Source organism: Bidens hawaiensis, unplaced genomic scaffold (genome assembly GCF_021521415.1).
Source record: "Bidens hawaiensis isolate Kalapana, Puna unplaced genomic scaffold, B.hawaiensis_p1.1 tig00044173_1, whole genome shotgun sequence".
Lineage (NCBI taxonomy): Eukaryota > Viridiplantae > Streptophyta > Magnoliopsida > Asterales > Asteraceae > Bidens > Bidens hawaiensis.
This window is the reverse complement of record NW_027497842.1, coordinates 22,706-94,794: the sequence shown is the minus strand read 5'-3', so window position 1 is coordinate 94,794 and position 72,089 is coordinate 22,706. Positions and strand designations below refer to the sequence as shown.

General features: G+C 36.1%; 2 pseudogenes; both read left to right on the top strand.

Moving 5' to 3' along the window:
- The first annotated feature begins 44,226 nt into the window (after positions 1 to 44,226).
- LOC143594764 (uncharacterized) lies at positions 44,227 to 45,712 on the top strand (annotated as a pseudogene).
- Positions 45,713 to 59,179: 13,467 nt separating this feature from the next.
- LOC143594763 (14 kDa proline-rich protein DC2.15 pseudogene) lies at positions 59,180 to 59,563 on the top strand (annotated as a pseudogene).
- The last annotated feature ends 12,526 nt before the right edge of the window (positions 59,564 to 72,089 follow it).

The following is a 72,089-nucleotide window of genomic DNA, read 5'->3' as shown; positions in this document are numbered from 1 at the left end:
GCCTCGAGTTTTGAGGGGTTGCGTAGGGTGAACCAGAGTGCAGGGTTCTTGGAAATTAATAATAATCAAATGGGTCTAATAATGGGTATACAAGACTCTAAGAGAAAGGAAAACAGCTTTATTAATCAAATGAAATAAGAAATAAAAATTGAAAACATTAATTAATACCTTTTTAAGGGAGGGTGTGCTTTTTATATAATTAAGGAAAATTGCTATTCGAACCACCCCACTAAACTTCAAGCAAGTTAATAATAGTGTTAGTCAAGTTTTATTTTTATTAGACCTAACATAAAATGTAAATGATTTAAATACATATGTAGTATAAAAAAATTAAAATAATGTATATTCATTCTATGGCCCGGTGTGGCTTTTATTATATTAAAATTGTAAACCAAACCGTTTGTTACGGTTCAAACATTTTGAAACCGACTGATCGAAAGTTAATATTAAAAACCGATCTTGAAACCAAACCAATAATCGATTTAGATGGTTTCGTGGTTTTAAACCGACCATAAAAACCCCTAGTTGCTGTAAATTTCTCAAAAAATTAGGGTGTTTTTGTGAAAAAGTTGTTGGAAATCTATCAAAAGTTTTGTACTTTTGTTCATAGAAAATCTTTCGGAATTTTTGGTAAAAAATGGCTTTAAGTTTTGTTTGGTACCAAATTCATGAAATTTGGTGCCATGGCAAGTCAAGAAACATCGGCTAAGGTGACAAATTGATCAAGATTCTATAGGGTTGTTACTGTTTATAATTTAATAATGCTTAATCATGATATAATATTCGATTCAAGCACGCTAGATTTTAACAGCCCAAAGTGTAAAAAGAATGGTGCTACATTAAATTTGCCAAAGTACGATATTATATATGTTGAAACCCTAAATTCAATTAATTGAATGCATGTCGATCATAGAGACACGATATATATGTGTATATATATATAGATATATATAGGGAATGTTAACGTACAAATGAAATTAACGTGCTAAACATAATTACTCTATGATGTAATTACATAAAAACTCTACTTGATTCTCACGTTTAGCACGTTAATTTTATTTGTATTTGATCCAACCCCTATATATATAGGCACGTTATCCTAAAGTTTGCTAAACCTTAAAGCCTACAAAGCTATAGTTGGTATAAAATTATAAAGTGTCCGTTTTATTAGCATAGTATTAAAGAGATCTCGCGTAAGCTTTCACATAAAATGTTCACATACTTCAAAAAAACAAACTCTTAGTGAACAATTTATCTTTATTCATAATTCAAATAAAATACAAATGCTCCTAATCACATCATGTAACTGTGATTGCAGGATCAAACATTACAATGGTAATATCATAACAAAACATTTAACTCAAAATCAAACAAAAACACACCAAAACAAGACAAATTGAGGCATTGAACGAAGAACAACAAACACACTCACAAAAAAACTTAAAAAGAGTTCCATTAACACTGGTCCCACTTGAAACCCGTAGGGACTGGCTTTCCACAATCGTTAAGAAACACGCTCAACGAGGGCGCTACCTCCAAAGAAAAACCCAAGAACTCGGTTTTAATAGCAGTGCAAAGGCATGCTGCTGCCTCGAGGTTAACAAGTCCAAAGAAGATGCTGCAACAAGGTGGGGTTGGTACGTCTCCTACATATATGCCATTAAAACCGAAGAAGCCGACACATTCACCGAGCTTGAATCCGTTTCTAGGGCAAGTACTGGCTGCTGGTGCTGCTGGTGCTAGTGGCAGTGAACTTACCAAAGAGAAGAAAAGAGTATTGAGTGTGAGGAGAAAGAAAGTTATTTTCAAAGCCATTAATGTGAAGTAAAAACTAGCTAGCTTTTAGCTTATAATTAGTGTTACAAGTACTAGCTAGTTTTGTGATGCGAAACTAATTAAGTGCTTAATGGTATTTATAGATATAAATGATGTCCTTGTGAGTAGATTTTTGGTTATTAATTAATTTCTACATGATCCATGTGGACTTCTTTAAGTTAATATAGTGCAATAACTTTAATGTTATCTTGAGTCACTTTTGATGAGCAAGGAGACTGACAGAGATATGCAATCCCATTGATTGCTCAATCAGTTATTTTTTATTTAATATATTGATGTGTAATTATTGTATTTCCTTTTGTTATTGATAAAGCGTAGATTAATCAAGTACACACACGAACAATACGAAACCCTAACTCAGGTCTTATTGAATATGTAAACAAACAGTACATTTGATCTAGGTTTATTAGTCTCGATACAAAAGTGAAACGAAATACAAAAGCAGTTACAGATCGAAATCAAAATGAGAGTGAATGATCATCGGCGTTTTAGATGAACCACGTCTACTTATAACCACCATTTGAAGCACTGACAACCTAACTTATGAAGTTAACACTTTGCCCCATACATCTTTGTAATTAAGTTCTTGAGATCACAATATAACTTGGTTACACTCAGAAGCTAAGTATCATTTCTTTTCCATCCTGATTTTTTCCAATCGCGCTTCACAAAATATCATCACGATGGGAATACATTTCTTTTCCATCCTGATATCTCTGCTTGCATTTGCCTCTTGGCCCTGTTCTCCTCATCTTGATGCCACTCCAAGCGCCCTAAAACAAGAGCTAGGATTAAAACAAGAGCTAGGACATGAGTCATGTTGGATTAAATTTGAATTTTAAGACATCCATTAATCGATTGTCTCTGTTTGTGATTTTCTAGCATATTTTATTATTTGTGTTAAATCAAATGTTGTGAATAAGGGGGTTTCTTTCGTTATACATGTTATTTTAGGTTGAGAAATTAAAACAGAGTTGTATAAATGGAAAAATGAAAATAAATAACATGTGGAAACTTAAGTAGTTAATTTGTCTGACCTTATAAAACTTAATTACTTTATTTGAACCTGATTTTAACTTTTACAGTTGTTAACAAAATTTTGTGTATGATTTATTCGATCCGTTCAAGCTGAAAAACTAATAAAGCCTGAACTTCATTAACTTACACGCTTATTTGTTCAATAATATAATTCAAGTGTGTATTTTGTTTTCTCAGAATTTGACAATAACCGTGAATTATGGATTTGGGTTTGATAGATTACTTTGGTGGATCTATAAGAAAATTTCATAGGTATCCCAAAAAAGTTTTTGGACATAAGGGTATCCTAATATTTGGTCTGTGGTATCCGAATACATAAAACGGGGATGAAATTATTTTTTGTTGCCTACTTTTGAACTTCGCTATGAAAGTTGAGAGGTATCCCGGGCACCCACTCAAACACCCTAGGTCCGTCCCATAAAAAATAGTTTTTCTTGTCCTTAAGTATTTCCAGTTTTCTATGAAACATTGTAGTCTTTCTGTTATGTTTCAACTCCAAATCACAAAGACACAAGGATTCAGATTTTTTTGAACCATATGTATGTGCTTCATGTTATTGAATATGCTTCAATGCAATGTTTTTAATTACAAGAAGTAGATAATATAACTGAGTTAGCAATGGTGAAAGATATACAACTTGAAGATTGCAAATGCATTAATCACTATGATCAAAGAAAGATTATATATACATCATATATGTTGCATAATCAATATATAACTGATCGAAAGTAACGTAGTATGACACCAAATGAAACTTAATATTAATATGCCACAGGGGTCGTATGTCAAATATGAAATATGTAACTAAATTAAGCATGTTGTGTTGAAGGTCACTGGACCGGGATATTGGCAAGGAGGTGCACCCAAAAGAGTGAGGTGGAAATCTGATAACTTTCGGTTAAACTGTAGTGTAAAGCGACTGGTTTGTGTTAGGTAGAACCGAATAAAGAGAAAAAGAGGAAGGAATTAAGTCTCCATGTGTGCTACTTTTGTTAAGCCCACACCAGGTGAAAGTGTGGTTAACTTTTAAAACCTATAATTAAGATTTATACCTTTCTGTGTGGAAATATGCATTGAACCTTATGCCATTTGGATCAATATGCAAGTTTTATAAAGGTAGAGAGTTTTGCATACTAATAAGTATTAATACTAATACTAATACTTTTTTTAATAACAAAAGATAAAATTAAAAGATGATGATTAGAAAAAGTTAACCAAATATCATGGAGATAGAGTTACATAAATAAGTGAGTTTTGAATCCACTCGGTCAAAGAGAGTTTAAATTTTCTATTTCTAGTGACAATCCATAAAAACGAAAAGTGTGGGATAGAATCACAAATTAGCTCCGACTTCAAATCGTTGCCTTTAAATATGACTTCATTCCAAGTCTTCATACATCCACCAAGAAGAAAATATAATTACGTACTAGTTTCTTCTTCTTAATTTGTTAAGTGAAATTGATCTAGCCAAGCGTGGAATTCATTCGGGTTCAGTGAGCTTGGACAGGCTAATTGTAACCATGCATGAACCGACTTCCAAGTTGTATATGCAACTGCACGATGGTTAAATATTTATTTAACAGTTTCTGAATGTCTTGATCAAGTTTCCAGTTGTCTTGGGTAGAATAGGCACATTATGAACGTAACGTCCAACCCTTGATTAGAGCTGATGCTACTGCTACTTCTACCGCCAACTGCTAATGCTACTGCGCTACCACCACCACCTCTTCTAGTGGTAAAGTTGGATTGTTTCAGTTGTTTGAATATTTATTTGTTAAATTGCGTAGATTTAATATGATAATAATGATTAGGTTAAAATCCAGATGTAGTAGAAGCTTACAAAAACCGAAGGGTCGTTCAAAATAACCTCGTAAATTTTGGATCATAGAAATACATGTGTTTTGTATTTATACGACTCGATAAGATACACAAATTATCATTAATGTCTAACAATATATATTTTTTGAAAGAAATGCGAGGAATCTTATTCAATAAACCAACCCAACACTTAGCAAGGAGCTAAGAGAGGCAACAAACAGACAAAGAAACTAGGTCGAAAAAGTATAAGCATCACTAAATGTTAATTTATACGCTAAACCACGATGTTACTGTCATTTTCCTTTGAAACAATTTGTGAAATTACTGAGTCGACACGCGTCAGGTGTGATTTATTCTACCTGGTAAATTTTAAAATAATGTAAAGAAAAAAAATTGAGGCCATTTTCAACATTAATAAGATGCAGAGACTTGACGTTTCATGTGACTTAAGTTAGATTTATACCCAAATATTTTGTTTTAGAGACATTGAGACTAGGCAAGTAGGTGACTTTTACTAGTTGGATCCTTGAACTGAATGAGTTTTATCTCACCGCACTGTCGTGCATTCAGGCGAGTGTCCATGGCTTTTCCCGGATCGAAAGATGAGTGTATCCCGATATAGTGAATTAAGCCAGTAGTCCATTTGGAGGATTAGTTTACCATATATATATATATATATATATATATATATATATATATATATATATATATATAGTTTTGTTAGAAGAATAAGAATAAATCAAGGTCCTTAGATCTAGGATCTATTGGTTGAGACTAGTAGCTTCTAAAAAACCATATAGTTTCCTATTTACATGGTATAGTGTCCTATTTAGGTGGTGTAGTTATTTTAAAGCATTTTCACACTTCTCACAAAACAATTGTTTTTTATTTGAACATTTTTCTATATATATATAGATAAAGGATAGAATACGAACATTGATTATCGTACATTACGTACGCGACACCACAGCCCTAGATTTCAAAAAACACGCGGTGAAAAATTTGTAAATTATTTCAAAATCGTTTCCATCCTAATTAATCGTTGCATATATTCAACCATCGTCACCGGCGTCATTTGCAGACACACACTTCAATTGAATTTGAATTGAAATACGCCATTTGCAGAAACCCAGTTGCAGACATTCCATATTTTTGTTCATATGATTGAATCGATGATCAAATTGAAGGTCGATTGATAATTATTTGATGATTACGAGATTATATGAAGTGATTTCGGTGTTCAATTTCATGTAACAGGTGTTAAATTTTTTTTTGTTAGTTTTAGAATTTCTGAACACCCAGAACTTCTAAACTTTATCAGAACTTATAAACTTTTTTTTAACACCCAGAACTTCTTAAAACTTCTAAAGTTTTATCAGAACTTCTAAACCTTTTTGAACACCCAGGACTTCTAAACTTTATCAGAACTTCTAAACCCTTTTGAACACCCAGAATTTCTTAGAACTTTTAAACTTTTTTAAACACCCTGAACTTCTTAGAACGTATTAGAATGTTTAAATATGTTCATTTTTTAACACTCAGAATTTCTTTGAATGTATTAGAACGTTTAAAGATGTTCTTTTTTGGTCAGAATGTTTAAAGGTCTTCAGTTTTGTTTCAGAACGTTTAAACATAATATTTTGAGCCCTAATCAGAGCTCGATTGAGTGCGTTATTTCTGCAATTCCATAATCGATTAATGATTCTAAAACCTCTTACTCATCAATTCGATTGATTAAATCATCAATTTTTGATCAATTTGAAGATTTTTAATGTTCAGTGACGTTCTATTTCCATTTTGGCTTTTGACTTTTGAGATTTCATACTGTAAGTTGTGATTAGTGTTTAGAAATTGGATGAGAAAGATTAAGGAGTTCTGAATTTGGATCGGAATCGATTTTAAATCGATGAATTTGATCGCGAACTACTGTTTGAGTTATTTACGAAACCGCCACCGCGTGAAATTAACATCGACGTTCAAAGAGCTCGCGTATATAATGTAAGAAAACTGATTATTGTATGTTAACCACCCCATATATATATATATATATATATATATATATATATATATATATATATATATATATATATATATATATATATATATATATATAAGGGTTTAAATAAAAATAATTAGTTTCATTAGAATGGTAAGAACCAACATATTATGAGATTTGGCATTATAAACTATGGTGAAAGAACAATTTAGGAAACTATGTCTGCTATTGGTAATTTTAAATCTTAACCAATGATTAACATGATCCAATGACTATGATTTATTCTTAGTCTTTTTAAGAAACTATTTATTTTTAGGATTACCCTCCACTATATATATATTGAGAACTTGATGAGTTGTAAGAAATTTAAAAACTTAATATGAACTACACATTTAATTAAATGAGTATAGAATATATGACTGAGATTAAATTTGATAAAAAAATAAATCAAGAGAGAGAATAAATATTTTTTATGATTACACAAGTTTAAATGTAAGTTGCATATGTGTAAAATGTCGATTAGATGTGTAAAAAAATATTGTAATTATTTTTGCGTTAATTACATTTTCATAATACATATGTGTAAAAACAAATAAAAAAAATTGTTAAGTTGAGTTCTTTCGAGTTCTTAAAACTCAAAGTGGTTCTCAAAAGAAATCAATTATATGTATATATATATATATATAGAAAAGGGTTAAATAAAAAGAAAAAGTTTCCTAAGAATGGTAAGAATGACATAAAATTGGAAGTTAAAAAACTATGTAGCATAAATCCTATATCCTAGGAAACTATTTGATATTTTGGAAAATAACAATCTCAACCACTATATCTTAAATCTAATGGTCTAGATCTATTCTTACTCTTCCTATAAAACTACCTTTTTTTATTTTAACCTACCCCTACATATATATATATATACATATATATATATATATACATATATATATATATACATATATATATATATATATATATATATATATATAGAAACATGATCAAATACATTTTATTCTTAACATGAAAACGGTGAGAACCAATTTGTTGTTATGATTATGTTTATTTTTATAGGTGTTTGTTGCTATTTTTTGTTCGTATTTGCTAATTTTCGATTATGAGACGTTATAAGTATTTGCTTATTTATATTTTGTTGTTATTATTAGATGTTTTCTTTTGCTGTTATAAGTATTTGCTGGTATATGCTGTTATTATTTTGTTCTTGATTTTGATTCTTTTGTTGTAGTTTTTAGGTTCTTTTCTTTGTTATTATAAGTCATTGTTTATGTAGATTGGTATTGTAGTTGGTATTGTTTCTTACGTTCGCATTTTTAAATAAATTGCCATTATTTTCTACGTACTCATGTTAAGATCAAAATGTACATGAGCCATCCCCTATATATATATATATATATAGGGGAGGGTTATTTTGAAAACCATGGTGAGCTTTAAGAACTTTAAGAACTCAATTTTGAACCACACATTTAATAAAATGATATGAAATATGTGGCTGATATTAAATATAATTAAAAAATGAAGCAGAAGAGAGAATGAGTATTTTTTATAATTACACAGGTTTAAACGTTATTTACACATGTGCAAAAAGTCGATTCGGTGTGTAAAAAAATACCGTAATTTTTTGTACATCACTTACACTTACGTATTACACATGTGTAAAAAAAATTCGAAAAAAAAAATTGTTACGTTGAGTTCTTTCGAGTTCTTAAAACTCAAAGTGGTTCTCAAAAGAAATCAATCTTATATATATATATATATATATATAGAAAAGAGTTCAAATAAAAAGAAAGAGTTTCATAAGAATGGTAAGAACCAATAGATTTTTGACAAGTGGCATTACAATATATGGTGAAAGAACAATTGTAAGAAACTATGTCGGTTATAGTGGTGAAAGAGTAATTATAGGAAACTATGTCGGTTTTTGTTAATTTTAAATCTCAACCATTGATTAACATAATCTAATGGCTATGATTTATTCTTAGTCTTCCTACAAAACTACTTCTTTTTAGTATAACCATCCCCTATATATATATATATATACTATATATAATACACCAAACAAGGGCAAATTAAGACACCCATTTTTAAATAATTTACAACACTTAAAGCATGAGGTACATGTGTTAGTAAGGGTAAACTTGTCTTTTAAACACAATCCATTCAACTTACAAGTTTAGTCCATCATCTTTAACCATATTATGTTTTTAATTTAACTTGTAAACTAACTTCCCACCCATGATTTTTAAACGACTATAGCCTTTTCATACGTTAATATTTTTATAAACAAATTGCACCATAAAAACGAGCATTTTATTCTCTTTAATTTGGATATGATATCGTTGAAATTTTTTTTCATTTTAAATAAATTAATATGTTACGTAGAGGTATTCGGTGTCGGTTTTGATGGTTTTTAAGTTAAACTTGTGAGTCCAACCGTTAATACTGATTTTTTGTCGTCCAAAACAAAACTCAACCATTGAAAGTTGAAACCGAATCACTAACGGCTTGGTTCCAGTTTGGTTTCACAGTTTAAATTTTAATAATAAATTTAGTTTAAAATAATTAATAATTTAAATGTACTAACAATTTTAACTAAAAACCAACATAATATGATATTTGAGATGATCATAAATAAAAAATGATAATTTAAGCCACATAAATGGTAAATATTAATGGAAGATCTAGGACGTGAAATAATAACAACAAAGATTACAAAAGGAATCATATTGCAATTAGGTTAATTTACAGTCTTTTCTGGTTTCATATGGCCGCTTTCCGATACCGCGAACCAACCGTTCACTACGTTTTGAAAATTTTGAAACCGACCAACAAATCGAAAGTAAAAAAGAAAAAGAAAAAAGAAGTCAAACCAATGACCGGTTTAAACGATTTCAAGGTTTTAACCGAACCATAAACACTTATATTTGTACGTGATTAACATGTTCAAACACCCGCTGCATCGTGCGGGCACCGGTCTAGTATATATATATATATATATGGGGAAACGATCAAGAGAAAACTACTCCATAAAGACAAAACTAGATAACTAATAAAGTATTTTTAATTCAATTAAAAAAAAATATTTTTAATTTTTTTTTTCTTTCATTATTCTTATATGTTGTTATTCTTCACCACAAAAAATTGTAAAAAAATAAAAAAATTAAAAAAAAACTCGTTGTAATTCATATACGCAATACATCGATTTATATATAATGCAGATGTGCAATAGTGTGCATTTTGATATTTGAAATATTATTGGATAACATATATACAGTTGTTTGTATTGTGTATTTGCAATTGTGTTATATTATTTACAAAAAAAAATCGATATAGTACATATGTCCATTAGTTTTATATTACATATATGCGATAGTGTTTTGCGTACAATTATTAGTGTTGTATTTGCATATATTCAATAGTGTGTATTAGATAATGCATTTGTATTGTATTATATGCAATAAAATACTATTTTATATATGCAATACACATTAATGCACATATGCATTACATTCATGGTTTTTTTAGGAACAATATTATCTTATTAGGAGGAAAAAAATATTGCAAAATTATTTTTTTTTTTAAAGTTGAAAATAATTTTTAGTAGTTCTCTAGTTCTCATTTTAAAAAGAGTTCTCTATAGATTCCACCTATATATATATATATATATGTAAACACCTCCATTGATAATGTCAAAATTTCATTTACGTTAAACTTGTCGACACACTCGGTTTAATTTTCTCCAAATCGATTCACTTTACTCGCTAGAAATTGAACCCCCTCTAGAACCCACCACTACACCGCACCATTGTCTTTCTCTATCAAAAGCGCTAGTCGCCCAACCACCTCACAACCACCGCCATTGTCTTTCTCAATTACCAACCCACTTTGCTTGACCACTAAGTATCTATCGCCACACATCTATCACTACCGTATCTCTCGATTTCCAACCCATGTCATGTTGGACTTCTACATAATTATGTGTAGGTCCCAACATCGGATCCGACAACGAACGCATTTTGTTCTTGATAAACGATCGAGACGGGTGCGGTAAATCAATTGATCGAACAAAAACAAATAAAGATAAGATAAATGAATGATCTCGTTATTGGTTGCAAAAGGTTAAATATATGATAAACGAACTGACCCCACCCAAGGTGAGCTCTCCTTGGGTTGGTGATTTATACCAAAAAAAAAACACACGAACAAATTAAACAACAAGGTACTATTTATAGCAAAAGAAAAATATTCTAGAAGACCTCCTCGTTGAAGCTAAACTTGTGCACCAAAGCTCTCGTCTCGTATCCAGATTTCTCGCCCACTTTAATTATTTGTTTGACCATAATATATTTATCAGGACTCGTTTTTTTGATATCATATGCCACAATTTTTGGCCTTACAATCACCCCTTGACTTGTAATATCATATTTTTTTCGACGAAAAACCTGATCAATATTGACTTTCTTTGATCAGCTAGCTTGAAGAATAAATGACTTACTCGATCATAAATAGTTCCCCATAATCCGTCCAAATATGTGATCAATCAGGCCCAAATAATCATGCAAGGTCCACATTATAGCCCCAACAAAATTACAAGCCTAAAAGCATGACTAGCTTAACATACACTTAGTCCATCCTTTTTAAATCAGAACCCACAAAAGAACCAGACCCAGCATGAGAGTTCTACTTCATCCAACAAACCGTAACCATAGTAGCATCTCATTCAATCATCAGCTGTCATCCATTTGTGATCCTCGCCGGAAAACTCGTTGGAGTTCACCGGAAAACAGATAAGGTCACCGGAACATCCACTCAACAGTGCTGCCATCTGCTAACTCCAACCACACCCCGTTCACAACTACCACAGCCGCCACCATCCGTTAGTCCGCCGCCGGAAAATCGTTAATCTGGTCACCATCACCAGATGTACAGTATCATAGGTCACCACCAACCACCATTTCACCGAGCTCCAACCGGTCACCAAGTGTCGGAAACCATCCTCCGACCAGCCACCCTCAAAACGTGGCCAAGAACCAACATCACCGACTCCACCTTAAACCATCGTCTCTCATCAACCTTAGAATCACCAGCCCCCGCACCTAACTCCACAACCATCGAAATCAACCACCAAGTGATATCTGCCTATCTCACATTGAACCTCGAGATTGGAAACCGACAACCGTCTTTCGAAAAACTATAATCCGGTACCACAACCGATTTCTTCATCCTTCCACCTGAATACCGACATCCCACAACAATCAGAGATAATCAACACTCATTGGATACAAACTTAACATCATTTGGAAACTTATAATTTTTTTGTCATTTTGCTGTCTTTTTTTGTTATTTTTATTATGTTTTTGTCTTTTTGTTATCTTTTGTTTTATTTGTTTTCTTTTGTTTGTTTTGTTTTTTTGTGGCTCGGGTGTAAACGTTTTTTGATTGGTTTTGGAAAGTGACAACGAAACAACAATTTTAAAATTAAAAACGTACAAAATAAAAGGAACGAGATTTATATAATAATAATTTATACATAACGACTTATGTTTGTTTTCTTTTTTTGTATGTTTGTTTTCTTTTTTTGTATGTCGGGAGTCAGTGGCCGGATCCAAACGCATGGCGCGATGTGTACGCGGAACGTGCTGCGGGTGCTGATGCGGTGGCTGTTATGAACACGATAAGTTAACGTTAATAAGACGAAGATACAAAAAATATTAAACGATAAAATATAACGTACCTGATCACCGTCCTCATCACCGTCAACCTCGGCGCCCTGAATATCCACCTCCGACTCCTCGATTGGGGGAGGCTCAACAAGTGGGACCTCTACGTATAGGCCAGTAAATGGCGAAGTAGTTGCCGAAACCGCGAGCCAGGTTGCAGTGTCTCCCCGTAAGCAGGCATCGCAAAAAAAAACAGGTCACAGAGGTTGCAAGAGGAAAGAAAAAAATTGCAAAATTGTTTTTTTTTTTAAGTTGAAAATAATTTTTAGTAGTTCTCTGGTTCTCTTTTTAAAAAGAGTTCTCTATAGATTCCACCTATATAATATATATATATATATATATATATATATATATATATATGTAAAAACCACCATTGATAATGTCAAAATTTCATTTACGTTAAACTTGTCGACACACTCGGTTTAATTTTCTCCAAATCGATTCACTTTACTCGCTGGAAATTGAACCCCCTCTAGAACCCACCATTACACCGCACCATTGTATTTCTCTATCGAAAGCGCTAGTCGCCCAACCACCTCACAACCACCGCCATTGTCTTTCTCAATTACCAACCCACTTTGCTTGACCACTAAGTATCTATCGCCACACATCTATCACTACCGTATCTCGCGATTTCCAACCCATGTCATGTTGGACTTCTACATAATTATGTGTAGGTCCCGACATCGGATCCGACAACGAACGCATTTTGTTCTTGATAAACGATCGAGACGGGTGCGGTAAATCAATTGATCGAACAAAAACAAATAAAGATAAGTGTTTTGGACAAAAATCTGCTAAGGATAATGTATCCAAATCTGTTATGTGATGTTTAGTGCTAAAATGATAACAGCGATTATATGAACGAAATAGAGATGAACACCGTGATTTGATCACGAGGGAAAAAACCCTTAATTACGATAATCTTACTTCGATCAAAACTTAACAAGGCAATCTTTGATAAAATGACTTCGGTCAATGATTAACAAGATAATCTTTGATCGAATCACTATGGTCAAGGATCAACGAGATAACCTTTGGTCGGATAGTACGTGATTATAGTAATCTCCGGCACAAAAAATGTAACATCCCGAAATTTCCAAAATAATATTGTATTACTTAATAATAGAGGGAAAGTTTACCCTGGTTATCGGGAAATAAATAAATAGAGTAGGAGTTGGTATGGGTCGGGCTAGTGTTGGGTAATGGATATGGGTTATGGACTTGGGTTATGAAAGAAGGAAGGAGAGTCCATGGGCTTAAGCCCATGATCCCTAAATATAAATACCATTAATCACCATTTAATCCTCATTCTCACATATTCCATACACCACCAAAACACACACAACACCATCTTATAACCCGAACCAAGATCCGAAGGCGAAAACCCGAGCTTGTTAGTGCTGGAACGTCGTGACGGACCAAAACAACATCAAGGCTTAACCGGGTTCGTAGTTCGACTCGTTCAAGGTACGTTTATAGTTAGAAATCGTTCGTATAGGTTCGGTTTGATTTGGGAAATCATAGATCTGTGTTAGTTTGTTATAAACGAACCTAAAACAACAAATATTACTGGAATTGATTAGCATTTGATAGGTTAATTGTTAACCTAAAAGAACCCGTAACCTATATGCCTAAATCGCACCCCTTAAACATCGATGTTAGGCCGATTTGATAGTTGGGGTTTGTAGGCGCTGGTCAGACGATTCCGTGGATACCTAAATCGAGTTATTTGGTTAAGAAACGAAGATGATTAAGGACGAACAGTAGCTGCAGCCGACAACTTCGCCTGCAAGCTAAGTTCGCCTGATGAACTTCGCCTGCAAGCTAAGTTCGCCTGATGACAACTTCGCCTAAAAGCTAAGTTCGCCTGATGACAACTTCGCCTAAAAGCTAAGTTCGTCTGATGAAAACTTCGCCTAAAAGCTAAGTTCGCCTGATGACAACTTCGCTTAAAAGCTAAGTTCGCCTGATGACAACTTCGCCTAAAAGCTAAGTTCGCCTAAGGGTTAACTTCGCCTAAAGCTAAGTTCGCTTAAGGGTTAACTTCGCCTAAAGCTAAGTTCGCCTAAGGTTTAACTTCGCCTAAAGCTAAGTTCGCCTAAGGTTTAACTTCGCCTAAAGTCGAGTTCGATTAGAAAATAAATTATAAGCGATAAGTAAAAGTAAGCTAATACTAGGCTACCAGATTAAATCAGGCGAGTATTGATACGTGTAACTTATACAGTCAGCCGAGCTCAGTTAAAGAAGGGATTTACAACTATCGGAGGAAGAAGCAGAGTTCAGGTGAGTTTCTAGCCCCATTTCCTTGTTATGTTTTCGGGGCTGTGTGCATACTCGATGTGAAGTGTGAATACACTTACCTTAAGTGGTAAGTGTATGCTATAGATGTTATACGAGGTAGCTATTATATAATACTTGTTGGTGCGTGAACGATCTTCGGATATTGCACGCATCGCCAAGGACAGTGATTGCCAAGTGGTTATCAGTGTGTATGTATGCTATGATGTGACTTGCTTATTATGTAAATGATATGAAGCATGTTGTAGATAAGTAGAGGTAGAGCGTGTTAGAAGTGGCAAGGGTGTAGTAAGAGTGATAGTGGCATGACGATAGTACGTGGTAGGGTAAGCCTATACGTGACTACGTCATTAAAGTGGCAAAGTGGCAAAGTGGCATAACGTTAAACGTTATTAAAGTGGCAAAGTGGCAAAGTGGCATAACGTTATACGTTATTAAAGTGGCAAAGTGGTAAGGTGGTAGGTGTAAATAAGAGGCTAAGTGGTAAGGTAAGCAGGTTAGATAGTGGACTACGTGTCTTCGGATACGTATATGATGCATGTAGTGGTTGTATGATAAGTTGCTTGATTAACTAGAACTCACTCAGCGTAGCTGACTTTTAGTATGCACGCAGGTGAGTAGGAGGAGGCATCTCGCTTGAGGAGACACGTGGCACTGAATAAGAGGCTGTCATCGGAAGACTCAAGATGTTTAAGTTTAATGTTTCGTTTATTTTGAAAAGTAAAATGATGTTTTAAGACAAGACGTGTTTTGATATGAAATGTTTTAAGAAAGTTTTTATATTCCGCGAAAGTTTTAATGAACTCTGATTTGTAAGAACTGTGTTTATGAGTAAATCCGACGCGAAAGTAGGGCTACCGGGTTCGGGGCCTTACAAGTTGGTATCAGAGCAAAGTTCGAGAGATTTAAGCATCCTACATGCTTAGACTCGAACAGAGAATGGGATTTAAGTAAGAAAGGAAAGAAGATGCCAGTTCAAGAATGCCATGTGTCGCTCAAGCAAGATCAGTAAAGGTAAAGTGTATGATTAAATGATATATATTAATGAGAAAGAAAAGATATGTGATCGGCACAGATAGGAATAATTGATTGTTTGATTTGACTAACAGCTTAAGTAGAACCAGCACAAAGAGACTCATAAAGGGAAGTATATAGGACACGGAAAGCAACGTGATCAGCTAGTCACAGCTGGCCACTGTTATTACCTGTTAGCCTTGCTATCCTTGTACTAAATAGTTCCTTGAGTGATGATGTTTGTGTTTTCCCTTTTAGAATATGATGGCTGGAGCTGGAGACATTGCTGGAGCTGGAGGTCGCACTGGACGACGCGGCAGGCCTCGTCGTGTCCAGCAACTTTCGGTTGAGACAGCTTCTAACACCGAAGATGGAGGAAGCGCAGCTGGAGGAGACCAGAACAACAACGAAGAGATTCAACTTAGCCCTGCAGTTCAAGCAGCCATTGTTCAAGCTGTAGTTGTTGCTGTGAAGAACCTGAATCCCGAAAGATCTGCTGGAAGCCGTGAACGAACTACCGAAGGGGCGGGTGGTGATGGTAGGAAGGATGAGGAAGGAGAAAGAGAGGCCTCGAGTGAGGATAAGTCTGTGAAGGTCGATGATAGGAAAAGAGGCCAAGATGGGTGCAACTATAAGTCCTTCAAAGGATGCGACCCTCCAAAGCTGACTGGGTTGGGAGACGCAATCGCTACTCTCCAGTGGATAACCACAATGGACAAGAAAATCCGAATTAGCGAATGCCGTCCCGACCAAGCAGTTGGTTATGCCACTCAGTCATTTGAAGATGAGGCCATGTACTGGTGGGAAACTGTGGAACAAAGGAAGACCCGAGAGGAGATTAAGGCCATGAGGTGGGATGACCTTAAGGAGTTAGTGATGAAAAGGTTCTGTGCTGATGCTGAGGTTGAGAGGGCCGAGATGAAAAGGTTCGTTACACTTGATAAATATCAACCTTCATATAAGAAACAACCGTTAACAGCATCAAATACTGAGGATCCATGATCCTGACATAGCTCTGGAACTCTTCAGAAGGATAATTGATCCAGACATGTCTTCAATAATAACATATCCTCAGTACTCAGTTATTTGTGACACAATAAGAAGTCCTATAAATCCGCCACTTCTCCCACTAAACGTGTTACAGCCATTTGACCACATGTTTGACAAGTCCAATAGCGAGATATCCGGTGGAATAAGTCTTGGAGCCGTTATACTTATTAAATAACAACCTACACACAAGAAACAATTGTTAATAATACCAAGTACTGAGGACCACTGATCCTGACAAGATCTGTCTAAGGATAACTGATCCAAGAACATATGTCAGGATAACGTATCCACAGTGTCAAATTTCTGTGCCCTAACAATTTCCCCTAAAATGGCGGTTGTGATAAGATCACAGCTGTCATTTTGCCTTTGAATTCAGACTTCCTGCAAAAACGGATGAGATTTGACAAGCTAGATATAATTATCATATATCTATAAAGTTTCCTTGAGAACTTCCCTTCAAGCTATATATCCGAAACCTCTTATTCTTCCTCTAAATCATGAACATCTAGTAATACTTGCTTAACCCGGGTAGATGTTACATATTTCGAATGGTGAAATCCGGGTTAAGATTTTTGGTAATTGCAAGTAAGTTTGTAGGTTCCCAGCCGGATCTACACGAGATATCTCGTTCTACGTAGGTGCGGAATCCCTACGTAAGACGTTACGAGCGTAGAAGACGATACGATTAAACACACGTTACAATAAACACAAACACGTTATATTGCAACCGGAAAACACGTGATATCTATCACTAATACTAGACTCGTTACACGTAAACTGAATACACTGATTGAATCCTCTCTCTCTAAGCCGTAACCTAGGACATATATATCACGAGAACTTCGCCTGGCATGTTCAGGCGAAGTTGTCACTAACTTCGCTTAGTTCACAAGTTCGCCTGTATCGGCGAACTTGTGAGCTAACTTCGCTTACATACAAAAACACAAATCTAACAAACTCGATTACAGACACTTGACACTGAACTACTGACATCATGTACCAACAGACTCCCCCTTGGCAGTAGCTTCATCTCTTTATCTTCAAGCACGTGTCTTGTAATCTTCAACAATCTTGTATCTTCATCTTTCCATACTCCCCCTGAGATGCAGAATCACTCCCTACCTTTTGATCTCAGCTCACCACCCTTATTGATACTAGGTTGATTCTGAGGTTAAAATTGCCGAGGGTTTCAAGAATAAAAAGATTTGACCAATTTGCAATTAAGTTTTAAAACATCCTTTAAAGTATTAAATGATACGATCAAGACCAAGTAACCAGGTATAAAATCATACAACTACATAAGTAGAAAATTTTTAAAATGAAAGTACACGGGAGCAAATTTCAGTCTGGATAGAGACTACCATGTTTTAGGAAAGATCCGAACAGGAATCCTACTAACTACGTGACTGTCACATAGATCCGTGTTCAGCTGTATTATGACATAAAGAAACAGGTTGTAAGCAGGTAATTAACTTAAAATGGTTTTCATCGTTTCTGTGATACGGGTTCGGTTCAATTAAGCTCAAAACTTAAGTGGGCAACAACTCAGAGATTATGATGCCTCCTATCTATTCTCAAAGCGTATTTGGCTTTCCCCAAGTCACCCCGAGTTGACCTCGACCCGTAGTGTCTGATTAAATAGTAGGAACTCTTCGATCTTTGGACTCTGCTTCCCGTTCTCTATCTTGCATCTTGATTGAGAAGTCTTATCATTATGAGCTCTATAATGTCTCAATAACTCAAATTTTTTTTTTTTTAAGTATTTACACAGACTTCAGAGTAGTAAACTACTGCAAGTCCCGAATCTTGATCACTGCAGTATCTTGACACGCTATCTTCACGGGAATCAGAACACTCACGGGCTCGTGTATGACTGGGTAATCGCTTTCCTGCCTATCATTCGGAAAGATATATATGGAGACATGCACAACTGTTAAGAAGTTTCCACGTAAAATCGAGTAGATTTAGTTAGTATCACTTCTACTTTTACGCACCATAAAAAGCTACCATGACATACAATGACTGTTCTAAAGTCTTTTAGGCCTAATAACTTCACTAGTTAAGCACACAGAATCAGTATATCTATCACTTTCCAAGGTTGGATCAATTTTCTGTTAAACATAGTAAAGGAACTTCTTACGAAGTAGTAGACTTGAAAAATAATTTCATCTCCCGGAAAAATTTTTAACTTCTATCGCCCCAATCAATTCAAAGTCTTCAGGTAAACGGCTATCCTGAAGATCCAATGGAACAGCTGGACCGACCACATACGAGTATGTGTCCTTCTAACTAAGTATGATCGACTAATTTTCAGCGAAAGAATAAAAACACATCATAAACCACCCCGGTCACTTTCAGTCATCTGGTTAATGGCTATCCTTATATTCTACAAGTAGAAATGAGGACCAAACATATCCGAAGATATGTCCTTCAAACTGAGGTAACCGACATAATTCAAAGCGATAGTAACGTGGTGTTTTTTTTTTTTTTTTAAACTAAAGTCACAAAACATGGTTACTCGGGATTGATCATCTCATTCAGCTCAACAAGGTTTTGAAAACGATTTTTGTCAAACCCTTTAGTAAACAAGTCAGCAAATTTAATCAGAGAATCAACCCTTGAGTTATGCGTGATGCTCTCTTCTTCGATAGTTGGCGTCTGAGTGTCCATCCTTTCTCTCATATCAACGTCTGAAGTACTCTTTTCACTTTTACTTTCAACACTTACTCTTTCTTTTTGTATAACTTTCCAATCACGTAACAATTTCTTGTTACCAAACAAGTGCAGGGAACGGCCACTGTTGACAACCCACCTGTTGTTCACAGTCCTTTCAGACTGTTCTTGCACACTCAAAGGAAAGGATTTAAAATCTGGGGACCCAAGACCTATTGGTCTTGGGTCGATACATCCCGTACCTTGGCTGTCCAAAGTTAGTATCAGAATAATTTCTGTAAGTCCTAAAAGGATACCTTCTTGGAGATTGACTATGAGGCCATCCAAACCTTCGTGAATTATATGAATTATTACTTATGGTTTGGTTGTTAGCAGTGAAAAACTGAGATCTTTTTCTTTGAAAACCAGGATTAGTCCAATTTCTGAACTTTGAAGAGTTTTCATTTTTACCATTATAGTGATTAGTTCTATTCTCAGTTTTTGAAGGTCTCATACCTCTGAATCTCTGCTTCAGAGGGCAATCAGCAATTAGGTGTCCTAATTGATTACATCTGAAACAACTCATGTGTTCAACTTTCTTTTCAATAGTTGTTTTAGATGATGAGGCTGCATTACTGCCCGTTTGTCTCACATATGGTGGGACATACGGGTTTAGTGGAGATTTCTTTCCAGTTGTTTTATTTTTCTCTCCACTTTTTGGTAACCCTGCCTTTTCTTTTGTCTCACTCGACTCTGATGACTTGTCCGAGTTTGATGAGACAGGACTAGGAGCAGAAATTTTAACACTCGAAACAGGCTTACTTGTTTCGCCTTTACTAACTTCTGGTTCTTTACTAGTTACCTTAACCGGAACTGTCTGACTATAATCAACATCAACAGATTTCTGATTACTAGGATCATAAGTGTAATTATGATTGTAAGGTGGTGGAACTTCATGATAACCAATTCCTCCCCTTTTAACTGGGAAACCTTGATCACTAACGAGGTGATCAAGTATAGCGGTGGAATTTCTGAATTTCTCAAGTTTCCTGTTTAGTTCCACCACTTTCACCTGGTGATCAGCTATCTGTTTATCCCTTTCAGCTATTAGTTTGGTTTTCTCTTCTAACACTTCATAGCTAAGATCAATTACTTTAATTTTTTCAGCTAGATTTGCTTTAAGACTTCTAATATCTTTTTCACTAGCTTTTATTTTTACTTTATAACTATTTTCTCTAGCTTTAGTGAAATGATGTTCTTCTTTTAAGGTTTTAAATTGAGCATCCAAACTAACATACTGATCAGTTATAGTTGTCAATTGTTCAGACAGATTTTCACATTTAGTGCAAGGGGGTTTAGTACTTACCTCGGTGAGCTGGTCTTTCACATCTGCCATGTAAGCTTCATTTTGAGTTTCTGCCAGGTAAGCTTCACTTTCGCCAGTCACTTTCTCACTATCTTCAGTTTCGATGTTCGCCAAATTGGCCTGTTCGAACACATCTTCAACATGCAGATTCCAGTTATACTCTCCATTCTGTCTGGAAATCATGGCTCTATTATCATTACCACCCCCATTCTGGTGTGTTGACCTGTTCTGACTACGTTAAACTCTCTCATTCATGCACTCCTTCGCAAAGTGGCCATTCTGTTGACAGTTGTAATAGCGCACCTTTGACTTATCAAAACCAGGTCTCTCACCAACAAACTTCCTTCATGTCTTCTTCATAAACCTCTTAACCCTTCTCACAATCATAGCCATCTGCCACTGCAAATCCATCTCTTCCAGATCATCAGTATCGATCTGATCATAATCTTCATCCAGTTGCAGGATCAACAATCTTACCCTGAATGTAATTTTCATACGAGGCAATGAAAGATGCATAGAGAGCAAACTGCTGTTCAGCTGATTTAACACTCATGGGCATCCTTGAGTAGTTGTTGTTCGAAACACTTGGGGTAAAACTACTCTTGGTTTCTTGAGGGTTAGAAGCATTCGATCCTCCAGCTACAAAGCACACATCACCATTCACGTTGAGAGATACATGACCTTCATGTGTTGGGTTAGCGCCCGACTCTCCCTTTGAGTAGTAAGCAGACGAATCAGACTTCGAACTTGAACTTGTATTAACCTTTGCACCATACATTCCTGGATCTTGAACCTGATCAGTAGGTGTCTCTTTTGGAACCATGTTTAGTTCAAAAGTTCGTAGCTTGTTAACTGCTGTTTCCAGGTCATAGTCGGCAAAGTCTTTGTCTTCTCTCATCAACACAGTGTACATCTCCCATTTCGGTGGGAGAGCATCAAGAAGCTTTTCAACAATTTCATCTTCTTTGTAAGCAATTGAATAATTGTTGAGTTCGGTCATCAGATGATAATATCTAGTGATGATATCATCAAGTGATTCATTCTTCAAATACTTGAAGATCGAGAACTGGGTTTTAAGTAGTTTAATCTTAGATGCACGGATTCCCACATTACCCTCAAACCGGTTTTCAAGCGCTTCCCAAAGCTCTCTAGCAGTTTTATACTTTCTGAAGGTGTGTAGAATCTCTTGTGGAAGAGCCATTGTAATCGCTGCATGAGCCTTGCTTTCAGCCTCATACATTTTCTTTTCTTCTTCTTCCATCTCTTTGTATTTCTTGATCTGATCACGACCCTCATACTCAGCAGTAGGTGAATTGTAACCATCTTGTATGCACACCCACATCTTAGCATCTTGGTACTTGACATATTGTTCAAACCGATCTTTCCACGCTACATAATCGGTTTTCTTAAGCATCTTTGGTGCCTTTGTAGCCGAACCCGCTTCCACTTCCATCTTAACTAGTTCTGTAATGTTGATTGAAGACATCTTTCACGAAACACACAGAAACCCGAAAAATAAAAATTTTATTTTTAACAGTACTGTAGGCGAAGTTGTGGATAACTTCGCTTAAGTCTGAACTTCGCTGATTCTCAACTTCGCTTCCTTTTTAAATTCGCCTGATTCGGAGAAGTTGTAGATAACTTCGCTTAAGGTAAGCGAACTTGTGAAGTAGGCGAAGTTGTGAGTAACTTCGCTGATATAGGCGAACTTGAGAAGGTAGGCGAAGTTGTTGATAACTTCGCTTAACCTTATATCTTCGCCGAAACCCTACGAACAGTGACGGCAACTTCGCCTGATGAACACGATGAATATGCAGGTTTGATTTCTGGATTTTACGAGGTTTGTGAAGGTGTTATGGGCTGTTTATGATTGTAGGAGGTGAGTAGGACACAAAAACTCAGAAAACTCGTCCCGCGAATAGTCGAACGGAACGATTTCTACACCCGCGTGATAATCCCGAACCACACAATCGAGCAAAAGCTCTGATACCAATTGTAGGTTCCCAGCCGGATCTAGACGAGATATCTCGTTCTACGTAGGTGCGGAATCCCTACGTAAGACGTTACGAGCGTAGAAGACGATACGATTAAACACACGTTACAATAAACACAAACACGTTATATTGCAACCGGAAAACACGTGATATCTATCACTAATACTGGACTCGTTACACGTAAACTGAATACACTGATTGAATCCTCTCTCTCTAAGCCGTAACCTAGGACATATATATCACGACAACTTCGCCTGGCATGTTCAGGCGAAGTTGTCACTAACTTCGCTTAGTTCACAAGTTCGCCTGTATCAGCGAACTTGTGAGCTAACTTCGCTTACATACAAAAACACAAATCTAACAAACTCGATTACAGACACTTGACACTGAACTACTGACATTATGTACCAACAAAGTTTAATAAATAGTATCTTTAACTATCTATTGATTGTCTGTTATTTTGAAAGTTTGTCTGATATAGCTTTAGACTTGTTGAAAGTTTTAAGAAATATTCTTTAGTAAAAAGTTTTTAGGATAGAATATCCTTGCAAAAATAAACCAGGATCTTAAATCCTTATAAAAATAGATTGAGAATAATGAATCCTTATATCTATGAAGATATAAACTGAAATCAAATAAGTGTAAATCGATAAACAGAAATCGTACCATAAGGTCTGGTTAGACCTAAGTTACCATAAGTATTGATCCTTTTGCAATCCTTATAAAACTGAATTAAAGGATTTTGAATCCATAAGTATTGATCCTTCGGTGATCCTCATAATCTAATTTATGATACCTGATGCAAATAACTTACGATATTATCTGGGATTAAACCCAATAAACTGGGGACAAGCCCATAAAATAAACTGGGGACAAGCCCATAAAATAATATGGGGACAAGCCCAACAAACTGGGGACAAGCCCGTGAACTGGTGTTAAACTGGGGACAATCCCAAATACTGGGGGACAAGCCCAAACTGGGGACTGGCCAAAGATACGGATGTTAACTGGGGACTCGCCCAAACCGGGATTTAGCCCAAACGTGAGATAACGTGAAAACGTTATAAACCGGAGGTATGGTACGTCTACCATAATTCGTAGGATCCTCCATATAGCCGAAGACAACGAAATTGTCAGCCACTAAGCGTGTACTGGTCCCGCTGACCCAGACTATACGTTGGATAGCGTGCGCAACTGGCGAACGTGAGAAAGGTGAAAACCTTTAAACCGTAGGGGATATGACCATCGCGGGTCATATCCAATCGTGGGCAAGGCCAAGGGAAATAGTAAAGTACCTTATACGTGAGGGAGAGGTGGCCAACCTCTTAGACATTGAACCTCTTATTGAAATCTGCATTGTTACTTAAAAACTTGGAAAAGATAAATGTTAAGAATACATTATCCTTAAAATAACAAGAATATGAAATGAATAAGTGATCAGATAGATATTACCAATTTTAGGATCCTTGATCCTAGATGGATGCTTGATTCTCGAAGGATACTAGATCCTGACTATAAAAAATACTTTTTGAGATGGATAGCGTTCCATGCTCTGGGTAACCTGTTGCCTTCCATAGTTAGCAAGTGACATGCCCCCTTTCCAGCTTCTGACTCGATCAAGTAGGCGCCTTCTCATTTGGGTGCTAGCTTTCCATCTGCTGGATTAGTTGTGTTTTGGAAGGCTCTCCTCAAGACTAGATCTCCTTCTTGAAATCTTCTAAGCCTTATATTTTTGTTGTATGCCCCAGCTACACTTTGTTGATATGTTGCCATTATGATCTTGGCTAGGTCTCTGAGTTCTTCAACGGTATCCAAGTCTTCAAAAAGGATTTATTTATTGGCCTCAGGATCACGGATGCTTGTTCTGGCTGTAGGGACCACCATTTCTGTAGGGACTACTGCTTCTGATCCAAACACCAATGAGAAGGGTGTTTGACCTGTTTCATTCTTTGGTGTTGTTTTATCAGCCCAAAGAACATATGGTAGCTCTTCGGCCCACTTGCCTTTCTTGGATCCTAGTTTCTTCTTCAAGTTATTGATAATAATCTTGTTACTTGATTCTGCTTGACCATTGGCTTGAGGATGAACTGGTGTAGAAGTGATCATCTTGATGCCCCAACTGTCACAAAAGTTAGTGGTTCTTTACCCGATAAACTGGGAACCATTGTCACAAACAATTTCAGAAGGGATACCAAATCTAGTCATAATATTTCTTTTAATAAAGGATATAACTTCCCTTTCTCGCACTTGAACAAAAGCTTCTGCTTCTATCCATTTTGAAAAGTAATCAGTCATTGCAGGCATGAATACTTTTCCTCCTGGTGCCTTAGGTAGTTTACCCACAATATCCATGCCCCACTTCATGAAAGGCCATGATGAGGATATAGGATACATAGGTTCTGCAGGTTGATGTAGGATGTTTGCATGCCTTTGACAAGCATCAGATTTCTTCGAGTATTCTATGGCATCTCTCTTCATTATTGGCCAGTAGTAACCTGTTCTCAGAATTCTAGAGAATAGGGCTCTACCTCCGGTGTGGTTACCACAATCACCTTCGTGAAAGTCTTTAAGCACCTCTTGGATTTCAGGATCCTCGATACACCTCAAGTATGGATCTGCAAGAGATTTCTTGTATAGTATATCATATAATACAATATATTGTGATACCTTGAGTTTGAAAGTTTTTGGATTCTCTGTGGCTGGATTTCTCCAGTTTGAATGTATTTTTTTTATTGGGGGGATCCAGGATCCTTGGTTGTTTGAGAATGATGGATCCCAAAGTACGATGTCAGTTTTTATCTCCCCAACTTCTTGTTTTCCTATTGCTGGTGAGAGAACATGAATAATTGGAATCTTTGTGTCTTCTGGAATTTTCAGAGATGATGCTAAATTTGCCAAAGCATCTGCCCCGGAATTTTCTTCCTTTGGTAGCTGTATTATACTAAACAATTCGAAGGATTTTGCTAATTCCTTCACAACATCTAGATATTTGATTAGTTTTTCACCTTTAATAGCATACTAGCCATTAAAGTGGTTAGTTATCAATAAAGAGTCTACATAAACTTGAAGATACCTGATCCTCATGCTTTTGGCTAATTGCAAACCTTCGATTAGAGCCTCATACTCTGTTTCATTGTTTGTTGCCTGGAACTCACAGGCTATGGACTGGGATAATATGTCCCCCTGTGGCGATTTCAGTAGGATCCCTAATCCTGTTCCTCTTACGTTGGATGCTCCATCTGTGAAGATGATCCAAGGATCCCGAGTCTTTTCTAGTTGTTGGACCTCCAAGTTAGTTTCCTTTTGTATATCACTGCCGAAATCAGCCACAAAGTCTGCTAGTGCTTGTGACTTGATGGCTGTTCTTGGCTCGTACTGAATATCATATGCACTCAGTTTCACAGCCCACTTGGCCATTCTACCTGACAACTCTGGCTTTCTAAGGACATTCTTAACAGAATAATTAGTTCTTAAAATAATAGTATGAGTATCAAAGTAATGTCTCAATTTAGTGGAAGCCATAATAAGTGCAAGAATTAATTTTTCTAAATGAGAATACCTGGCTTCCGCATTTAAAATACTTTTACTTACATAATTGACGGGGTGTTGTTCACCTTCGTAATCCTTCACAAGGACGGCACTTACAGCATTTCCTGAAACGGCTAGGTATAGATACAATCATCAGAGCTGGTGCAGAGGATATGTAATCCTTTAAGGCTTTGAGTGGTTGTTTCTGTACGAGGATCATTTATTCTTGTCAAGGGATTCTTGCTTCGTTTGAGTCCCCCAAATGATGTTGGATCCTGTTGTCATCTTCCAACCGTATGAATCTAAGTGCCCTGTTTCTGACTTCATATAGAGACCTGCAAGGAGTCATCACAAGATCATCATAAAAGGGGTAGCCCCTATTTAGTCCCATCTTGAAGGCTTCTACAGCCGTAGCCATGTCAAGATTAGGGATTTCTAGGGCTTCCCTGCCAAACCTTGTAACAAAATCCCTTAAGGATTCATCATAAGGTTGGACAACTCTATATAAATCACTAGTTAACTTCTCAAATTTCCTACTACAAGAAAAATGGCTGTTGAACAAGTTAACTAAATGTGAAAAAGATGTAACAGAATAAGGATGAAGACTTAGCAGCCATTTAAGTGCAGATCCTGTCAGTGTGGATCCGAAACCCTTTCACAAACAAGCCTCCTTGAGTCTCTCAGGAATCGGATTGATCTCCATCCTTTCCATGTATTGGGCTACATGCTCTTCAGGATCAGTGGTACCATCATACACTTTCATGTTGGGGGGTTGAAAGCGTTTTGGGATCTTCGCGTCACAGATTGGTGGAGAAAATCTGGACAGTTTGTGGCTTCCTTCTGGTATCTCAGGAATTGGACGGATCACCCTTGGTATGTTGGATATCATATCCTTGAGTATTTGTAGTTCCTTAGCCATAGCTTGGTTGATACCTGCATCCTGCATGGAACCACAGTTAGCATCTAAGGATATAGGATCATACAAGTTACCTCTTTTTTGCGTGAAAGTCGGCATTCCAGAAGAGTGACTGATGTAACAAGCGTCTGCTATAGGAGTTGGTCCACCAGAAGCTATGGTCTGCATGGGGATTATATCTCCTTCATGGATTTCAGAAGATCGTTGGTGTTGAACTCTTAAGGATCCTTGGCCCTGGTAGAAGGATCCATGAGGCTAAGAGTTGTAGGATCCTTGGTGATACACCCCAGAGGACCCTTGTTGAAGGATTGATGACCCTCTCTGGAACATGGAGGATCCTTGAACCTGCTGACCCATCGATCCTGGATTAAGGACTGAAGGTCCTTGCTGAAAGATCGATGATCCTTGAATTTGCTGACCCATGGACCTCGGATCTAGGATAGATGATCCTGGGTGGAAGATCGAGTGTTCTTGAGTCTGTTGACCCATGGATCCCTGCTGAATGATAGAGGATCCTTGAGGGAAGAATGAGGATCCTTGAGCTTGCTGACCCATGGACCCTTGTTGGAGGATAGATGATCCTTGCGGGAAGAATGAAGATCCCTGAGCTTGCAGACCCATGGACCCTTGTTGGAGGATAGATGATCCTGGCTGAACCAACGAGAATCCTTGAATCTGTTGACCCATGGACCTCTGTTGAAGGATAGATGATCCTTGCTGAAAAGTTGAGGGTCCTTGAGCTGGGTTACCCATGGACCCGTGGTGAAGGATGGATGATCCTTGCTGAAAGGTTGAGGATCTTTGAGCTGGTTGACCCATGGACCCCTGGTGAAGGATGGATGATCCTTGCTAAAGCTGAGCCATGGATCCTGGAGTGGTGAAATCCAGCATCCTGGGCATCAGGGGAGTGAGATCCTCTGCTGGCCTCTTAATCTTTTTGAGATCTTCAATCTCACGAAGGATCCTCTGGTTAGTCTTGTTCTGCTGCTCCATGTATGCTTGAACCTGCGAAAACATAGATGAAACATCACTGTTAGCATTAACCACCGGCGCAGCAACAGCGGTTTTTGAGCTCTGAAAGACTGGTAGTTGCGTCTTGCTTCCAGCAGCAGCAGGCCGTTGTGCTCCCGTGATTGGCGGAGGCATCGTTGACAAAGTCCTTGATGTGAGAGAAACCGAAGATGGCATAGTTGATGAAGCAAAGGTTGATTGAGAGGCCATTGATAGTGATATGGGTATGAAAGGTTGAAAATTGATAGGAAATAATCTGGATTATAGCACCAATTGCCCCACGGTGGGCGCCAAATTGTTTTGGACAAAAATCTACTAAGGATAATGTATCCAAATCTGTTATGTGAGGTTTAATGCTAAAATGATAACAACGATTATATGAACGAAATAGAGATGAACACCGTGATTTGATCACGAGGGAAAAAGCCCTTAATTACGATAATCTTACTTCGGTCAAAACTTAACAAGACAATCTTTGATAAAATGACTTCGGTCAAGGATTAACAAGATAATCTTTGGTCGAATCACTTTGGTCAAGGATCAACGAGGTAACCTTTGGTCGGATAGTACGTGATTATAGTAATCTCCGGCACAAAAAACCCCGGACGGTGAAAACTATCACCGTCAAGTTTATTAATGGTGAAAATCGGGTTACAAAGGTGGAGATATGATCAAAGATTACAAAGAATATCTAAGTGTGTGTGTGTATGAACTGCTAGAGAGAGTTCTTGACAGAGTATTGTGAAATGTCTGCAGCTAATGGGTGTGTAATGACCTAACTTTGATCATAATCTCAATATAAATAGAAAATAAAGGCTAACTAACTCCTATTTTTATGGCACTACTCCCACTAGCTTAGTCTTCACTATTGACCACGTGCTAGAGGTGCCTTGTAGCATAATTTTAGGTAGACCACGTCCTTGAGCCGTTACACTTGATAAATATCAGCCTTCATATAAGAAACAACCGTTAACAGCATCAAATACCGAGGATCCATGATCCTGACATAGCTCTGGAACTCTTCAGAAGGATAATTGATCCAGGCATGTCTTCAAGAATAACAAATCCTCAGTACTCAGTTATTTGTGACACAACAAGAAGTCCTATAAATCCGCCACTTCTCACTAAACGTGTTATAGCCATTTGACCACGTGTTTGACAAGTCCAATAGCGAGATATCCGGTGGAATAAGTCTTGGAGCCGTTATACTTATTAAATAACAACATACACACAAAAAACAATTGTTAATAATACCAAGTACTAAGAACCACTGATCCTGACAGGATCTGTCTAAGGATAACTGATCCAAGAACATATGTCAGGATAACGTATCCATAGTGTCAAATTTCCGTGCCCTAACAATAAGATAAACGAATGATCTCGTTATTGGTTGCAAAAGATTAAATATATAATAAACGAACTGACCCCACCCAAGGTGAGCTCTCCTTGGGTTGGTGATTTATTCCAAAAAAAAACACACGCACAAATTAAACAACAAGGTACTATTTATAGCAAAAGAAAAATATTCTAGAAGACCTCCTCGTTGAAGCTAAACTTGTGCACCAAACCTCTCGTCTCGTATCCAGATTTCTCGCCCACTTTAATTATTTGTTTGACCATAAAATATTTATTAGGACTCGTTCTTTTGATATCATATGCCACAATTTTTGGCCTTACAATCACCCCTTGACTTGTAATATCATATTTTTTCGACGAAAAACCTGATCAATATTGACTTTCTTTGACCAGCTAGCTTGAAGAATAAATGACTTACTCGACCATAAATAGTTCCCCATAATCCGTCCAAATATGTGATCAATCAGGCCCAAATAATCATGCAAGGTCCACATTATAGCCCCAACAAAATTACAAGCCTAAAAGCATGACTAGCTTAACATACACTTAGTCCATCGTTTTTAAATCAGAACTCAAACAAGAACCAGAACCAACATGAGAGTTCTACTTCATCCAACAAACCGTAACCATAGTAGCATCTCATTCAATCATCAGCTGTCATCCATTTGTGATCCTCGCCGGAAAACTCGTTGGAGTTCACCGGAAAACAGATAAGGTCACCGGAACATCCACTCAACAGTGCTGCCATCTGCTAACTCCAATCACACCTCGTTCACCGCTACCACAGCCGCCACCATCCGTTAGTCCCCCGCCGGAAAATCGTTAATCTGGTCACCATCACCAGATGTACAGTATCATAGGTCACCAACCACCATTTCACCGAGCTCCAACCGGTCACCAAGTGTCGGAAACCATCCTCCGACCAGCCACCCTCCAAACGTGGCCAAGAACCAACATCACCGACTCCACCTTAAACCATCGTCTCTCATCAGCCTTAGAATCACCAGCCCCCGCACCTAACTCCACAACCATCCAAATCAACCACCAAGTGATATCTACCTGTCTCACATTGAACCTCGAGATTGGAAACCGACAACCGTCTTTCGAAAAACTATAATCCGGTACCACAACCAATTTCTTCATCCTTCCACCTGAATACCGACATCCCACAACAATCAGAGATAATCAACACTCATTGGATACAAACTGAACATCATTTGGAAACTTGTGTTTTTTGTCATTTTGATGTCTTTTTTTTGTTATTTTATTATGTTTTTGTCTTTTTGTTATCTTTTGTTTTATTTATTTTCTTTTGTTTGTTTTGTTTTTTTTGTGGCTCGGGTGTAAACGTTTTTTGATCGGTTTTGGAAGGTTACAAAGAAACAACAATTTAAAATTAAAAACGTACAAAATAAAAGGAACGAGATTTATATAATAATAATTTATACATAACGACTTATGTTTGTTTTCGTTTTTTGTATGTTTGTTTTCTTTTTTTGTATTTCGAGAGTCAGTGGCCGGATCCAAACGCACGACGCGATGTGTACGCGGAACGTGCTTCGGGTGCTGATGCGGTGGCTGTTATGAACACGATAAGTTAACGTTAATAAGACGAAGATACAAAAAAAATTAAACGATAAAATATAACGTACCTGATCACCGTCCTCATCACCGTCAACCTCGGCGCCCTGAATATCAACCTCCGGCTCCTCGATCGGGGGAGGCTCAACAAGTGGGATCTCTACGTATGGGCCATTAAATGGCGAAGTAGTCGCCGAAACCGCGAGCTAGGTTGCAGTGTCTCCCCGTAAGCAGGCATCGCAAAAAAAAAAAAACAGGTCACAGAGGTCATAGAGGTTGCAGGAGGAAAGAAAAAAAATTGCAAAATTGTTTTTTTTTTTAAGTTGGAAAATAATTTTTAGTAGTTCTCTTTTAAAAAGAGTTCTCTATAGATTCCACTTATATATATATATATATACTAGTTTTTATCCCCCGTATTACGGGGGTTGTTTTATATTGTTTGTTCTAATATTTATTTAATTTTTGAATTTTTTTTATTGTATGAAAGTTAATAATATACTTATGGTTTGATGATAAATTGTTTCATAAATAAATGAGATGTTATAACCCGATTTAAAAGTTTTGATAAGACCCAAGACCCATTTATTTTTTTTAGTATAAAATTGGTTTTTTTAATTATAAATAATATTTATGAAAGTTAATAATATACTTATGGTTTGATGAGACCCAAAACCCGTTTATTTTTTTTCTATAAAATTGGTGTTTTAATTTAAATAATATATATGTCTTTTTTAAAATAAATAAGATATTAATTTTTAGTATATCCTATTTTATAGGATTTTTACATCAATAATTTGGTGAGAATAATTTTTAATTTAATGAGATGTTATAACCCGTTTTAGGAATATCTGGGTTTGGTAAGACCCATACCCATGAATTCGGGTCAAATGCATGAGAAGCATTCATTTAAAAATCAAGCAAATCTGGTGACTCCAAAAAAAGAGGGAGCGACCACATCGCGACACGTAGGATTTTTATGTTTTCGTTTATATATATTATAGATATATATATATATATGTAAACACCGTCATTGATAATGTCAAATTATCATTTACGTTAAACTTGTCGACACACTCGGTTTAATTTTCTCCAAATCGATTCACTTTACTCGCTGGAAATTGAACCCCCTCTAGAACCCACCACTACACCGCACCATTGTCTTTCTCTATCAAAAGCGCTAGTCGCCCAACCACCTCACAACCACCGCCATTGTCTTTCTCAATTACCAACCCACTTTGCTTGACCACTAAGTATATATCGCCACACATCTATCACTACCGTATCTCTCGATTTCCAACCCATGTCATGTTGGACTTCTACATAATTATGTGTAGGTCCCAACATCGGATCCGACAACGAACGCATTTTGTTCTTGATAAACGATCGAGACGGGTGCGGTAAATCAATTGATCGAACGAAAACAAATAAAGATAAGATAAACGAATGATCTCGTTATTGGTTGCAAAAGGTTAAATATATAATAAACGAACTGACCCCACCCAAGGTGAGCTCTCCTTGGGTTGGTGATTTATTACAAAAAAAACACACGCACAAATTAAACAACAAGGTAATATTTATAGCAAAAGAAAAATATTCTAGAAGACCTCCTCGTTGAAGCTAAACTTGTGCACCAAAGCTCTCGTCTCGTATCCAGATTTCTCGCCCACTTTAATTATTTGTTTGACCTAATATATTTATCAGGACTCGTTCTTTTGATATCATATGCCACAATTTTTTGCCTTACAATCACCCCTTGACTTGTAATATCATATTTTTTTCGACGAAAAACCTGATCAATATTGACTTTCTTTGATCATCTAGCTTGAAGAATAAATGACTTACTCGACCATAAATAGTTCCCCATAACCCGTCCAAATATGTGATCAATCAGGCCCAAATAATCATGCAAGGTTCACATTATAGCCCCAACAAAATTACTAGCCTAAAAGCATGACTAGCTTAACACACACTTAGTCCATCCTTTTTAAATCAGAACCCACACAAGAACCAGACCCAACATGAGAGTTCTACTTCATCCAACAAACCGTAACCATAGTAGCATCTCATTCAATCATCAGCTGTCATCCATTTGTGATCCTCGCCGGAAAACTCGTTGGAGTTCACCGGAAAACAGATAAGGTCACCGGAACATCCACTCAATAGTGCTGTCATCTGCTAACTCCAACCACGCCACGTTCACCACTACCACATCCGCCACCATCCGTTAGTCCACCGCCGGAAAATCGTTAATCTGGTTACCATCACCAGATATATAGTATCATAGGTCACCAACCACCATTTCACCGAGCTCCAACCGGTCACCAAGTGTCGGAAACCATCCTCCGACCAGCCACCCTCCAAACGTGGCCAAGAACCAACATCACCGACTCCTCCTTAAACCATCGTCTCTCATCAGCCTTAGAATCACCAGCCCCCGCACCTAACTCCACAACCATCGAAATCAACCACCATGTGATATCTGCCTGTCTCACATTGAACCTCGAGATTGGAAACCGACAACCGTCTTTCGAAAAACTATAATCCAATACGACAACCGATTTCTTCATCCTTCCACCTGAATACCGACATCCCACAACAATCAGAGATACTCAACACTCATTGGATACAAACTGAACATCAGAGTTTGATTGGTACATCTCCAATCTTTGCAATCGTCGCCGGAGAAGAACCCTAGGCTCGACGGAATTTCAGCGCATGACGGAACTGTATCCGGCTACTTGTAGATTCTGAAACACCAGATCTACAAAGACAACCTTCTAGCTCAATTATTTCCAACTTCATTTCCAATATCTTCAAAATTTATTTTCAAACTTCAATAGGTCATCAAGAGATTAACGTCTAGGTTCAGGTAATATCAGAAATAGAACCCGAATATCAAGAACAAAGTTGAATCAGTTGATTCAAACCCGCTCTGATACCAAATCTAGTTCCTCAAACCGGGATCAAACAACTATGTTCTTGGATCAATCTCACACCAAACAAGCGGAAACCACTTTTGTGTAATCGGGATCTCGGATCGTGAGTGTTTGGATTATTACCGAAAAAGGAATGAAAGATAGAGAGAGAAAGAGTTGGAGATAAAGTATGGATAAGGTTTTCAAAAGGATATTGTAGCGTGCGCATGCTTCACCTTTTATAGGTGAAGCCATGCCATGCCCACTTCCATTATTCACGGCCCAAAGGGCTTTTGTTTACAAGGCCTCGGGCCCAAATGTAAATAAACAAAACGAAAGTTAACTTAATACATCAATAATACTATGAAATAAAACAAAAGACTAAAATACGAAATAGGGCCCAACAATCTCCTTCTTGTCTTTAGTGTTATTTCCTGTTAGCTTCCATCTTCAGTCCATCTCATATGCTAGATCCTCATCTTTTAATGGGTCTTCAATGACGTGACATACGGACTTGTTGAACTTCTCGATGATCTGTTCAAGATCACCTTTGCTTGAAGCGGAGATGGCAATCAGAGGACACTTGTGTAGCTTCATGAGGTCCTTCTTGTCAAATTGAATCAACATATGCTCATTGAAGAATCAGAAGGATTGATTGCCCATGCTTCCATGACATCGGACAACTTCACAAGCTTGGCTTTTAAAGTACCACGCCTTAAAAAAAACCTTCAACGTGTCTGGTTTGAATGGTTACAGATAAACACTTCAGGTCATCCTTTGGCATTGGATATCTCAAGACCAATTTCTTCTTGCTGGTGAGAGGATTAATCTCAGTAGGATGCCTGGAATTTTCTCCTTTGTTAATTTCCAAATCCGGGTTACCTTCCTTAGATTGTTTGTGAGCATAACGGGCGAACCAACCATGTAGTCCCTTCTTAGTGGAACAATCACCAGCTACTCTTCTAAAGTAGTTCATGTCAAGTTTTGACAGAGACTTCATTTGAGAGTGATGCAATTAGGTGAGCGAGCCGTTTTCTCTTTGGATCATCCAGCTCTAGCTGTCGCTATGCCGCTGAGTATACATAATGAGAGATTCATCAAGATGGGCATCAATTTGGTATCGAGTACAATAGTATGCATAGGAGTAATGCCATGTCTTCTTCTTCTTCTTCTTCTTCTTCTTCTTCTTCTTCTTCTTCTTCTTCTTATTATTATTATTATTGTTGTTGTTGTTGTTGTTGGGCACATAAGTAGTAGCCTTAGCTAGAAGAGCAAAAACTGCAACGGTCTCTTGATCAGGATTCCCACCTTCCCAAGCTGGTGTACCAGGATTAGGTGAGTAGTTTATGCCATCATCTAAGCTTTCTTTATCTGGATTCTGGGTACCTGCACATTTAACAATAGCAACAAAGCCTTCAAGACATCAGCAAGTCAGCCAACTTCATCAAACTTTGTTAACAAAGCCGTTGAACTAGCTCTCAAGGCTTAATGGATAAACAAGTCAGCAAACAGCAAAACCGGTAACTCAAGCCAGTTTACTCAAGTTGATGATTCCCACATTGCACTCTTCCACGCCTTTATGGCTAGTCATGAAGAAATAATGCAAAGAAACCTTCTACCTCCATTCTTTCAGCAAGGCGATATTCTTGATATCAACCAAAAGGATATTGAGAATACTGACATCATGTACCACACGGCCATGGCAGTTCATAGGGCCACAAACTTCATGAAGAAATACGGGAAGAACATATTCAGAGACTCCAACAGCAAAACTATTAGGTTTGATAGGGATTAGCTTCGTTTCTAGAGTTGCAACGAACTAGGACATTTTGCAAGAGGGTGCACCAATCTAGCAAGGCCTACAAATGACAGCAAGATCACGAAGTCTCTGATAGTGAGAAGGGGGTGGTTATAAATGATAAGAGGCCAATGGGTCTAAATTCGTTCCAAATAATTCCACGAATTGGTTAAGGAAATTCAAACAAAGAGAACTCAAGTTCAAGCACCAGGGCCATTATCACTCAGTCTGCTGAATCAACTTAACCAGATTGGGAGGATCACCAATTCACTAAGCTGGTAAACCCATTGAACATGGCTGGGATGGAATTTATGAATGAAGACAAAGCTACCTCAAGTTCTACTCTAGGAGGAAACCATGCCACTCCTTAAATTCTGGAGGTACACAAATATCTTTGCTCCCAAGCTTTTTAAATAATGTAGAATACTATAGAACTCAGAATGCTGCTGTGAATACAAAAAAACTTAAGCATTAAACATATGAATGATGAATATAAAAGTCTGATAAGATATACACCACTCGAATCAAAACTCATCATGATGACATGGCAAGATTGCATATTAATTTGTTTCAATCTAATAAGACAGTTGAGTTTCATGAAACACAAATAGTCGAATAAATGCTAAAATTGAGAAACTTAAATTTGAGCTATCACAAAGAAAAAAACTATAGAAAATTTGAGATGACGTCTGATAAGTCAATTGACATCATTGGAGCACAGATGGGTGTGAAACAAAATATAGGTTTAGGGTACGAATATGTGGTAATCCCACCACCTTTTAACGCCAATTACACATCCCTACTTCACTTTAGTTTCAATACCCCTTCCGAGATTGAAATGGTCAATGGAATTGGTCATGTACCAAAACCAAAGATATTTGTTCCTCCCGTTTCAAAAACCGTTGATCCGTTGCCTATGCCTATTGATTATAATGGTAATTCATCTTGTTTAGTAGGTTGTGTAGAACAAAGTGGGTCGGTGGAAAAGGACTAGAGTTGTGACGGGAAAAGAATGCCAAATTCACCTTTTGTTTTCAATGTGAATTTAAAATCATCTACCAATTATGTTTATAATAATAACAATACTATCTTTGAAAAGTTTGCGAGGATAAATACCCCTTAAACCCTAAACATTTACATTTTTATCTATCTCTACACCATAGCCTACATCATAAAAAACACACACAAACACCATCCTATAACCTGAGCCAAGATTCGAAGGTGGAAACCCAAACCCGTTGGTGCTAGATCATCGTGAAGGACCAAAACACATCAAGTCTTAACCGTGTTCGTAGTTCAACTCGTTTAAGGTACGTATATAATTAGGGATCGTTCATTTAGGTTTGCATTTGTTTGGGGGATCTTAGATCTGTATGAGAATGATAAAAACGAACCCAACAAAGCAAACCTCAGTGAAATCCATTACAGTTTGATACATTAATTTGTTGAATGAATAACCAGGTTTAGAAATGGTCAAATCTCACCCTTTAAAACGTAATATTCGGATGATTAATGGATTGGGGTTTGTTGGCGCTGGGATTCCAAATCCAATGGTACTAGAATAGTGATGTTTCGTTGAGAAACGAAGGTTTAATTGCAGATCTAAGATATGTTGACTATATGGTGTTCTTGACAATTTTGACTTTGACCTCTGAGTCAAAGTCTGGATAAGATTGGTGTAATTCGTTAGGATAAGGTGACGAATTAATTAACCCAATTTGTTCTGGCAAGGTAACGAATCAGTTCACCAATTCGTTATGCCCAAATAATGAATCAGTTTTCCCAGTTCGTTATGATCAGATAACGAATCAAGTGATTTGTTACCCAATTCATTAGGATAAAGAATTAGGCTAGCGAACTAGGATAACGAACCAGATAACGAATTAGGTGATTCATCATGCACCAATTCGCTATGTTAAGATAACGAACCAGACTAACGAATCAGATCATGAAAAGTAACAAATTAGTTAACGAATCAGGCTTAATTCGTTATAGCAAATGAGTTAGAGAATAAAATAATAATATAAAATCCAAATGGAAAATGTGTTAAGACAATTAATGGAACCAGACTAACGAATCAGCTCGACCCCAGCCAGGGGCTCTGCTCCTTGGACCCCGCTAGGGGCTGCCGCCCTAGAACCATGCTGCCAGGGCGCTGCCCCCGGACCCCTGTTCGTTGTGGGTAATAATTAAACTAGAAAGAAGATATGGGTAGTGATAGTTAATTGATATGTGTAATTGTTATACAGTTAGTCGTGCACAGCTCAAGAAGGGAATAGCCATTAACTCTGAACGTAACCGCATTCAGGTGAGTTTCTAGCCCCATTTCCTTGTTATGTTTCCGGGGTTGTGTGCATACTCAATGCGAATGTTAATACACTTACCTTAAATGGTGAGTGTATGTCGTAATGATAAATGTGAAAGTTATGTTTAAATTATGAATGTATGTTTGACGGTACGTGAACGACCTTCGGGTATTGCAAGTATTGTTAAGGAAAGTGTAGTATAGTAAGTATGATATGAGTATGTGAATAAGGAAGTATGTATGACTGGGATATGTATGAATATAATTAATGGAGATGATAATGAGAGGTAATGTAAGGTTAAAGGGTTGCATACCCTAATAATATATGCGAAGGTTAAAGGGTTGCATACCCTAATAATATATGCGAAAGTTATAAGGCGTAATGCTATTTAAAACGTAAGGTATAAAAATGAAAGAAAGAAAGTATGAAGGTAAGTGAGTATATTATAAACGAAAGTATGAAAGTATTTAAATTATGAATGCGTGGTATGTTGTATGATTAACAAGAACTCACTCAGCGTAGCTGAATTTTAGTATGCACGTAAGTGAGTAGAATGAGACAGCTGGCTTGAGCAGCACTACTAGAAAAGTGGGTTGTTTCCTATACCACTTTCCGTCGGAAATGCGAAGGAAACACTGTTTTCCTACGTATTTCCGACAGAAAACTGCCGTAGGAATAACCCTCGTCGGAAATTCGTTCCTACATAAATTCCAACACATTTCCAACAAATTTATTCTGCCAGAAATCATCATCATCATCATCGTACTCAGTATATCACACCAATAGCAAAGCTATAGTAGGGTCTGAGGAGGGTAAGATGTAGACAGCCTTACCTCTACCCCATAAGGATAGAGAGGCTGCTTCCGGTGAGACCCCCGGCTCGATAGTAGTTTTGCATCAAGCCTTGAACACAAGGCACATAGCACTCGATCATCGGGACACCGGCTGATCGGTGCATGTACCCTTGTCTTTCGGCTATCAACGCCACTACATGATGCCTGATTAACCGTCCGTCACTTTTAACGTTATTTTCACGAGATTAGTAAAATAACGTCAACATTAGTGCAATTTCACTTTTGCCCACCCGAGGGTTCACACATATATACATCATATGTGCGCACCGCAAGCAGGGCTAGAAATCTCCTACACATTTCTGCCAGAAATCTCCTACACATTTCTGACGAAAAGACTTTTTCTGATTTTCAGACTTCCTACACAGTTTCGACAGAATATATAAGTGTTTGCTACAAATTTCTAACGGAAGTATAATTTTTGGTTTTTTCTATTTTATATTTTTCCTACACATTTCTAACACATTTTTTAGTAATAAATCAAAAAACTAAAATTTTATTATGCCGAAAAATAGATAATAAATGTAATTCTGCACCTTTTTTTTATATTTTATAAAATTAAACAAACACGATAACATAATTAAAAACCTGCTTCTATAACTTTAACCAAACACAAAAAAATGGATTCAAAACTTGTTTTCAGTACAAAACCACCATTGGTAACATATAAATCCAAAATGATGGGAAAAAAAAACCTAAGCTAATTACTACCGACAGGCTAAAACCTTCCCATAAACTCGTCAAATTGTTTTTCCTCCTTTCTTCATTTTCCTTGCAATCCATTTCCATTTGATCCGTTCTTGCACTCATTCTTGCAACTTGTTTCTTGATTCCATCATTTTCTAGTTGTTTCATTTCAACTATATAACTTTTTGAACCTGAAAATTGTTAAAATATTAGAACTATAACAAGCAAAAACTATTAGTAAATGAATTAGACCCACTAACATTGGTTTAAGTTAGTTAATAAGGGTGTTCATGGTTTGGTTTTTTCGGTTTTTAGGCTAAAGCATTGGGAACGTTTATTTTATGATAACTAAATTGTTGAAACTTAAAAGCAAATAAAACAATTTGTAATGGTCTGTGCTTATAAGTCACCTGATTTCTACTACAAAATAATAATGAGAAAATACATTTCAATCAAACACAACTATTCCTTTGATGGGATAGTAACGTCATTAAAAGATGACATAGGCGTAATTACATATGTGCAATACTTAGATTAGAGAAGTAAACATTAAACAGTACCTCCTCTTGCAAGCCTAGGCACATATATATGATGCAAATCTAGAAGATGTAGATGGTATTATAATTACCATGAAATGAGGATCCAAATAGCGTACCCCGATCATTCGGCTCCTGCTACCTCTTGTCACACTCGCCCACGCATAAAGTTCATCTAGCATCCTAGTGTTGATTGACATTTAGCCCGTGCAACTTGATCGGATCAAATCATATAAAGTTAGGTCAACACACCATATAATAAATTTGGATAAATTTATAGGAAACATAAATACAAACACCAATAAACACATATATGCCAATGCATATAAAAAAGGCTTTAACAAAATAAGGCAATCAAAGTGTATATGCAAAAAGATGCTATAATTCCATTGCTCAATAATGGCACAGTATGTGTGTGTCATAACAATTTTAATATTAATTAGCATCCAAAATTAATAATCCAATAGCACATCAAGAAAATAATTTGTGCTGCTAAATTATGAGTCTCGGTAACAACGTTTTGAGAATCTGATATAAATTTATCTTTAAATTGCCATAGAAACTTCTGCATATATAGTAACTTTGCAAAACTAGCTAGAAACATTATTTCTATCTGTTATACCAAAAGTGTAACAAGTGAAGATGGAAGGAATCTGCAGAGACAAACCCTATGTCAAACCATTAAACAAATTAGCAGTCAAAACCATAAACTAAATCTCAAACCCGGAACTTAGGGACGAAGACGACGACGGGCATGTGGGGCTGAGAGACGCAATTGGGGTTGTAACCACCGCTGTTTCGGCTTTAGATACCAATTAAGGACTTTGAGCGGAGAAAACTGATTTTCACAGCAGGGGAGAGAGTGTCAAGCGGGAACTTTTTGAGGAGATGTGGTTTTATGTGAGTGGGAACTCTTTGAGCAGGACCTTTTTAACTTTTTTTTGTTTCATTTTTCACTTATTTTGCAATGATAATAATATTTTATATACATATTTAGTAGGGGTAGGTTCGGGTTTGTTTATCAACTTTCGGGTTTCTTGGGTCGGGTTCTTCGGGTTTCAAAGTTGTAATTTTAGACTCGAAACCCAACCCAAATCTCTCACAAGTTAATTGGTTTCGGGTTTAGTTAATTGGGTTTCGGGTATCTACGTAAACAAAAAAGTAAAGAAATGCTACAACGCGAAAACTAAAACAACATATTATTCTTTACTTGTTATATAAATAACCAAATTATTAATAAACATAACCCGGATGTGTAAATTTAGACATGGTGACCATAGTATCACAACAAAGAACAATTTGTTAGGAATCTTGTGGAAATCAGATGGTTGGGTTGTGTGAGACGGTCTTACTTCTAAGGGGCCACAACGGGAAAGTCAAGTGGAGGTAGCGAGTCCTGGTGGTGGCATGAGGTTGTCCAAGACGTTCGGTGAGCTGTTCGTGAATCGTTCGGCGTAAAGTTCGTTTAGGTTTATTTATTGAATAAACGAACGAACATGAACAAATTTAAATGAACAAACATGAAAAAATTTTAAGTTATACGAGCATGCATGTGTTCGTTTAAAGTTAAATGAACAATCATGAGCATGCCCTTGTTCGTGTTCGTTCAATTCGTTTACATGCTTTCATTATTCACATTGATGAATACATTGGTCACAATCTATAGGCTCTGTCGATTTTATTTGTGTTAGTTTGTGTTCGTGAACCGTTCGTGAACATATTCATTTGCTTAATGAATGAACACAAAAAAAGTTCTCGTTTGGTAAGTGTTCTTGAACACATTATTTTCTTAACGAACGAACACAAGCAAGACATTATTCGTGTTCATTTGGTTCATTTATAGCCCTACCAAGACGACATGATAAGGGACAGACAAATAATCTTTAGGGAGTTTATGAAGTGCACAAACAACGAGGAGCGAGTTAGATTCGTTTTGTGTTTGTTTGTGTTCATATATGTTCATTTATCTTTGTTCAGTTATATTCGTTTGGATTAATTTCCTAAATGAACGAACACGAACATAAAATCCCGTTCAGTAAGTGTCTGTGAACCGTTTTTGAACACATTATTTCCTTAACGAACGAACACGAACAAGGCTTTGTTCATGTTCGTTCGGTTCGTTTACAGCCCTAGATATGGCAAACATAATTCCACAACCTTTTCAACAACAAGTGGGCTTACCAAGAAGCAGATAAGAGTGAATGTGATATCAGTTAGTCTAAGACTGAGTATATTTACTGCAACTGTGGTTGGGTAAACAACGATGAGGATGCCCAAATAACAATCGATGGCCAAGTAATCTCTCAGTCAATCAAGTTCATATAATTAGGATCGTTTGACCAGAGTGATAGGTATATGATAGTGACGTAGACCATCGTATCAAAGCACATTGGTGTAGATGGAAAGTAGCCACAAGGTTATTGAGTACAATCGATGGCCAAGTAATCTCACAGTCAATCAAGTTCATATAATTAGGATTGTTTGACCAGAGTGATAGGTATATGATAGTGACGTAGACCATCGTATCAAAGCACATTGGTGTAGATGGAAAGTAGCCACAAAGGTATTGAGTGAAAAAATGTTCCATACTAGATCAAATGGGAATTTTTATAGTGTTGCAATTAGACATGCGGTGTTATATAGAACAAATTGTTGGATATCAAGCAGACAAATGCGCGTAGTATTGAGAAAACATAGATGAGGAAGCTAAGGCGGATGTGTGGGCATACGAGATTTGATAAAATAAGAAACATGGTCTTTTGGGAAAGTTTATGTGTGGTTAGCAATTTCAACGGAACTGTAAATATAAAGATTTTTATAATTGTTTAATAAAAGAATACAAATCCGTAGGAAATGCATCGGAAATTCCTACGAAATTCCGACAGAACCGTAAATGGTTACCTTTAAAAAATGTAGCTGATAATAGTTATAAAGATTTTTGTATGTTCTTGTAGGAAATGGGTAGGAATTTTCGACAAAAATTTTGAAGGAACTATAAATGGTATTTATAAAAATGTTATTCAATGAGATCCGTAGGAAGTGTGTAGGAATGTCTGACAAAACAACTATTTTGTCGGAATGCCGTCGGAAATTTCCTACGTATTTCCTACGCTTTTATTTCCGTCAATAAGTTGTAGCAAATTTGTAAGAAAATTTTGGTATTTTTTTTTCCGTACGAACTTTGTTAGAAGTATGTCGGAAATTGTGTTCGTAGGAAAATTGACACTTTTCTAGTAGTGCAGGGGCACATGGCAAAAGAATAAGAATCTGGCATCTGAAGACGTAAGTTGTTTTATGTTTAATATTGTAAGACAAGAATATTTTAAGACAAGTTATAGATTTATATGTAATGTTTTATGAGTGTTTTAATATTCCACGAATGTTTTAATTGACTATGATATTTAGAACTGTATTTATGAGTAAATTCAACACCAAATGTATGGCACCGGTAACGGGGCCTTACAGCATACTTGAGAGCATATCACATAACATTGCGTAGTTGATTCAAGGACGCATGATATAAAGCGTTGAAGAATCCATATGCTATAATGAATTATTAGAAATGTTTCAAGATTCAAATGAATTTTTAAGAAAAAAAAATCACTTCTATCCATTTGTTAATTATCAACCAAGCATGACTTTTAATAAAATTAAACTAGTATTAAGAGTTGTATGAGTATCTCCTGTCGTAAGTCATAGTCGTTTATTATACTTCTCAAGTTAAGGAACTACCATTTAAACCAAGGTTCAGCCCCTACAAGATGCTGGAACCATACCACCAAAAGCTAATTACAATATATACAAGCTCCTGGGCCGGAGAATTAGCTAATGAATTGGTCGGTGACTCATTAGAAAAGACAAAACCTTTAAAAGGTTAATATATTTAGGTTTAAGAATTGATTCAAGTCTTAGAAGAAAGATTAAAACAAATTCAAAAAAAAAATTACATAAGACAAAACAATATGTATGAATTGAAAACTGGTATAGAAAATGATGCGCACTCAAATAGAAAATACAAAGGTTTCTTGGAAAGATGCGCACGACTACACTGCCTCTGAAATCAACGGAAATTAATCACCATCTTTACGGATTTTATGCACATTCACGGACTGACTTCGTAGTTCGCAACATCAACAAAATTACAAAATCTCTACTTTCGATTCCTGATTTCAACAGTTGTAGGATGATGACTTGTTCTAATTCTACGAAGTTGCCGTCCGCATCATCACTTCTACATTCACGGGCTGCATTCATCAACTCTTCTATAAAAAAAACATATAGTTTCTAGCACCAAACCCTAAAACACACAAAACCCTAAACATGGGTTCCAATAAGATCCCAGCCATGTTCTACATCTTCTTGATTTGCATGTCAAGTACCTCTTTACCTTTGGTGTTTGGTTGCAAGAATTGTCCACCATGCAGCCCACCTCACCACACACCACACCCTCCTTCCACCAAACCACCACATCATGGCGGATCAGGAGGTAAGGGTCACCCACCTAAAGGTAAACCACCCAAGGGTCACCCGCCTATTGTCCTCCCGCCTATCGTAAGCCCTCCACCGGTTACTAGACCGCCTCCAATAGTGCATCCCCCGCCGGTTAGACCGCCTATTGTCCACCCACCTATCGTTCACCCCCTCCTGTTACTAGACCGCCTATTGTCCTCCCGCCAATCGTCCATCCCCCTCCTGTTACTAGACCGCCTATTGTCCTCCCGCCTATCGTACATCCCCCTCCGGTCAATCCGCCTATCGTGCATCCCCCTCCTGTTAACCCGCCTATTGTTGTCCCACCAATTGTGATGCCTCCTCCTGTTGTAGTGCCACCACCTGTGATCACTCCACCGGTTATTCTTCCACCGCCTTCTCCTTCCTGTCCACCGTATACGCCCCCTGGTGGCGGTAAAGGTGGCAGAGGTGGTGGTAAAGGAGGCGGTGGCAAAGGAGGAGGTGGTGGTATAATATTGCCAACATGTCCCATAAATTGCATTGAAGTTAGGGGCATGTGTAGATGCACTAGGAGGATTGGTGCATATAGGGTTAGGGAATCCAGTGGAAAATGTGTGTTGCCCAGTGCTTAAAGGGCTGCTTGAGCTAGAAGCAGCAGTGTGTATTTGCACTACCATAAGGCTAAAGGTTCTCAACCTAAACATCTTCATTCCCCTTAAGCCTTGGTAACTTGTGGGATGACCCCTCCACCTGGTTTTGTGTGTCCTCCTCTAGTTTAAGTAATAATAAAAATAATGAAAAAAAATTCAATAAGGTCAGCTTGCATGCTGGCTAGCTAGCTAAGTAATCATTAACGAGGATGATGATGATTCATCTAGTTATAAGTTGTTGCTTGTTTCTGTAATTTCTTACTTTTATGCATTAATCAATGTACTTAGTATAGTTTTTACCTATCTTTCATGTGATCCCTCATATAGTAATACCTCCCAGTATGAATATGTCATAATTAACATTAACATGCAAGTGATTAAATTATTATAAACTTTAATGAACGTTAACTTAGCTTGGCCTTGATTAACTTGCACTAATTCGATTCGCTCCTTTAACACGAATAAAAGATTCATGGTCCTTTTAATATCGAGCAACTGTTATAAACCAAAAATAAACCGAAAAGTAATCTGTAATAAGTACAAATGGGATGTGTTCAAATCTATATTATTTAGTAAATAAATCTTTTTAAATACCACATGTCATTACTATATTGATTCTTACAAAATTTTCTATTATCTCTCTCATATTAAATACATTTCTCTTTTTAATATTTTATTTTCAATTTTTAATAATTCCATCATAATCTAAAAAAATTAATATCATCATAAATATGTTAATTTGTTTAATATAAAATATATTGTATTAGTTATTAATATTATATATTTACAAGTAACCAATATGAAACGGGTGGGTTTCTTTAACCTGTTAAAGTATCAAATATTGTTTATGTCAAAATAGTTTAAGATTAGTATGAGTTTTGATCCACGAGTTGGTTTAAAAAAGTAGTTATTTACAACTAAGTTTTGATATAGAAAATAACAAAGAAATAATTTATGATTTATAAATTTTCTAACAACTTTTTATTTCCAAATTGCGTAATGTGTAATTTTTTTAACGTATAATATATCTTTATATACGTAATACATTTTTTTAGTAATTCACATTATGTTATTATTTAACAAAAAAATTACTTATTTTAACTCATGTGCTACACGGGTAACTAACCTAGTGAAGCAACATATAAAGTAAACTTATTATATAATAAACCTTAGTGGAAGTTACTATTAGATCTTGAACTTCTTATAAACTGAAAATCAAATACTCCGTAACTTAATCATGCAACTTTCTAAATTAAGACCCAAATGTATGGCTAGGATAAATGCTACTATCTCCGTCCCATTATAAGTGTCATAGTTTGATTTTTTAAGTCTTTCTTTTGCAACTTTGACCGTAAATATTTTTGTTCGTGTCATATAATACTTGATGAAAACTATATCAATGTAAAATACATTTAAAACCCAATCCATTCATATATTTTATATCAAGTATTATATAACACAAACAAAAATATTGTCGGTCAAAGTTAAACAAGAAAGACTTGAAAAATTAAACTAGGACACTTATAATAGGACGGTGGGAGTACTATATTTAATCTTAGGCCATTGGGTATATTCTAACCCTGGCCTATATGGGTTAACATGACATGACATTTTAAAGATGGATTAAACTACTCCATACTTGTGTTAAGTGTGTTAAAATGACCCATGAATTATGCTTCTAACGTGTTAAAAAGGACAATATGCATTAAATATGTATTAATTACTAATTGATTTGTTATTATTTATTTTGGTAATTAAACTAAATTTTTGATTTTAAATTAAATATTAATAGGAGAGAGATGGGGTTAAATGAGTAAAACCATTTCCTTTGGATGACATGGAGTGAAAGAGAAAAAATGAGTGATGTGGAGCTTTTGTGGTATTAAGATGGGTTAGAATATACTTCATGGCCTTGATCTAAAAGGTGTGACTAGCGTCAAAATACATAAAACTATTTATAGAACACTACAAAATAAGGTGGTATCACGAATGGTCGAATTAATCCGCAATTAATAAAGTCGACGGTCATCTATAAGCTACCATCTTGGTGGCTTTGAAAGTTCTATATGTTTATCTTTCGGCAGTCACTCCTTAAAGAAAGACCCAGACAAAATATTGGCATGTTTTTTGAAGTTGCATACGAGTGTGGCGTTATGATTCTTTGTAATAAGCTCATACATAATAGTGATTTATGTGTGGGGACGACTTTTTATTATAAGTCTGATGGATTGTTCGACAAAGTCTTAAATATTGAATATTTCGGCTTTGGTCATCATGTTGTCCTACTCTTCAAGTGTATTGTGTACATGATTTGATAGTAACACCGAGGTTAAAGTGGAACCAAGAGTTGATCGATATTAACTTATGCCAAACCTAAGAACTAACAACCACGTTCGCTCTAGCATTGATCTTAAGTGTATTATTCGTCGCGCTTATCCGTCTACGAAATATAATTTAAACATTTGTTACCGGGTTGTCTTCAAGACAAAGCAAGAGGATATTAGGACTAACACAATGTTTTAATGATGTCACCAAATAATGACATCATAAATGATGGACAATTCTGTTTATTAAATTAAAAGATAATCCATTCAACATCCATAAAAATGAAAAAGAATCTCAAACACGGTTATCTTTTCATGGGCTAATTGATCGAGGTCAGTACCAATGGCAACGAGGATGCTAGCGATGAATGAAGAACTTGTTTACATATGTATGATGATATGGAAAATGAAGATGAACCGGTTTTGTCTAGTTATACTTCTTATGGCTAGCGTATTTGGGAATTAAACATTAATTGGGATTACTTAGAATACTAGTAATGTTAATCCTGGTTAACTTAGATTAATAGCAACTTGACTAATTACGCCACCAGGCATACGATAAAATCAAGCCCAACACAACTTCGCCACAAGACATAAGCTAAAGCCAAAATATCAATTGCCAATTAAACACATAAATTTTATTTTTTATTATTGTAGTTTAGTAATTTAGTTTAACATTCTATAATTTATTAATTATATGTTTAATTAAAAAAATATAAAATTATTAGTTTAATTAAATTACAATAACTGACATATTATTGAGTGAAATGATGTCAGTCAAACTAAAGAAACCCTTGATTGTTACTTCGCAATACAGCTGGTCATATGTCCGTAAACATATTAACAATGGTCCTATTTTTGATAAGGCATTGACGAATTTTTGTCGGTACCATATTTAATGATTACATAAACCTGTCAGTGAAACTCCTTTTTATTTATTTTGTTTGTATATCAAATAAGATGTGTTTAAACCCTGAAGAGAGAATTATGCAAGAATGACTTTTTAATTCGTTCGATAAGAGATTAAAATTATTTACAGTTTTTTTTCCTTTTGTTTGTGACTTATCATTTAGTTTTGTTTTTGGCAAATGACAATAATAATTATTCGAAAACTACTTTTATTTTATTTTATGTAGTTTAATCGATCTTTTTTGTTCTTTTTCATTGCAAATAATTTTTACCAAATCCCAGATCGTAAATTAATCTAAAATCATATTTTTGTTCATTTCAAATCACATAAATAAGTTTTCATAAGAGTGTTTTTGTTACATGTACAAATTACACATAAACCTTCACAATACATATATTTTTCTACACCTATACCATTTGTCTAAAATTTTTCCTACATATTTTAGTTATTATCTACAAAAATTGACAATTGTTTTATGAAATATTGAGAATGTACCATAGTCACTCAACATATACAATTAAGCCTACTTAAGTCTTTGTATGGATGACAATACGCCAGGTTTAAACCAGGTATTATTAATCCCAGTCTCGTAGCTGTTTGGATCCGTTGGTTAAAATTTGATTAGCATATACATACATACATACATACAATTTGGTGTTGAAACAACGAAACAAATTTTGAATCTGGATTGAAACCAATCCGATCCTATCCGATATGGTTTTTCTCTATAAACAAGTTTCTAAACCAATCTAGTTTGGGCCGAATTAGTTTTGACTTTGTTTTAATATCCTATCAGACCGCTTCTAAACTGGTTCAGTTAGGCCTAAAACCAGTTATGTTTGCCACTAAGTTGCTAAATAGGAACATGGGCTAAATAAAGAACTGGTTATGGCCTGGAAAACTAATTGGGCCAGAGGAAAGTCCAGAAGAGAACCGAATGTGAATTGGGAAGAATACGATCCAGATGTCGGAGCTAGGATCCAGATGTACGTGGGTGAACGGCAATAAATACATTGTAGGGTGTTAAAAAAATCTGAATCCATATACGGAATCAGAAATTGAATTATCCAAAAATATAGATATTCGTATCTCGGATTCAGATAGTGTTTTTGAATTTTTTCAGATAGTTCGGATATCTGAACTATCTAAAATGTTTTTTTTATTATTAAATAATAAATATTATTGATAAATTTCGGCCGGATAATTTTCGGATTTTTCGGATAATATTTCGGATATTTTGGATAATTTTCGAATACTTCAGATATTTTTGGATGCTTTGGATAATTTTTGGATACTTCGGATAATTTTTTGGATATTTCGGATAATTTTGTCGGATATTTCGGATATCTGAAATATTTTTAAAGTTGTTCTTTAAAATTTTTAGAATTTATTATTTTTTTTAATTCCGTTTAGATATCCGAATTCAAAATATTCAGATATTCAAAACTCCGAATATCCGACTTTAAACACTCATACCTACAATGCTATAACGATGTTGAATATAGAAACCAGTAGTTTTTTTTACTTTAACCGCTAAAAATTGAATCTTTGACCACTATTTTACAACATAATATTTTATCATCTTATCAAAGTGAGAATGAAATAGGAATAAGTGGTTAAATGTATTATTAAAAACCGTTTGGTTCAGTATACAAAACATACTTTATTATTAGATTATATATAGATGCGTAAGTTATTAAAATTTTCCAAAAGGTTGTATGTTAAATAATCAAAGAATAATTATTCATACTTTTTGTAGCATTTTCCTTTATCTACTTTTTTGTGATGAGTTTTTCTGGTGTAACTTTAAATAAGGAAGATACGCCATTTTTGATATAGACATAAGGAATGAATTTTGTGCCACAAAACCCATGTTCTTTTTTCAGTTTGTCTGATACGATACATACCTCACTCAACTCATATTTCCTCTTTATTTGTTGGGTTTTGGATTTCGAAATTACCTTCATTAACATTATATCCATTGTTTCTGCACCTAAATCTTCACCAGATTTTGCTCCAGTTGCTTCAATTCCGTCATCATCAAGTGTTAGGTGAGGGTGGATTTTTGGATGTGTGTATAGAGAATTCTCGCGTTGCTGTTAAAAGTTAATTCAGAGCGATGGTTTATTTTGGTTATTGATTGATGAATTTGATAATACATCTTCTGATTCTTCTCCGTGATAAACTGTTGTTTATAAATTGATTGAATGAAGAGAAAAGAAATTAAAGAAAAAAAAAACTGTATGAATTAATTGATAGAAGAGAAAAATAAATTTAAAGGTAAAGAAACTTATTTTGGTAATATTTTCAAAAGAACCTATATTGGTAAATAATTATTTCTCTCAATCCATTTTGATAAAAAAAAAAAAAAAAAAAAACTCGTCAAAGGTGTGGATATGATAATTATGTATTTCAGTGTCATTACTGGGCTATTTTATGTAAAAAATTTAAACAAGTGGCGTGCATCTGTGAAGTGAAGTGTTCCACATTACACATATAAAAACATGTGTTATGATGAGGTGAAATATGGTATAAGCAATGAATCTTTTTTTAAATGTTAAAAAATAAATAGAACAGTGAGGTGCGGCATTGTGGTTGGTCTAAGATCATTAATATAGACATTACAAAGAGGATAGTTGCAGACAAGACTAAGAATTTTTTTTATAAATAATCTGTTTGATTGATTGATTGATTGTATCCTTATCCAAGCTAAAAAGGATATACACACCAATATCCATCAAATATGACTTCTTTAAATAACTAAAAAGCATTTTTTTAATGACTCATTACGTGCTTTTGATAATAAGTCTTCTCGATTGGCTGAGCCAACTTGGAGGAGATTGACAAATTATGGCATATTTAGTCACGGGGTGAAGTACGTATGTTTTTATGTATTTTAACTCAAGTTGTCATGCTTTTTTAAATAATCAATGGTGTATGCTATTTGGAAATATAACATACACTATATGTATCATATGGAAATACGTGATAGAAAGAAGTATCGGATCAACAAGACAAAATTTAAAAAATAATAAAGTAAAAATAATCATAATGTCATGTGAACCGCAACCAAAATCAGTGTACTTACCGTTAACGGATTAGTATAAGGTCGGTGCTCGTGGCACAAAATAACAAACTAACGTTAACTAATTAATAATATAATGTAATCAAGTTTAACATTACATTGGTCTATACATGTTGAACTAGCTTTCGATACATGCGTTTTAGGTGATTTATATGTTCTTTTCATAAGTCTGTGCAATTAAACATCACCAAACAGATGCCATTAATTTGCGATAAAATGATTTAATATACATTTGAAGGGTTTGATTTTTTTTCACCGTTAAAACAATGTTGTAAAAGTCGGATTCCAAGGGCTAGGAATCGGCGATTCCAAGGTCCTCGAACATTAACCTTGTCGTCTTTTTCCAACTCAGCCACTATTACTCGCCAATGTCCAACTCGGTCAAAAGTCGGAGTACTCGGGATTACTCGGCCTCCAAGGTCAACTTGGCCTCCAAATGTTTTTATTTTGTTATTTTTTTTATTAAAAAATGAACCATAACAACAAAACATGAACATTTTGAATTATGTTTTGTTTTTCATATGAATTATGTTTTTTTGACGTGAATTATGCTTATCATAACATATATATAATATCCAATAATTATTTTATGTTACATTTATCATGTCCGAGTACAAGCCATGTACTCCCCGAGTACTCCCTACAAAGGGGTCGGCCGTCTAGGAACCGCTTTTATAACACTCCTGCCAAATATGCTAAATATCAAAACAAAAACCTCTTAACTAGTAGCTAGGTGTCCAAAAAAACTATAAATGAAAAGAAACTAAATGGAAGAAAGAACAAGGGGGGCGGCCCACCCTGGCCCTCTGTATCCTTCGCCATTGCTAAAAGCCACAACAATGAAGGTGGATTTCCTGGATAAACTTGTTCCGCATAAGGGATTTTTGGGGATTTTGTTGTTTTTTTTTGTATTATTTATGTTTCGTTGTATATTTTATTAAATATGAAATGAAATATATATGTTTAGATATTTAACCGTTTATATGAATATTTGTAAGACAGAATTACAAATTTTGTCCTTTAAAAAAAGCCAAATTACGGTTCGTGTCCTTTTCTAAGTTTCCTTGCAGGCGGTGTACTTTAAACTTTTTTTTCCTACAAGTTATGTCCTTTACGCTAACTGGGTTAGAAAAACTCTGTTAAATCCCATCACGTGAGAAGCATGTGAGGGTAGTTTTGTCTTTTTGTCCTTTTGAGCAAAAACTCAGTTAAAATGACATCGGAGCACCAGCTCTTACCCGGATCTCCGGCAGCTATCTCCGCAGTGGAACCACCGTGTGGAGTCACCTTATCGGTTTTCAAATTGATAGAGGGTTATTGTTTCCGACTTGATTTCCAACAAAAGCCCCATAACAGTTACCTGGATTAGAGTCGGATTGATGATGAACGTGTTATTAAGGCTCGGTCTTCAGTTCAATAAATCAAATCGTGTTATAGAGGGTGATTTAGTTCGATTAACCCTGTGAGTATGCTCGCAATAGATGGAAGAAAATGAATAAACTCAGATTTTGGTTCAGTTTATACACATTGGAGTGCATTAACTCAAATTGAATCCGACTTTAAGTTCAGTTAATCACTATGATTGAAGCTTCTGATGGTGCGTTTTAAGTTTTAATCCCTATATCAGATATGGCGGTGACGCTGTTGCAGGTCCGCCGGAGAAGACGAGTGAAAAGATATGGCGGTGACGCTGTTCAGGCATGGTGATGATGGTGGCGGCGATTCTGGCATGGTGGTTGGTGACGGTTTTTAGAGATGAACAAAAATCAGAAATTAAAACCCTAAAAAAGAGGTGTTTTGTGATAGAACCCTAATTCCAAACGAATCAGAATTGAGGACGATGGTGGATGAGGGAATCGGAGATGGAGCGGTGGCTGGTGGCGGTGGTGATGGTGTTTGAGGAGTGGTTATGGTGATGGTGTGGTAGAACATAGAGAGAGAAGTGAGATGAGGCAGCACAGAAACAGAAGAAGAAGAAGAAGAAGAAGAAGCAGCAGGGTAGGCAAAAAGACAAAACTACCCTCACATACTTCTCACGTGATGGGATTTAACAGAGTTTTTCTAACCCAGTTAGCGTAAAGGACATAACTTGTAGGAAAAAAAAGTTTAAAGTACACCGCCTGCAAGGAAACTTAGAAAAGGACACGAACCGTAATTTGGCTTTTTTTAAAGGACAAAATTTGTAATTCTGTCTATTTGTAATGGTTTATTTGTAAATATGACCGTTTCAATTGCTAAAACTGCTAACCGCTTTAAAATACTCGTTAAAAACTGATGTATAAACTTTTTGTTCATTAACAACGCTTATTGCTTTATAATTTACAACGGGTTTAGAGAATTCTTCATTTAAAACGGTTTCTTTCACATTCTATTCCAATGGTTGAACTTCTCACCGTTATAAATACTCGTTAAAAACAGGTGTATAAACTTTTGTTTAATAAACAACGCTCGTTTTATTCTAGTTTATAACGGGTTTGAAAAGTTCTTCACTTTTAACGATATTTAACATTTTATTCAACCATTGGCTTTCACACCGTTAAGTTTTTTTTTTTTGGTGTTGGTATATGTTTATATAGTAGTGCTACATCCTTAATATAAGTAAAATGTTAACGCTTCCCCAATTTTATACTCTTGCCAAGTTTGCTTTGACAATGAAATCATTGAAGGCCAGGCACTTGACGCACAAAATTCCGAATTTTTCCTTAATTAATATTCCTCAAACAATTGAAGTCAGCTAAAGAAATTACAACCCACCAATCCCGTTTTCGAAGCTAAAAGTTCATTCCATAAGATATTTGTAAGGGTGGCCTCTTGACGTGCATAAATGTTACCACAATAAAATCACAATAATGTATATAGCATTTAATTCCCCCACTACCAACAAGTAGTACCTCATGTTAATTATTGGCTTTTTAACGAACGAACTGGAATCCCAATTCCCAAATGCTAATCATGCCCCTGATCTACCTGTGGCATTTTGGTATCGCAACTTTATAGTGGAAATTTGAGGAACTTCATGTACCGCGATAAAATTTAGATTATTATTTACTTTTAAGTCACGAATATATGCTACTTTCTTTTCTTCACGCCTGCCCCTCTTATATTAATTATACGACATAAAATTCATTTATTACTGACTGACTCCATTTCCACCATGATCAGTGCACGAATTCGTTCCTCACTTCCTCCTCCCCACTGGCCTTGAAACACAAATCCTCGGCCACAAGATACGGCGGTTTTCAAGAAGTCAGTGGTTAAAATAATGTCAAAATTTTATCATAGTTTTAGGTTCTTGGATGGGTATCCCGGACATTTTTAAACCTCGTCAATGTTAACGCTCCAAGAAATGAGGCGGATAAAGTCGTGTGTACCAAATTAAAAAGCTTACAAAAATATAACATCATGATATATATTATAGGTTTATATATCTACATTAGATTCAGTGCATAAATTATACAATATGCATGTGAAGCACAAGTCGTACACCGTTGAATGCCAAGAGTTACCTTGAATGGATAGATAATTTGCCATCTTTATATATATTACGACAAATAGAATGACAAAAAAAACCATCAATGGCTGCAGGATAGACGCAGAAATGGTATGTAGTCATGCTTCACGGGAGTTCATTGCTTGGCTGGCATCACTTAATAAATTTGAGGTCGATTTGAAAGATTCTTACAAATATTTACTTATGATTTTTAATGGTTCATAAAATGTGATAAGAAACCAAGTCCGTGAAGATGTGTGTGTATTTCTGTTTTCTTGTTTTTATAAATATATTGTTTACAATATACATATGAAAGTTAAAAAAAACTATAATCAATAATAGCTACAAGTTCCAAATTTATTTTTCGTAAAATCAGTGACTTTTTATGAGTTTTTTTATTAAGATGGGTGGAGAGGAAAAAGTATTTATTTCAATATAAGTTATTATAAAACTATTTATTAAATTAGGGATTTTTTCTTTTGTCACTCCTGGTTATTTAATATTTTTATCTCTAGGTTTAGAAAATAAAAAGAAAAAAAAAATAAACACCAAAAAAAAAGATTTTCGGCACCTACAGGAAACTAAAAGGAGTTTTAATATATTTTTTTAATTAACTTATTATAATTATTTTCTTTTAATTTTTTCTTCAATCAAGCCATATTAGCTCCATCTTAATAAAAATCTAAATAAACTTCAAATCAGATAATAAACGTAAAAACACAGTAAACAAGCATTTCAAACTAAACGGTCTTAATATCAAAGACAAACAAAAATAAGAACGTCAAACTTTCTTTGAACAATTGGCAATACAATAACAAGTGTTACTCAATTGTGGATTAATTATTGTGCGGGAAAATTATCCAAATAGACAAGTTTGACTAAAAAATTACCAAAATAGACATGTCTATTTAGCCTACATCTCTCCAATCATTGGTTTTTTAATCAATAAACAGCTGGCACGTCACCGAAGTCAGCTAAGGCGGCTAAGCCTTAGCCACCACTTTATGGGCACAGAATTTTATAAAAAGTAAACGGGTCCCACCTTTAACCAATAAAAGTTCGACATGTGTCAAAGGCGGCTAAACTTAACCTACATCTATGGTTATTTAGCCGGCATCTTTGACTCTTAGCCGGCTTCGGAATACGTGTCTATTTAGTTAGCCGGCTCCAAAGAATCCTTCTTAGCCGGCTCCAACTCGGCTTGTAGGCTAAGGCTTCACTTAGCCACCTTCTTAGCCGGTGTAAATTTAGCCGCCAAAAATTGAATATTTTACCAACTTACAACTCTATTAAATATTTAGCCGCCTTCACTTAGCCGTTTTCTTAGCCGGTGTAAATTTAGCCCCCAAAATTAAATATTTTACCTACTCACTTAATTATTTAGCCGGCTTCGCTTAGCCGCCAATTTTTTTTCTCTTAGTTGGCACGTTTTTAGCCATCACCAATCAATACTTAACTACCCAATTTAATTTTTCACCAACCATTTTTATAAAACTAACAACCACATTCCCAACCTTATTAAATATTTAGCCGGCTTCACTTAGCCGCCTTCAATCTTTTCATTTAGCCGTCTAATTTTAGCCGCCAAAATTGAATATTTTACCAACCTTATTAAATATTTAGCCGGCTTCACTTAGCCGTCTTCTTAGCCGATGTAAATTTAGCCACCAAAATTGAATATTTTACCAACTTACCAACTTTATTAAATATTTAGCCGCCTTCACTTAGCCGTTTTCTTAACCGGTGTAAATTTAGCTCCCAAAATTAAATATTTTACTTACTCACTTAATTTTTCACCAACCATTTTTATAAAACTAACAACCATATTCCCTACTCATTTTTTAAAAATGAGTATCTTAGGATAAGAAAGTAAAAAAGTGAGAGAGGGTGAAGATGGTTTTATATTATGTAGGGAATGTGGTTGTTAGTTTTATAAAAATGGTTGGTGAAAAATTAAATTGGGTAGTTACGTATTGATTGGTGATGGCTAAAACGTGCCAGCTAAGAAAAAAAAAATTGGCGGCTAAGCGAAGCCGGCTAAATAATTAAGTGAGTAGGTAAAATATTTAATTTTGGGGGCTAAATTTACACCGGCTAAGAAAACGGCTAAGTGAAGGCGGCTAAATATTTAATAGAGTTGGTAAGTTGGTAAAATATTCAATTTTTGGCGGCTAAATTTACACCGGCTAAGAAGGTGGCTAAGTGAAGCCTTAGCCTACAAGCCGAGTTGAAGCCGGCTAAGAAGGAATCTTTGGAGCCGGCTAGCTAAATAGACACGTATCTCGAAGCCAGCTAAGAGTCAAAGATGCCAGCTAAATAACCATAGATGTAGGCTAAATTTAGCCGCCTTTGACACGTGTCGAATTTTTATTGGTTAAAGGTGGGACCCGTTTACTTTTTATAAAATTCCGTGCCCATAAAGTGGAGGCTAAGGCTTAGCCGCCTTAGCCGGCTTCGGTGACGTGACAGTTGTTTATTGGTTAAAAAACTAATGATTGGAGAGATTTAGGTAAAATAGACATTGGTAATTTTTTTAGTCAAACTTGTCTATTTGGGTAATTTTCCCTTATTGTGCTACTTGGTCATCCGAGTTTTTCCCGATTCCTCATGAAGCTTATTGGCCACTCATCATCTATTAGATTACTTCCAAATTTGGATCTAAAGCGAGACAAAAAGGGTCACACTCGCTCAACAAGGCTACGGAATGGAATGGATATGAAAGAAGGAAAAAGTGGTAACCGTTGTGGAATTTGTGGAGAACATTGTCATAATCTGTCAACATGTCCCTCCAAGCCTAGAAGAATGGATGTCTAAGTGGGTGAAGTTGTTTTGACATTTTTATTTTAATCTATACTTAATATTATCAAGTTGACTTTATTTGACGTTCTTATTTTTGTTTGTCTTTGATATTGAGACGGTTTAGTTTGAAATGCTTGTTTTTTTTACATTTCTTATCTTACTTTGAAGTTTATTTAGATGATTTTTAAGCTATAACTAACCTGGCTTGATTGAAAAAAAAAATAAAAAGAAAATAATTATAATAAGTTAATTAAAAAAATAAAAAATAAAACTCCTTTTAGTTCCTCGAACATATGCTGTAGGTGTCAAAAATCATTTTCTTGAAGTTTATTTTTTTTTTTTATTTACCAACCCTAGAGATAAAAACATTAAATAACAAGGAGAGAGAACAGAAATAATTCCCAATTTGATAAATAGTTTTAAAATAACCTATATTGGTTAATACTTTTTCCCATCTACCAATTTTGGTAAAAAAACTCGACTTTTTATATACATCGTTAAAAGAAGGCATCAAACTTTTAGGAGAAAGATTGATCCTTGAATTTGTAATTAATCGAAAGAACCGGATTATTCGTTTGTTAACATTAAGTACGTTACAACTGATTTTTTTTCTTTTGAATAACCAACGAATAAAGCCAGATTACCTGGCGTAATTAACCCAATAGCAAAAGCTGTCCTCATACGTCCGCGATCCAGACTATACTAGGTGGCCTAAGCCCACCATCTCCTGCTCCAAGGAAAATCCGTCGCCCGAATGCCTATTGCAGTAAAACCAACTTAATTTTAATCAACTAATAAAGAACTAACGTTTTTTAGTTAACACGTAATTAGTTAATGTTATCTTTTTTAGTACCAGAAATAGGGTTTCCCAAACTAGCTACTCACCGCTTTCTCATAAGGGTCGTTTGATTTCGCCTTCAAAAATTAAACATACCAATCTGGTGCCGCCAAATGAACCGCTTATATTATTGATGTTTAAATAATTACTTTTTAACACATTATATGCACTTACAGTCCCAACCAATGAAACTAGTACCGCATTCCTTCACATGCAAGTTGGGATCTTTACATTATCGTAAAACTTATCACGTACATGCATGATTCTCTCAATATTATAATACCAAACTTCATCTATATAAACCCTAGAATCACATACTTATCCTCACACTCAATCTCAATTAGCACCAATGGCTTTCAGCAAATCTTCTACTCTCTTCCTAGCCACCAACCTCCTATTCTTTGTAGCCACACAAGCATGCTTCACTTGTCACACTCCAGTTCTGCCAGTGCCTACTCCTACTACTCCCAAGGGCAATTGCCCAAGAGATGCCCTGAAACTAGGGATATGTGCTAAGTTGCTCAACGACTCTGTTGGGACCGTCATCGGCAACCCACCAGACCACCCTTGCTGCTCAGCCCTCGGCGGCCTTCTCGACCTTGAAGCGGCTGTATGCCTTTGCACTGCTTTGAGAGCCAATGTTCTTGGGATTAATATTAATATCCCTATCTCACTTAGCTTGCTTATTAACACTTGTGGCAAGGAGCTCCCAAAGGACTTCATATGTTCCTAGAACTTAAGGTCGTTTGCGTAGACACAAGAATGTCGTCTACGGTTTTCCTTTTCCTAATGCTGTTTGGTTACTTTTCATTGTTATTTCCGAGTTTTATTTTCGTTGCATTTTGTTCGTAGTTTCTGTGTTCGTTGAGATTCAACTAGGATGATCAGTTGTTCATGTCATTGTAGTACTTCTATTTAGTAATGTGTTGTGACCTTTTATTAATTGATTTGACTTCTATGTGATAATGGACTGTTTGAAACATGTTCACGGGAACTTATATATTCTTGTACGTATTTGGTAATTGTATGATGAATAATTATTCGGAAAAAAAATTTAGACAAGTTGTACTTCTTTTTCCAAATGGAAATTATGGTTAAGAGTTAAGACAAAAAAATTTATACGTTAAACCATGTGAAAACCAATAGTTCTGTTGGGTGCAATTAAAAGCATTATTATAGTCACGAATCTAGAAGAAAAATTCACAAGTATTAAAAAAAATTTGAACATAAGAAGATCATAATATTTACTCAGGAGTATCCGATGTATAAAAAGGAAAAGAAGAAAAAGAAATTCCACCCCATATTATATAAATCAGGGAATATGCGGTACGTGGTAGAAGGTCACCTTTAGGTAGTTGATGAGTAATTGTTAATATTAAATTAATTACGTTAATGTGAACATGTTATGTAATGTAATCACTCATACTACATTTGTGGTTAGATGTTAAGGGGTACGTATTCTGGTTATATTGTAATTATTGCGTTATGGTTGTCATGGTAAAGATAGGGACCACTCTTGTGTAGCCAAGGTTGGAGGGGTGACTAGTGGAAAATTAAAAAAGGTTGAAATGTGAATTTGTAAACTTTAGTTTACGTTTGTGAACATGGAAAATCAAGTAGCCGAGCTCGATTGGTAGATGGTGCAACAAATGGTGAAGTTTCGGTTTCAAGTTACTCTCTCCGTCCCTTTGAAAGTGTTCACATTTCCTTTCTATGATATTATAAGAAATTAGCCGGAGAAAAAAAAACCAATTACAAGTTTAACTAATTTCCAAGTTTATCCTTACAATAATGCAATCATTCAAAATTTTTAAATTTTGTCATTTTATATATGTCAAGGACATTATAATCATTTGTTAAGCAAAAAATGTAATCATTCAAACTTTTCTTAAATTTTGTGTTTTTCAAACCATAACACTTGTTATGAGACGGAAGGAGTATTATGTTTTGAACATCTCTTTCTTTTTTATGTTAAGAGGAGTGGTAGTTTGTATATTTTATTTTTTTCATTATCTGAACGGCAAATTAATGGTACATCTACTATTTACACCAATAGTTTTAAAGTACTTATTTTCCCTTGTTTATATCTTGTTCATATCTTGGACTTTCTCTTTAAGAGATAAAGAAACATGTTACTACATGGTAGTTGACTCACTGAGTTCTCCAATTATAAGGTATTGAGTTGGTTTCTTTTTACGTTTTGAGTTTCGATTTCAGATTGAATAAAAAATAGCTTATCGGGTTGATTTGGTTTTAAGCAACATGCATGTCGTAGAAAAGTTTAAAGAGGTTATCAGATTCGTTTAATATATTCTTATAATTGAATCATTGGGTTGTAGAATTTTTGGGCCTACAAATTATTGGCCTTACGTGTTATTGTTTCTTTCAGATGCAAACAAAATTTGATGCTTGAAAACCATATTTTGAGCCACGAATTATATTTTTCTATTGCCAAATTCATGATTTTGGTAGTACTTTCATCAAAATAATAAATTTGTGATATCTTTAGAGTTAATTGATTTTATTGAATCTTTAACCACTAACGTATATTTGGCTAAAATGTATATAAATTTTATAAAGGGTGAAAACTGAAACACTTGTTATGTATTGAGCCATGCGTTATTCCAACTCTTGTTATGTATTTTGAGATTGAAGTTGGACCACTGGTAAGAGCTTAACGTGTGTGTTATATATAAAGAAGCTTGACTAGTTTCATGATCATGTCATGTGTTTTAGAATTGTTTGATTTCATATTTAGTTTAAAAGGTTTACATCATTATTCATAGCAAGAAGTGTCACTTGTAGTTGTTTGACCAGATACTTGTGAGTACGTCAACAAATGGATGAAGTTGGCTAGCAAGGCAATACATATGACCAGCAACGTCTTGGTACACAAGAAATCGTGGGACTTCAAAATTGTTTATCGTTGGTCTAGGGGCTGGCATCACATTGGGCTACGACAAGTGGCTATGGAAGCGGGCTGATGGGACTTGTAGCGAGTTCTTGGTAAAGAATTTGAGGCCGGAAATTGTTAACATAGCTCATCAAGTTGTTGATGGAAGCATTTGGTTCAAATGCGTTACAATCAAACATAATTGTTTGTTTGGAGGCTATTATTGGACCAAATTTCCTCAAGAGAAGCTCTAAATTTCTGAGGAATAAATGTTGGTAATGAGAAACGTTTGTTGTGGTATGTTTATGAAAACGTTGGTGCATCTATCATGGTGCATTTTCGGGTTGCTAAGCGTGTGTAGTCTATAATTCATGATTGGGTTAAATTACTAATCTCACAGCCCTTTGAACTAGTAAATGGCATTTTCGGATTTCCAAGTAAACACAAGAAAAATAAGGAGTGTACGACTATACAAGCAATATCGCTAGTAACATATTGACTGATTTGGAATGCTAGAAATGACATAATGTTCAACTTTAAAGTTTAAAGTACTAGTGGTGAATAATTTTTTGTACGATATTAAATAAATTTTGATCCTTCGGGTGAATAATAAAAGTAAGAGAATAAATTTGGAGTTGTAAAAATGATGCAAGTTCAATTTTGTAAAAATTATATGAAAATAGGTAATAACAACTAACAAGCCAATAGATATGACCAGTTTATAATACCTAATTTACGATGGAAACTTCGTAGTTTACAAAGTCCGAGACGTACAATGTTAACTCAAAGTTGGAAAATAAATATTTAAGGTTGCTATTTTTTAATTGTAATCATTCAAATGGTTTGGACCTTTTGATTGTATTCTTAAATGGTAATAATTTAACCTTTTTTTAAGAATTAGAACCAAAGCTTTTCTGGTGGAATGGATAAAGTATGTTAAGGTTAACAACTTAAAACGTCTCGTCCCTATTACAAAAGTCGCTTACTTAGCAATAAAAATAATTATTACTTTTTAAATATAAGTTAAACCATTCATCACATTCATCATGTTTCCCATTTAAAGATTGGCGCGTTATTTTATCACCTTAATCAGTTTTTAGTTCACGTAAACATAATGATGAAATGGTAAAAATAATATTTTTATAATTTTTAACTATAGCTTACTAGGCAATGTGATAAATGACGGTTTTTAATTTTCAATTTCGATAAGAGCAATATCATTCTAACGGAAAAGTAAATACGTATATGTCTCCCGTGTAAAAGTGATTGTTTTTATTTCGATTAGAACGTTTAACAACATAAATGAAAATAAGATGCACACGAAATTATTATTATTGGATTTTAATAATTTCAATTTGACTTATTAACCGGCATTAAGCCCGAACTTCATAAATATACCATGGTAGTCCCTACTTTCAACATATTTTCCTCCACCAAGTTTTACTAATGGAATCTAGCTCCATTAATGTTATAGGACGTAAAAGCTTACATGGAAAAAATGTTTTTTCAATAATAATAATAATAATAATAAATGAATAATATATATACACACACCACCACCACTGCTCGTTTGTTCGCAACCCAAAACATCAAATTATTATGAATCTGATGAATTTCTTGGCGCTTCAACGGTGTTCAATGTCCCCATTGTTGTCGTCACCACTACTCACCACCACCGCTCTACACAATCTTTCCCGTTCATGTACTTCATTCTCATGTAACCGATGAAATGTATCTTAAAACAACAACCAATCGATAAACTCATCCATTTAAAATCATATTTACAAGCAACAATCAGATGCACACAATCAACATGAACAACAAGGGGCAACTCTATAAAATAGTAACCAAGTTTTAAAACTATTTCAATCAGGTCACTCATAAAATCTTTTGTTTCAATCAGGTTACTAAAATTTCCTTTTTTTCTAATCCTAGATATTTTAGCCAGATAGCAGGTCATGTAGGTTTTTTTTATTAATTTTAAAATAGTTTGACATTACAAAAAAAAAATAATTATAAATTGTGAAAAATTGCAAAAAATAATAATAATAATTTAGAAAAAAAACTGAAAAGTCACAAAAAAAAGCTGGAAAATAATAAAAAAAATCTTAATTATTTTTTTGCAATTTTCAAGTTTTTTTTTTTTGTAAAAAATAATAGTCTGGAAAATTGCAACAAAAAAAAACTTGAAGAATAAAAAAAATGTATTTTTTTCACAGTTAAATTAATTTTTCTCAGTTTTTACTAATTTTGTCACCTTTAAAAAAATATTTTGCAATGTTAATCTATTTTAAAAAAAACCTGCAAAACCTATTATCCAGGTAAAATATATATGATTAGAACAAAAAAAACTTTAGTGGCCTAACTGAAATAAAAGATTTTATGAGTAATTTGATTGAAACAATTTCAAAACTTGGTTAATATTTTATAGAATAATCTAACCGAAAATTTGCTTGAACTAATCTCGAACTAAACAAACTACGTCAAAATGATGTGCATGGCATCCATATAACCAATTTAGGGTTTTTGTGTGCTAAGCTTTTTATATAATCAAATTCACCATTGTCAAATGTTAACGGAAGCAAAAGCAAGAGATTGGAGCGATTTATGACGGTGATTCTGTAACATCACGTAAATTTCGGGCCAAAAATATCAATTTTCAAAGTCAAGGGACCAAAACTATCAATTTCTAAACTCAAGGGGCTAAAATGAAAATTCTGTATTTCCTGACCCATCGCGCTACGTTATGGGTCAGAAGGAAGCCCCATCGCGCACCGCGATGGGGTATCTGACACGCAGTGACACGTGGCACACGGTGGCAACGTCTGCCGCCACGTGTCACCACGTGGCAACATGTCCGTCACGTGGCACGGCGCCTACCACGTGGCAGGTCTACGCACTACCTCAGCAAACCAACATCGCGGTACGCGATGGGCTTACCAAGGGACCCATCGTGTACCGCGATAGGGCCCAAAACTTGGCTATAAATAGAGGGCCACGGGTTCAGTTGTTCTCACATCAAAATCACATACTACTCTCTCTCTCTCTCTAAAACATCTCTCTACACCTCGAAATACGTGCCATCGATCCACCTCGAGAACCGTGCCCTGTTACCTCGTATTCCGCGCTTATCATCTCAATTTCAGTACCATATTCCCGACGTTTCTTTCAAGTAGTGTCGGTGCCTCGAAGTACGTTCCGCGAAGTATTGGTGCCTCGAATTGCGTGCCGAAGCAAGGTGTTGATCAAATTGAAATATTAAAGAGTGAAAGGTGTCGAAGTGCTGCCCAACTTTCAAGGGTATTTATAAGCCGACAGAGGTAGGCATAATGCCCGAATAAAATAATAATATATTGGAAATGCTTAATACCCCAAGTCGGAATTATTCTCGATAAACAAGAAATATATAACAAAGAAAGTAAAGAAAGAAAAATAAAATATATATGTGAATATATATATATATATGTATATGATTATTCTTTGTTATAAAATATATTATTTAGGTATAATGAGTATACTTAAATAATAAAGAAAAGAATACGTTTCTTAAAGAAGAAGAAACGTAGGGTTTTATAAATAAACTAAAGGTTTATAAAGATTACTTTTTAACTAAAGGTTTTAAAGTAAAAAGAGATAATGAACTAAAGGTTTATCGAGATAAATAAGACTAAAGGTCTTAAGCCGGATCGTGTATCCGACTAATGAAAGTTATACTCGTACTATAGGTGCGAGATGGCAAAGGAAAGACTTACGGACGGTGTTGGAAGCCGATCCCATTGAAAAGGTGAATACGCCCCACTTTTACAAACTTATTTTCAAACAAACAAACATGTTATGTGTAAAACTTTACATGAGGCTACGTGTCTCTAAAAACATTGTAAATACGAGTATAAGCCTAGCCCTCAGTCTGTGGTATACGTTTGTCTGGATCCTTACATATCTGGAACGCGGTGGGCACATCGCACCACACTTGGTCACGACCTCCAGCCACGATGGGCCGGACCTAAGTTATGTTCGAGTGAGACAGACCATGTGTATATTTATGGTACCTAAGTTATGTCGAAACGCTGCGGTGTTTTGCTGAGGTGACCTAGTGTAGAGACTCGAGTTTATGATGATTGTTTTAACTTGATTATTCCTAAGCCAAGATGGGCCGAGACTTACGTGGTCTCGAGGGGTAATTAAGTAAAGAAAATATTTTTAGCGTCAGCATATTCACCAGCATTCGTTGCTGACGTATTTTATAACATTTTGCAGGTAATCAAGAATAGAGCTTAAAGGACGAAGAAGCTCAAGAATCCGATGGCTCGGATAATTTTGTTTAAATATTAAAATATGATGGTTTTGTAAAACATATAAACAAGTTAATACTAAACGAGACTTTCATCTCGTATTTTGTAATATAAATATTTATGATATCGATTCTTAAGTTTTTATAAGTCTTCCGCTAATAACTGTTACTCTGATTTATTTACAAATATGGTACCAACTATTGATCACACGCCTAGGCATAAGATGGGGGTGTGACAGATTCGAATTATGGTTGTTTTGAAGCTGAATTGATTGGGAACGTGAATTGGGAAGTTTGAGCTGGTGGTGAAGGTGATAGTGGAGGTCTGCAGGTGGTTGTGGTGGTGGTGGTATGTGTGTGTTTGTGTGTGTGTATTTATTATTTTATTGTTACTATTAATAAAATAACATTATTTTGGATGTAAGCGTCCAAGCAAGCAGCCAGGCCATCCAAAATTAATGAGGCTAGACTCTATTAGTAAAAAAACTCGGTGGAGAAAAATAAGTTTAAAGTTAAGACTATCATGGTGCATTTATAAAGTTGGGCTTAATGAAGACAAATGAGTCAAAATTAGGATTGACTTCGCCTATTATTTCGTCCATATAATTCCTTTTAAAACACCTCAGATTTATTTCATTCACCCATCTTGTCTCCCCCCCCCCATTTTGGTTCCCCTTTAACTCTACGTCACCTACACTACCACCACGACCTCCACCCACCTACCAGCACCCCCACCGCCTCCAGCCAACACCGTCGCCGCCACCCACACCACCGCTAACCACAATCCTGCCGACCGCCCACCACTCTCACCGCCACCACTAGCCCCACCCACCGGCGCCACTCACTAATTCTACTCGCCACTAATTTTATTGTATTCTTTCATATTTCCTGCTACAAAACAATAGAAAGTAATAATTCATTTGATTCTCAGATAACCAAATACAACAATAGAACGATAATAAGTCACTTCGTTCTTTTATATCTATTCCATCAACACATCCTTTCCATGACCCTATACCAAGCAGACGAGGCGTTGATATATATTTTTTGTTTGGCTTATCTGGTCAAGTTTAATGAATATGTGAGTATAATATTTGAACAGTATATAGTTAGGCCTTAATGATACAAATATATATATACGTATTAAAATTCTGGAGTCCGGATCCTCATTGATATAAATTTTAAAGTAAATGCAATCTAATATTAATATATTCTGATTTAGGTTCAGGTTTTTAGTTTTTTTTTTTGAATGGCAAATTTCATTAAACACCCAAAAAACGAACTAACTCCAAGACGGAGATAGTTCCAAGCCACAACAAGGAAAAACGGCTAAATTACATCAAAAAATTGAAAGATTGGAAGAATGCCAACCCTTCCAATCTACATCACATTTACCCCTACTTTTATACCAAAGGAAACCCATCGACTTTACGTCCGAAATAATCTCAGTAATCTTTGTATTATTCTTCGTAAACACCTTCTCGTTTCTCGCCTTCCAAATGCGCCAACATGTTAGCACCAAGATGCCATGAAGCAGCTCCTTTTTCCGGTTCGAACTCCCCGACTGATCAACAATAGTCTGTATATCATTAATTGAGAATAAGAAGATCGGAGGAATGTGACACCACCGAGCGATTCCATTCCAAACTCCGTCAGCGAATCGACACACCGTGAACACATGTTCAGCCGTCTCTTCAACTTCTCCACATAGGACACACTTGCAGTCTCCTACCAAGATATTCCGTCTTCTAAGGGCAACCTTTGTAGGAATCCGATCTAATAAAGTTCGCCACATAAAAATGTTGCACTTAGCCGGTAGCCAACTACTCCATCGAAACGTATGCCCAACAGCATCTGAATTGAAACTTTTAATCCACGACTTAGTTTCCTGTACCGTTAGTTGCTGCAATCGACCCTTATTCCATTCCCACAAATCCCGGCTCGAGTCGAGTGTAGTACCTGAAACCATCTGAGAACACTCAACAACCTCAGTTATTTCTTGGACAGTGGCCGGATACTTCTTCCATTCCCAAGTCATTGCACCAACAAAGTCATTATTGCCGACTCTATCCGCGACCATACACCATTTATTCTTTTCGAGACGGAAGAGTGCAGGGAATAAAGTCTTCAAAGGAAGGGGATTTATCCAAGGATCAATCCAGAATTTAATACTCAATCCGTTCCCGACCTTACCTTGCATCAAACTACTAAAGCTAGATCCATTCACTATAAGCCGAGAACCACTTTTAACAATCTTTGACCAAGTACCCGAAACATTCCTATTACACGGAATAGATTGCCACCGTCGTTTAGACCCATGAACAGCATCAACTACTTTCCTCCATAAAGCATCGCCCTCCATTCGGTATCTCCATATCCTTTTGAGTAATAACGCATTGTTGCAATCATCCAACTTACTCAAGCCTAACCCACCATCCTTTTTTGAGCGAGTAACTACATCCCATCCAACCCAGTGGACTTTATTAGCTTCCAAGTTTCCTCCCCACAGAAACTTTTTAATCATCACCTCAAGCTTTTGGATAACCGCAACCGGGGCTTTAAACAATGAAAAATAATATGACGGGAGACTCTCCAAAACGGCTTTTATCAAAACAACCCTTCCACCAATTGAGAGGACTCTAGATCTCCACTTCGAAAGCCTGTTCTTGAACACTTGCACCACCGGCTCCCAATTATTAATTCTGTTCATATTAGCACCAACTTGAATCCCAAGATACTTGAACGGGGTTACTCCCGGACGACATCCCAACTCTCCCGCCTTCACCCTAACCTCTTCCCCATTTTTCCCAACACCAAAAAGGGTCGACTTGTTAATATTAATTTTTAGGCCCGAACACAAATGGAAAATCCGCAAAATTCTTTTAAGCGTCCGGAAATTCGAATCCGACCATTCACCCATAACCATTGCGTCATCCGCATACAGCAAATGAGAAATACTAGGACCTTCATTAGGAAGATCAACGCCCTTGAATAGACCAACATCACACGCCTTTTTGATAAGACCTGAGAGTGCCTCCATAGCTATAATAAACAAAAAAGGGGAAATAGGATCTCCTTGGCGCATACCTTTCCCACAAGCGAACTCAAAAGTAGGAGACCCGTTAACAAGAATAGAAGACCTAGCCGATGACAGCACCCCATAAATCCACATACACCAAGGTTCTGGAAACCTCATTTGCCGCATCACCATCAATAGAAATCCCCAATTCACATTGTCGTAGGCTTTTTCGAAATCAATTTTAAACATAAAGAACTCTTTACCACTTCTTCTAGCCCAAGACAAAACTTCACTGACGACTAATGGCCCATCTAAAATATATCTTCCCGCAATAAAAGCCGATTGAGTTTCATTAATCAGAGAATCCATTACCTTCTTTAATCTGTTGGCTAAGACTTTAGATATAACTTTGCTAACTATCCCAATTAAGTTAATAGGCCGATATTCTCCCAATTCCACAGGGTCGCTCACTTTAGGGATCAGAGTTATGAAAGACGACCCCGCCCTACGACTAATCACCCCATTGTTAAAGAAATGTTGAAAAATACTACGAAAATCTTGTGAAAAATAAGACCAAAACTTTTTCACAAACCGAAAATTGAATCCATCTGGACCCGGTGCTTTATCACTCCCGCAACCGAACACCGCATCCTTAATTTCCTTTTCAGAAAAAGGAATCACCATCTCATCTGCATCAGCCGCCTTGATTTGCTTTAACCCGTAACATGCGAGGTACGGTCGCTCACCCATATCTTCAGTAAACTTTTTTCTAAAAAAACCGAATACCTCTTTTTTTATTGCACTCGGTTTCGTCTCCCATCTCCCATTGATCATGAGGCCAGGAATCGAATTACGAGCTTTCCTAATATTAATCGAACCGTGGAAAAAACTGGTGTTTTCGTCTCCATCTTTCGCCCACTTGATCCGAGCCTTCTGTCTGAGATCTTTATTCTTGAAATCCTCAATTTCCTTCAATCGCTTTTTACCTTCCTCAAAAATCCAAGATTCCTCTGCAGACAACTCCCTACTCTCCAATATAACCTCCAGGTCGTTCACCTCTTTTTTTAAACAAAATTCCTCCTCCACTTCATTAGTCAAAACATCTTTTATCCACAATTGAATTCCTCTCCTTATCTTCTTTAACTTAGACATAAACACCTCATCTGGCTTTCCCACCATTCCATTGAACCTCAACAAGGACCGGCTAACAACCTCTTCGATACCGTTCCTGTGCAGCCAAGAATTGAAAAAACGAAAAGGTTTCACACCGAAGTTCCGAGACACAACCTTTAAAACTAACGGGCAATGATCCGATTTCTCCCTAGCCAATGCCCGATACTCCGCATTGGGCCAATCATTAAAAAAGTTCCACGAAACAAAAATTCGGTCGATTCGGCTTAACTTATCTCCTGCAAGAAAAGTAAACTTACGGTCTCTCAAAACAAATTCACATAAACCCGATTCTTCAATAAATTCATTAAATTCCGAAGAAGCAACCGCATTGAACTTTGAGTTCCTCCTCTCGTCTCGGTGTCTAACACAGTTGAAGTCACCACCCACGATCCAGTACTTGTCATCCGCCTCCATAATGCTCTTTAAATCGTTCCATACCAACCGTTTGTCTACCAACTTATGAGGGGCATAAACATTGATGAACGTAACTTCCTTTCCACTTTCTTTAATCACACCTGAAACGGCTAGAAAGTTCCTGTGCTTGACCACCACTGTGTTCACCAGCAGCTTCGGATCCCATAATGAAACCAATCCACCCGACCGTCCCGTCGCATCAACCCATTCATATTGAAATTCTGAATTCCCCCAAAATTTACCCATATCCAGCCCCGCAATAGACACAAATTGAGATTCCTGTAACATCACAAACCCCACCTCATTAGCACTTCGAAGATTACGAACCCAGACACTCTTACCCTCGGATCCCATCCCTCGAATGTTCAACGATAAAACATTCATTGACAAACAAATTGAGAACCTTCTTCCATTATCGCCTTGGCCACAGGACCTTCGAATTTCTCTATATTAGAAGCACCGAGCACCTTTCCCAGCTGAACCGTTTCCATGACTTCGTTCAATTGAGGATCTAGTATTGAGTGGGAGTTCTCTTCGATGCCGTCAATAGACTTGAAACCCATCGGGTTCACACTTTTGTTCAAATCTGGGGTCTGAAAATTATCCTGAAAAGCTTCAATATTCGAGACCGAAGTTCTGGGCATTGGGCTCCCCTTCACAGCCCAAATATATCGGTCCAAATCGAACATATCATCTTCCTCTCTAAGCCTCTTCTTGGGCCTCTCCTGGCCCACTGGTGAAAATGATTTTAATTACCAGCCTCTCGCTGTAAACCCTACCCACATAAACCCTTGCCACCATCACCAAAACAGCCGCCACCGCCTCCCGTTTCATCGCCGCCACCGCCTCCCGTTTCCGGCTGATATCTCGCTGCCGCTGCTGAACCGGAGCTGCTGCAGCAACTGTTGCTGCCGCTGACCGCCGCCGCCGTGACGTCGCCGGAATTTCGGGGTTTTAGAGAAAGAAACTCTCTCTCTCACATGGCGGGCAGGGAACGCTTTAGGGTTGATACTTGGTATGATGTTTCGACGAAAAACAGCAGGAGATCAAGACAACAGGATGTGGTGATTACAAAGGTTTTTGTTTCAAACCTGCCGGAGAGGTGTTCATCGGCAGAGTTGGTTGCGGTGCTGAAGGTTTTTGGGGACATTCACGGATCGTATATTGCTAGGAAATATGATAAACTCGGGAAGAGGTTTGGTTTTGTATCCTTTCGTAATGTGAGGGATCCGGTGGGACTCGAGAAGGATCTCAAAGACGTTTGGATCGGCAGCTATAAGTTATATATAGTATTAGCAAGGTTTGTGGATGGCGAGAAGATGACTAGGAAGGATACCAAGGTTTGGCAGCCGGTTAGCGAGAACGCGGCACAGAAAGATGTTTCTATGGAAAAATTTACAGAGGTGGTTACGGATAAGCCGGGTCCGAGTGTTGTTGGCCTTAGGTCTTTCCGGGACACTCTCATCGAT